General features: G+C 44.8%; 4 protein-coding genes across 8 annotated transcripts in view; 2 read left to right on the top strand and 2 right to left on the bottom strand.

The window, feature by feature from the left end:
- Positions 1–8,377: 8,377 nt before the first annotated feature.
- On the bottom strand, positions 8,378–21,434 carry CRABP1 (cellular retinoic acid binding protein 1). The gene is made up of 4 exons (XM_027657874.1): positions 21,199–21,434; positions 20,600–20,778; positions 17,890–18,003; positions 8,378–8,706 (listed from the first exon to the last, which is right to left on the bottom strand). The coding sequence occupies exons 1-4, from the start codon at positions 21,266–21,268 to the stop codon at positions 8,656–8,658; spliced, it is 414 nt and encodes a 137-aa protein (XP_027513675.1). The 5' UTR covers positions 21,269–21,434; the 3' UTR covers positions 8,378–8,655.
- A 24,626-nt stretch (positions 21,435–46,060) lies between these two features.
- WDR61 (WD repeat domain 61) lies at positions 46,061–53,504 on the top strand. Its single transcript, XM_027657631.1, has 10 exons — positions 46,061–46,146; positions 46,239–46,266; positions 46,561–46,666; positions 47,707–47,879; positions 48,929–49,077; positions 49,446–49,539; positions 50,254–50,347; positions 50,993–51,085; positions 51,719–51,797; positions 53,224–53,504. The coding sequence occupies exons 1-10, from the start codon at positions 46,135–46,137 to the stop codon at positions 53,311–53,313; spliced, it is 918 nt and encodes a 305-aa protein (XP_027513432.1). The 5' UTR covers positions 46,061–46,134; the 3' UTR covers positions 53,314–53,504.
- Positions 53,505–54,000: 496 nt separating this feature from the next.
- DNAJA4 (DnaJ heat shock protein family (Hsp40) member A4) lies at positions 54,001–59,964 on the bottom strand. Its single transcript, XM_027657630.1, has 8 exons — positions 59,864–59,964; positions 59,606–59,755; positions 57,909–58,089; positions 56,907–57,011; positions 55,949–56,176; positions 55,635–55,865; positions 55,000–55,100; positions 54,001–54,916 (listed from the first exon to the last, which is right to left on the bottom strand). The coding sequence occupies exons 2-8, from the start codon at positions 59,735–59,737 to the stop codon at positions 54,698–54,700; spliced, it is 1,197 nt and encodes a 398-aa protein (XP_027513431.1). The 5' UTR covers positions 59,738–59,755; positions 59,864–59,964; the 3' UTR covers positions 54,001–54,697.
- A 1,209-nt stretch (positions 59,965–61,173) lies between these two features.
- The window catches only part of ACSBG1 (acyl-CoA synthetase bubblegum family member 1), a 40,683-nt gene continuing 31,537 nt past the window's right edge, over positions 61,174–70,319 (top strand). For 2 of the 5 annotated variants that reach the window (XM_027657625.1, XM_027657627.1), the window contains exons 1-2: positions 61,174–61,282; positions 61,449–61,595. Coding sequence is in view for 2 of the 5 variants with exons in the window: in XM_027657623.1 (XP_027513424.1) it covers positions 67,638–67,717 (80 nt within the window). In the remaining 3 variants the exon portion in view is untranslated. Of the gene's footprint in view, positions 61,283–61,448; positions 61,596–67,546; positions 67,718–70,319 lie in introns of those variants that run through there. The other 3 variants (XM_027657626.1, XM_027657623.1, XM_027657629.1) reach the window with 3 other exon arrangements.

Consider the following 70,319-nt stretch of genomic DNA (forward strand, 5'->3'; position numbering starts at 1 on the left):
GTGAGGCAAGGTCTTCTCACACCTTATGGCCATGGATAACCCTCCAAAGCAGCTCCTTCCTTCCATCTTGTGTGCAGCAGTACTGAACTCTGGACAGTGCAGAGACTCAGGGGACTCCACTGGGAACATGTGTCTGAACTCCAGAGAGGAGACTTCATTTTAAAAAGCCCCTTTACATACATGTGGGTAACTGTGGGAGCATTATGATGCAGTTCCATAGGAATGAGCTCAGAATTGCTGCCCAGAGTGCGGGATAACAGAGGGATTATACCCCTCCAGGACTGGTAACTGGGGGGGGAGATTCACGCCGTTCCCAGCCAGTGAGCACCAGGATGTTTGTAGGTTCTCACCATTTCCTTGAGACTGATCTCATCTGTTTATGACCATGTGAACTGTTCTCTTTACCAGAGGGGTGTTAGTGGGCTGCCATGGGATGCTTGTGCTGTGCCCAGCACAAAGAGTGGCGGCCCCCTGCCATCCCCAGGGCTGCTGCTGCCCCGCAGCCACCCAGCTGTGACGGCCCCGCCTGCCACAGCAACTGTGTCGCTGCTGAATCGGCTCCAAAACCTGACTGAACCCCCGTCCTGCTTACAGAGAAATGTCTTTTAAGTTCTCATCCCAATATCTTCAAGATACAAACTTTTTCTCCTCAGTTTCTTTCTGTATTTTCTTTGTGTTATTAGATGATGAAATCTGGCTAATGGGCACCCTAATTATTGCAGCATCCAAATGACAGGCTTCGGGCAAAATTATAATTACTTATTCAAAAGTATTCATAAAATTAACATATCCTGAATAAATTAAGGCTTAATTTAACAGGCCACTGCACTTATTACAAGCATTTAGCACATGCAATTGTTTAAACTTAGAAGAGAGCAACTTATTCTTTCACAGAATATCAGGGTCAGAAGTAGATGTAACCATAATTTGCTCTAACAAGAGCAAATGTCAAACAGTTTAGGGAGCTATACAGCAATTTGTTCAAATGCATGTAAGTTAAAAAGCATACAAAGAAGCTCTTCCCAGGCTTTTAATTACAGCAAAGTATTCCAACCCTTCCTAAAGTTTTGTTTCTTAGCCAAAATAAAGAAGAAGAGAAGTGGTAAGAAAAAGTTATAAATTCCCTTTCTATTCTCCTCCTCCCTGTCTTGGAACAGATTCAGGGCTTTATGCTGAGATCCTTCTATGGTTCCAAGTATTATATTTGACATTTTTTAAAACTTTTATATACAATGCAGAGTGTTCCCCACTGACACATTAACACACAGAATGCTATCTGTGGTGAGAGGGGAAAGAGCTATTTCTGTTGGTGTGGAAAATCTCGTGTGCCACAGTGCCAATCCCCACGTAAAATCAAAAAACTTTGGGAAAATAACAGAATGGGACATTTAACAGCACCGTTCACCCCACCTGAGGAGTGTGCAGTGTCCCCTTCTGTCACCAGAACTGTGTCAGCTGGACATCTCTCCCTGGGTCTCAGCCTGGTTTCCCAGGATTGGGGTGAGGTTTTTCAGCCATGCCATCTGTCTGTCCTTCAGTAGAAGGTAGAAGTGAATGACTTTTGAACAAACTGGGTCACTTCCTAACGAACTGGAAGAAAAGCAAGAGAGCACTGTGCTCATCTGCAGCCGTGCCTGCTGGAGCTGTGTGAAAACCAGGGGCTGTTTCACACACACACAAACACACACTGCACCTTTCCTGCCTCCCACTTCCCTTTCTTGAAAACACGATTTTGTGTCGCTCCTGCTTGGGACTCAGGCTGTGGGGTTAGGAGAAACACTGCAAGATGTCCCCCATCCCGAGTCCTGGAGTATATTCTCGGATATTTTTTCAGCAGGATGAAATATTGGCGACAAATCAGTGAATTAATTCATTCTCCTCTTGCTTAAACAAAGCAAGGAAGAAAGCTCTGTCCCTGAAAATGGACCTTTTACAGCATCCTGACCATTCCCACAGCTGCCCTGGGACCTGTTTTGAGGATTCTCTTTGTTGCTGCAGCAAAGTCAACAACAGCAATGTTTCTGTCCAACCTGTGCTAATGGAAGCATTACAGATCCTTCCCGTTTGCTCTTCCTGTTCATCCCAAAGTATTGGTACCAAGTTCATTAAAGGAATTACAGGATAAATCACACTTGAGAGAACATGATGCCGGTCAGGACCAGATGATTCCAATTTACTTCACTAAAATACTTCTGATTAAAACACGTTGCTGGTGACGTGTCTTAAAAGGAACTTGGACTTCAAGCCCTGTAATAACTGCAATATGTTCTCAGTCTCTAGCCTTGCCACAGACTGCATAAGCTCAGTGTTAAAAACTCCTGCAAAAAGAGTTATTAGGTGCTTCCTTCAGACACAGACTTTCTCACCGTAGTCATTGCTGATGTCCTGGCACATCCTACAGGGGATCATGCAAATTAATATCAATATTTAGATGTTCCAGACTCACCATGCATCATTATGGCACAGTGTCAATTCTACATAAACTTCCACATATGGAACATTTTAATAATCTCCCAATTGCAGCAAGAGAAATGGAAAGCAACAGCTTCAGCAATCAGCAACCCCTTGATAGCATCAGAATCTCAGCGTTGACAGGGACTATATATCAGTGCTCAGAAGATCTGAGTAACTTTGATAGCACTGCTTTCCATCAAGATTTTTTGTAGTCACTGATCTTTCTCCAGAGATGCTAAGATATCTTCTAGGTGTGTTTTTTGAGTTTACATCACAGGGCAGAGAAACTAAACACAAAAGCAAAGCAGACTTTTTGGGTTTTTTTCACAATGTACAGCATCCCTAAGTCCTTGATTCTCAAAGCTTTTGTGTATCTCAGTGATGCTGTCTGTCTCAGCCCAGCCTGAGGTGCTAAAAATTCTCAATGCATTTAAACAAGTGACCAATCCCTCGGTCTCTTTGATGGGGGTAAAAAATTCCTGCCTTTTTTTCGTGTGTGTGTAACACAAAGGTGAGGAAATGGGAGGGACTGGGGCACAAGCACACAGAGGTATTTCCAAGGCCTGGTCTGGAGGCAGACTGGCTGTATGTCTGTCAGCCTGCTGAAGGGATGTGCAGGCTCACAGGGGTCTCAGGGAAGACGCTTAGGGACTGGATTCTGGTGGAGAGAGGCCCAGAGGACCTTTGCACTGACCCACTCTCGCTATTCTGTCTGCAGTTTCTGTAGGATCACTGCATTTCCAGTTGCACCTTTATCTCCTGGCAGGAGCAGCTTAGACACCAAAGCTTCAACCCTTTGAAAACTTTCTGTGAACTCATCAGACCTGTGATAAAATCAGTCCCCTGGCTCCACACTAACATCTTGTGAAGATTAACCCCGAGATACCCATCTCCAGGGCTTCTCAGAGACCTGCACTTCAGGCAGTCACTCACACTGTCACATCCATTCTGCTTGAGCAACCAAACTGCCTCTCTCAGCAGTGGTTTGTGAGGAGAGAGCAGTATCTAGGAGAAGACTGTGGTATTGTCTGCTGCAGAAACCATTTCAAGCCTCACCACATCCCTCTCTGGTTGCAGTGTGCGACCATCCAGCAAATTCCAACAGCAAATTGTGCTCAAGCTTGTAGAAGGGATCAGCTGCCACGTTCCTCTCTGTTTTGAGACTGTGGCAAAAGCACTGTGTGGCCGCCACACTTCATGTCAGCAGAGCACCAGGCTGGCCCACTTCTGACATGGCAGCGTTCAGACAGCACGTATTTTAACAGGATTCAAAGACTCTCCACTCTGCAGCCATGTGGGATTTGGAGCTTCCTGTCAGAAATAGTTCTCTTTGCACTCAGAGTGCAAGAAGTGATCACTTGAGCTGAAGCAGCAGTAGCTCTCTGGAGCATTCAGCATCAGAGGGACAGCTCTGAGCCACACAAAAGGAGCTGGTGGGACAGATCTGTGTGAACTGAACTGGTCAATGTAATATCACATTTCTAGCTGAGGGTTTATTTTTTCATATTTTGAGTTTCCCACAGTGGATTATTTTGAATCTAACTTCACTGCCTGACCTGTTTACTGGTTAGGATGTTTATTTTTCCTGAAGAAAAACAGTAAATGTTTTATGAAAGCAGCTTAAGAGTGAAGTATGAAAATGAAAATCAAAGGAAAATCCTAAAATGAACTCTTCTTGCCCTAGGGCAGAGAATATGGCCTCAGTATCTGAGTGTTCCACTCATGTGGGGAAGTTTTGCTGTTGTGAAATGCTGCACATGTGCCAAGTAGCTGCAGATATCTGTATAACCCTTTCTTTGTCTCCTGGAGCAGTGAGTTATCAGTGTGGTCCCTGCAGTGCCCAGTCCCGAACCTGCAGGCACAGGAATTGGGAGTCAGTCGCCCAATCACAGCCACCTCAGTTGTGATGCCCTCAGGCTTTGTCCCTGCTCTCCTGCTCCCTCTCCAAAAAGAGGCACAGCTCTTCTGCAGTCCAGCTCTGTGCAGATCTCTTGGGTATACAGGACATCTAAACCTGCTGGAGACACCCATGTTTAGGTGTCTGAACACTCACTTGTACTGTGTCCATTGGACCATCAGGACTGTTCAGGCCACGGCACAACAAAGCCTTCAGGCTTCAAGGAGGAAGAACTCACCTTCTTATCTCACTGCATTCTGCTGCCCTTGTGTGGAGAAATGCTCTCAAACATAACCAGGGTGTAATAAACTCACAGGGAAGAGTCCTTGATGCAGCCACTCTATGATCAGAAAGTTCTTGGCAACGAAGCCGAAGGTCTCTTGGCCTGGGAGCTCCTGGGGCACAGGGATGTGCAGGACAGCACAGAGAGGTCAATCCATGTCACCAACCAGTGCTTGGAGCCACAGAGAGCTTCCAGCCCAAGGGACAGCGTTAGAAGAGCAGGAGGGGCAGTTCTGCTCCCTGGCACACCTCTGAGCCAGCTCTGCCCCTGGCTGGGTGACAGTGCTGCAGACAGTGTGTCTTTGGTTAGAATCTGGAAGACAATATCCATACAATCCCTGGGGCCCTTTTCAGACATCCACATGCTATCAAGTAATGAACAAAGCATTCATGGAACCCCCAGGTGCTCCACTGTCCTGGCCCCTTTGCCTGTGGAAGTCCCTCCCTCCTGTGTGCCTGGAGCTTTCAGGACCCTGTTCTGCCACGCAACCGTTTAACGCTCAGACATCACGAGGCCAAATTTTTGTGGATGTGAGCTACAGTAACTCTACTCTGCTTCCATCACCTCATCTAGGGAGGAGTGAATTCATGATTTTTTGCACAAAAAGTGAATAAAACTGTCTCTCTGTTGGTCACCCTGGCATCATTCAACTCCCTTATTCCCAGAGGAGCTTAGTCTCAGCAAAGAAAAGAAAAGCAGGAGACAACTGTAAAGATTTTGGCCAGTAAATTCACTCCAAATCCCTGTATGCCTTGATTTGAAGAGCTTTTAAACCCAAGAGGACTCACAAAGCGCAATTTGGCCTTTGCACTGTTTCAACAATGAGCCATAAAACTAACACCCTGGACCCATTCTAGTCTCTGTTCACATGAATTTAGCCAAGCACCAGTAACTTTAATGTAACTCCACAAAAGTTAATCAAATGGTGAATCTTCCACACTGAAATTATTAAAGAAAGGAACTTCTGTCATGCCAGACTGCAAATGAAGCTTAGGGGAACAGCTTCAGGGATGGAAGAAGAAAGCTCCCAGATATTCAGGGTAGCTCATATCTCAAGAGCCTGTTTTTAATCATAACCTCTACAAGCTAGTTACACACAGCTCATGCTTTTCTACTTGGATAGAAGCTGCCAACTGGATGGAAACTGGACTTGGTATTTTCCAGTTGGTGGGAAAGGTTTCTGAAGGATATTTGCTTGAGCAGCACAACAGCTTAGCATGAGCCTTCCTAGAAATGAAGCACAGAAATCACTGCTTCCATTAAATCACAGAATCCCAAAATATGCTAAGCTGGAAGGGACCCACAAGGATCATGAAGTCCAACCCTCAGCCCTGCCCAGACCCATCCCCAAGAGTCCCACCCTGTGCCCCAAAGGATCATCCAAACCCTCCTGGAGCTCTGGCAGCCTTGGGGCTGTGCCCACTGCCCTGGGGAGCCTGGGCAGTGCCAACCAGCCTCTGGGGGAAGAACCTTTTTCCAAAATCCAACCTAACCCAGTCCTGACACAGCTCCAGCCATTCCCTGGGTCCTGTCCCTGCTCCCCAAAGAGCAGAGCTCAGGGCCTGCCCCTCCTCTGCCCCTGCCCAGGAAACTGGAACTGCAGTGAGCTCTCCCCTCAGTCTCCTCCTCTCCAGCTGAACACACCAAGTGCCCTCAGTGTCCTCACACGGCTTCAAATCAAGGCCCTTCCCCATGTTTGTTGCCTCCTTTGGACACTCTCTAGTGCCTTCATATCTTTCTTATGTTGCAGTGCCCCAAACTGCCACGATACTGAAGATAATGCACACGCTTTAGACAGTGTGAGTTCATACCAGTGCCCTGCTGAATCCTCACAAACAGTGCACTGGGGCTGTTCTAGGCACAGGTAGAAAAGGTGATTGCCAGGAGTGCCATGTTTTCCTGGAATGGCAAACCAGCCCTGCTGCTTACTGCCTTTGCCTCTATTCCTTGCCTCATCAGCTTGTACCAGCCCCCACACCCACCACCCACCTTCTTAGAGGTGGAGGCAAAGCCCTCTGTGGTGTTGGTGGGCTCCTGGTGCTCTGGGATGTGACGTGTGCCAACACGTCCTGCAACACAGTGCTATTTACTGCTCAGCCTTGATGTGGCAAGACAGTCTTGTCTGCATCCCTGAGAAGCTCTGAGCTAGCTCAAAGCCTGGCACTTTTCACTGGGGTCCCTTTGGCACAGCCGATTGCACAAGCAGGCCCACATACTCCTGAAGTGGAATTTGTCTGGAACAAAACACCCAGCTATTTTAATTTGGATCTTAAAAGAAGATAGAAAATAAAGATAGATCATTGTCATCCCCCTTCATGGTTTCATTCTTACTGGGGGGCCACTTCAGCTGCATCCAAACCGCAATGAACCAGTTTCAGCCCTCGTCTCAGTGTGAGCTAATATGCACTGTGTTAATTGGTACCAATGGAACCAAGGTCCTGGACACAGGATATGGCTTAACAACAGAGTGTGGAAGAAAAGAATCCTCTTTCCAGCTGCAATATGGCATCCTGAGTGCCAATGGCAGGGAAAGCAAGCACGACCTGTCAGAGCAGAGGAGACCGAAAACATTGTGTGTTTGTCTCCTCTTGTGCTTCTGTAGCTCATCCTGCAGTATGTAGAACAGCTGGCTGATTCCTGCACAGCCCTATCCAAGGGGATCCCTCTGCACTGCTGTGAGAGTGAGGAAGAGACACAGTAATTTGCTTCCCAGGGATGTCCCAATATGATCAAGATTTGGGCCTGTTTTCCCGTTCTGAATATCAAGCACAATCCAGTGAACAGGGCACACACTCTGCTAACACTGAACCTCTTAAAAACCTTGTGTGATTGTGTGACATGAAGCAGATAAATCATTCTTGCAAAGCAGAAAGCTGGTCAGATAAGGTTGGATATTGCACTTAAATAAGCAGTGCTCCTAGTCTCAATCTCCAGGTACTTCTAAGGCTGAAGAACAAAAGATTTTCTGGTTTATTAGCGGAATGTCTGTTCAGCTTGAAACTAATACTTGATAGTGCTGCAGCCAGAACTCTGAGCCAGAATAAATGCATTAAATTCGGTGTTTCTTGAACTATGGCCCTGGTTTGTGAAATACTTAGTTGCTCAAAGAATGAAATGTTGAATCACCAGGAGTGAGAGTTGTAACACAGAGGGGGAGTGAAGCCGTGGGAAATTCTCTCTGTCCCAGGTGAGAAGGCAGGACAAAAGCAGCTTTCCTCAGCGTTATTTTTTTTTATGGCCCAAACAAGTAAAGTCTGTCAGATTCTTCTGGTTCTCTGATCAGACCTGAGGTGCTTGGCTGTGCTGACAATAAGTATTAGTCATGATCACACTGTTATTTGTCCTGTAGATGCAGCTGGGGTTTGTCTCAATAGTGCATGTCTCAACAGGGAAAGTCTGGGCATTCCTCAGAGACACAGCAGGGAAGAGGGTAAAGATCTCGCCTTGTCTTGTCTGGTTCAGCTGAATCACAGGATACAGGAGTTGTTCCTCAACAACCCTCCCAAGGAGAGAGGACAGAAAGAAGGAAAGCAGCAGAGCTCTGGGTTTGGGAGAGCAGACTGCAGCTCTGCCAAAGGCCTTGACACTCCTTTTCTCCATCCCTTGGTGTTGCCCTGGGAAGTGTTCCCTGTACCTGCCAACAGCAGGGAAACTCCACACTCACTTCAGCAGAGGGGAGGAAGTGTTTCAGTCCTATCCAAACCACTGCTGGGTTTTCAATTAAAAACACCCCAAAACATCTGTGAGTTATGCCCAATAAGTTTAATAACTGAGGAAACCATAGCAAGTGACAACTACAAAATACAAAGCAGACACGGAAAACAATGGCATAAAAGTGGGAAGGAACAGTGTCTGCACTGAAAAATGAAAGCAAAATACACTTAACAGAGGCTCTGGGTTCAGATAGAACACACATGGTCACATACAACACTGCATTGGGAACAGCACACACAGATACTCGTTACACTGGGGGGTTTCACAGCTCTCCACTTCATCCCAGATGACAAGTAAATTGATGTTTTTACTCTCTTACATAAATTCTCGTGCACACAACATCATCAGCACCAAAGGTCTGGAAAAGAAATAGAAATCAATCAGAAGAGATGGAACCAGCAAACATTTAACACCATTTTGAAATGTTATTTTTACTATAGTAGCTAGTTCTACAGCAGAAATACATTTTCTTATGTCTTTTGACAGATGGGAGTAAAGAAAGAAGTCATTTTGGAAGAGGAATGCAATCTAAGTGACCCTTTTTCCGAGGCGCGATGAATTTTGTCAGAATGATAAATGATGCATAAATTCCCCTTTTCTATAGTTTCTTGGCACGCATTTATAAATAAACATGAGAAGAGAAAGAGAATTTGGAATGTGCTGTTGTTATATTTAGAAACAGTCGCAGCACTTTGAACTAGAACTGCTGAGGGTGAAATTCAGACAGCGAGCTCCGAAGGTATCCTTTGATATTCCCAGATACAAATCCGAGCAGTTCAAATGAAGTGAGGGGAGGGAGGATGAAGAGCAGGAGAATGTACACCTATGACCTGTAAACACAATGCTGCTGCAGGCTGCTGACACCCCATCCTAGGACACCAAACCCTCAGTGTCAGTCACAACCTTCTCTCAGGGCGCTGTGACCTTGACCGGGGGGTTTGTTAGGGATGAGGAGGATCTGCAGGGCCACACAGATTATCAGGATCTGCAGGCAGGACAGTGATTGTGGCAGCTGTCTGAGAAAGCCACCTGAATCCCAAAGTGTCTGTCTGGAATTGCAGGCTAAAATCCAAGCAATTAAACGTGAAGGAAATAATGGGTGCAAGAGCAAGGAAACAGTGACTGCAAAAAGCTTCGTGTTCAGCTGCACCAACAGACAGTTCTGAGCTCGGCACTAACAAGCTGTGAGGTGGATGTTTGGCTGCAGTAACTGCCAAGGGCTCACTGAAAACTATAAATTAAGACCTACCCCAGTGTGTTATGAAAATTCAGCTGGACTATTTGTTTTAATGCTTTCTACACCTGTTTTGGCCAACTCTTCTTTGAAAGGACTTGGCTTTAAAACTGACTCTGGCTTATGTTTTGTTCACATTGTTGAGGAGACAACTCTGTTAGTATTTTGGGGATATAGGCTTTAGTTTTATGCACATCAGTGTCATATAAATGTTTATATACATTTTTAGCTTATACATGAAAATGTCTGGAAATGAACATTAAAGGATGTGGATAGTTCTCTATTGTCCCCAGCACCAGCTGCAAATACCCTCACTATGGTTTCCTTTGACATTTCCAAATTATACACAAAGGCAAAATTACTTCAGCAGGAGCTTTCCAGAGAAAGGAAGACAGAGCCAAGACCATCCAAGCCTTGAGGTTGTCTTTGGGGACTGTAAGGTCCCTGTGACAATGGCTGTTTTTCTGTGGCACAGTCAGGCACTGCCAAGCACAGTGAAGTTTGGATCCCCTGCTGCTCCCTCAACACAAGTCCTGAACAGTGGTAAACCAGCCCCTGGGTAGTGTTCCCCCAGAGCTGGCAGGGCCCCAGCCTGACAGTTGGAGCTGCACAGCTCTGCAGCCACATCTTGTGATGTGAGGGGGTGCCACAGCAGCCAGTGCTAATGAGAAAGGCTGCAGCGGCCAAGACTCCTGTGCCTCCCCAGACAATTCAGGTCTGTTCTTTCAGGGGAGTCAAAAGAGAAACTCCTTCCCCTAAACCTGTGCAGCAGCAGTTATTCTCAGAACAGGCCAGCAGCTGGATGGAGAGGGAACACTGCAGGGAGGAGCAGGTTGAAGCAGATGTGCTCCATACTGCAAGGGAGCCACTGGAGGTCCCAGGGTCTGAAATTCCAGTGTCCAGTTCTGAGACTGGCAGCAGGGCAGAGCTTGCTCCTGAGACATCAGCTGAGTCTGACTGGCAGCCTCCTTGCAAGACTCACAGGAGGGAGTGTGGAAATAGAGACAAAAATTTGTGGAGGAAGCAAAAAGAAAGAGTAACTGTCTGGGCAACTCAGTGTGGGTGAGTACAGGCACAGGCAGACGGGCTGCTGTGCTCTCAGTCACAGCTTGGCATGCCCGTGACACGGTGCATTGGACCTTCATTTTGTACTTCCAGCATCCAGCTCCAGATGGACTTCTGGACTTTGGAAAATGTCAGGCTGCATTTGGATAAAAATCAAGCGCAGGAAACATGGACATACCCAGGGAGCCCAAATCCATAGTGAATCAGTCCCTACACGCAAGGATTGTCATTCTTTGCAACACACCGGTCTCACCGTTTGGAAAATCACTAAAATTTAACACAACCATGTCTCGAAATGTAGATTGTAAAAAGATAAAAATCATGCAAAGCCCAATTACAGTTACACTGGAGTACCATGGAGCCACTGGGCACTTCTCAAAACATCAGCTCTCATTTCCCTGAAGACCCAGCTTAGGTTATGTGGCCTCTGACCTGCTTCAGGAATAAGCTGCATTTTTTGGCACTTAGATTTTATACCTTATACTCACCCAGATGATTAATAACCTAATTGAAGCACATAAATAAAGGGCTTTATTGTCACATTTATGCACATGGTTTAAATGTGGACGTACATAAAAGGTGTTTCCCTATCTTATTGTAATTCATAATCATTGCTGATGAACTCCACTCAGTGTTATAAAGAAAAGAGGAATGTGTTCAGACTTGCTGCATTCCTTTTCTTGTGGTTACTCATAGAAACATCGAATGTACAGCTGGGCCCAAGGTCAGGGGAGGATCCAAATCAAAAGGCTGTTACTCCTCTGTCCTTCACACTTAAATCCTTGTGTTCAGAGGTAGGATAAAGAGTTTAGTGTCTGTGGTTCTAATTCTAGATTCAAAAGAAGTGATAGTCCCTAGCAGAACAAGCTGACTTTAACAGATTTCCAGGACTTAAAGCAGCAGAACTTCCTAACAAAAAGAAGGAGACCAAGCAATCCTGGCTATTTGGTCGTGAAGTTACATCAGAGCAATTAAAAAAAGAGCAATGCTACCAAACTGCAATTCAGATCTGAGGAGAAGATGCAGGATTTTCAACCACCACCTTCTCATCAGCTTGCAAAACGCTCCAAGGCAAGACTTCTATCTAAATCTAAAATAGGATTTTAAATGTGCAGTGACTGCAAATTGCAGAATTGTTTTCTTCACTTGGCTTGTCATAATCTGTAGCTAAGAGTCCAAAAGCACACTGCAAACAAAGCCCTGCGCAGGGGGATAATCCAATAAATTGACCTCTCTCAGTTCACTCAAAATCTGATGACCACTGACATCATGAGAGATTAAAAGAGAATTACAGGGCAGTAATATATTTTGGTAGGAGTAAATCTGCTTTTTGAAGGCCTTCTTTATAAACATTTGCTGAGGAGCCTTTGTGATAAAGGGAACACACGGTATAATTAGGAAGAGTGTCATTGAAACAATCACCTGAGAAAGATCCCTTCTGACAGTGTATGCAAAAATCCCTTTATCTGCTCATAATTGACCAAAATGCAGAGGCTTACAAAAGGAAGACAGAGTGTATCAGCAAACTGATGGGGAAAAGAAGATATTATTTAAATGAATGCTCAGTAAAGGGTTTGTCCACATGCAGGCCTCCATGTTACCCAGAATAAAGCTACAGATCTTCACAACAAAGGCACATTGCACATTTCCTTTCTCCTCCTGACCCCCATAATGTTTTAGGAAAGAGATTGATCATTATGGATCTGCAGTCCCAGAATGTGCAGCCCTCGCTTTGAAACTTGGATATCAACCCTATGATATCCTCACTCTCCTCAGGGTATCAGTGGACAGGACCCCGCACAGCCAGGCCATTCCCCAAGGGCCTCAATGTCAGTATGTGTGCTTGGGCACTGCTGTATTACACAGATGCCTCAGAGCCATGCAGCAGATGAATGACAGAGGGAAGAACATGAGACAATGGTACCTCCCAGTAACAGTCTTGAAAGCCAGTAAGAGAGAACATCTCAGCTGCCAGTGATGTTATAAGAGGCTCCGTTCAGGATCGGGTGCCTCCGAGATGGAAATGGCTGTGGCTTCTTCCTTTGTTGGGGGTGTGACCCAGACCAGGCTGCAGGGGAGAGCAGGGGCTGTAGCTCCCTAAGCCCCCTTGTAAATCTGCTCATGGCAAAGAGTAAATTAAAGCATTAGGCCCATGCAACACACACGCCTGCATCATTACAGGCTTCCGAACTTGCATCGGGACTGCTTTAATGAGGTCAGCAGCAGCCCCTCACACCAAGCTCAGTAGGAGCAGACCCTCCTTTTGATAACTGATTTTATTTAGGATCACTCTCCAAATGCTGTAGGAAAGTTAAACTCCGGGGTAGTTTAATGCTGTTCGATACGAGGCTCGGGCGTTCGGCTGCAAAGCACATTTCCCAATCTGCACTGACCCTTCTCACCCGCCAGGTTTGATTTCAAAAGCCAGCAATAGCATTTGAAAAATGTTCACTCGCTCATCAAGGCTCCGCAGTTCACCAGTTTTAATCAACCAGGGCCTGGTTTTTCTGGGGAGGGAATGCAGAACAGAAACCATGCTTGAAACCCCCCTAATGTTCTGATCTTTGACCCTTGCCATAATTGATTCTGAGAACCCCTGTGTGATACGTGAACTGTGTAAAATGTGGTCAGAGGCTGGTTTTAAAGCCCCTCTTCACGTCCACTTTAAAATGTTTGTGTGTTCCAGATTAAACTTAAATCTATGGAGGCTTGAGCAGCCCTGAAAGCAGCAGTGCAGCTGAAGTTTGAATAGAAATGTGTCTCATTTGAATACCTAATATTTGTAAGCAGCATCCTTTAACTTGGTAAAGAGCAGACCTTTTGTTCTTCTGACTTACACAGTGATTGATAGCTCATTAATGTCCCTGACAAAAACACACAGCAACAGCAAAACTGTTACAGAGTATAATGAAGGGAAGAAAAGGCACTTAATCCCGGGTCATAATTTTCAAACAAGGAAAGGAAATATATATTTTTGTGTTATATTCTGATCTTGATTGCTCAAATGCAAGTATAGTTTATGAATCTGGACTTGTAAATATAGATGTTCTGACTCTCTGTACACATTACACTCCTAAAGCAGAATACAATATAGTGTCAAGACAAGTAAACGTGGACTTTGATGGGGAAATATCCTTTTCATCCTCCCTTGCTTGCACATTGCATGCATTTTTTATCTATATTGTTCAGTAATTCTAAAACTACAGCACTGAAGTCCCAGCAAGTGCATCAGATGAGATTAGAATAAACTGTTCTGATAAAAGTAGTTGCAATGTTCTGAGACATTCAGACCACCTTTTTTATAAAGCAGAACTTGATCCTTCTTCCCTTACTCCACTGAAAAGACTCTTTTTCTAACAGGACTTTAGACCTACACCTGCCATTGTATGAGCCAACTATTATTGATCTCCTGATAAGAGCAATTCCATTCTCCAAGCTGCAAGGAGCTGAGGACAACTAAAGGCAACTGGTACCTGAAGGTAAAGAAAACCTTTGCCAAATAAATAGTGTGTTTCCAGCATGTGTGTACCAGAGGACACAATGTGGCATGGAAGGTCATCATATTGCTCAAGGGAATATCTCTGAAGAACATAAGGAATTCTTCTGCCAGGATGCAAGAAACATTGATAATTTTACAGTAGTATGGTTTCTATTTTAGCTCTGTGGTAGTCATGGCAATTCGACACTGATTTGGTTGTTTTATTATATGTGATAATAAATGCATTTTATTTAACATGTTGTGTCAGAGAGAAAAATACCTCCTTCCACTAGGAAAATGTCATAATCAAATGGATCCCCTAAGCAATGCAGCACATCAGATCAAAATGATGTGGCAAACCTCCAACATTTATGCAGCCAGGATTAACAGGGTAAAACTAATTCCTTACCCCCTGCCTGCTACCCCAAGCCTTTTTTCAATTTGTCTAACACAGTTTAGATTATTTCTTGCAACTTCTTCCAAAAAGGGTAGGAATTTTCTAGATTTCTTCTGCAAATGTATGTAACAGCTAAGAAGGAGTCTCAAGACTTCTGGAAAGATTTCTCTGGATAGAAAAACAGAAGCAAAGACTTATTGAAGCCCATCAGAAAGAGTAAAGGAAAACGTTTCTTAGATAAGCAGGGAGGTTTGAGAAATGTGAAGATGGGAATTGTTAAATATTTGAAGTGATATGGGCAGAAAAACTGAACGAGAAGAAGAACTGAAGAAGAATTTCAGGTCCTAAAGATCCCTAATGAAGCTGGGAGAATGGAAGAAGAAAGGAAGGAGAAGACAACGAAAGATCTCTCCCTCTCACTGTGCTCTTAGTTTGGAAGAAGCAAGATGTAAGTGGGGGTTTACAGACTCAGAACCAAGGAAGATTTCCAAGCAAGACAAAATAATCTAAATTGAATCTTTGTTTGCTGGAGTGATGAAAAACCCAAACACCCAAAAACCCAAGCGGTGGAGAGGCAAGAGATCAAAAGGGTCTTCTCATTAAAAGCTCCTATTCCCCCTTTGTTCCCTTTCACAGCTGAGGAACACACCTCAGCCAATCCCTTCAGGTAGTTTAGCTGTTAAAGCCCAAGTCTGGAGGGAATATTCTGGGATTTTAAAATTAGGGACCACAGACAAGGAAAGGTAGCCTACCCTCTTCCATCTCCCTCCAAGCAGTAGAACCCTTTGCTGCCTCCTGGAAGGGTTAATTTTGACCATCTCAGGTTCTCCAGAGGAGCAGAGACCTCACACTCCCCACCTGACTCCCAGAAACACCTCACTGCTGGGCTTTAGGGTGTCAGGAGATTTGGAACCTGTTAACCCATATATTGCAAGGATCTGTACATTCAGTCCCATCAAATGTCATGAGGGCTTGAAAATACTTGTCCTGAGGACCAGTTGTTGTCAAAGTAGTGAATAAAAAGAAAAAGAGGCCACTATGCTCCAAAAAAGAGGTAGGAGAATGGAACTGCATATCATAATGAGTAGTAAAAACCAGAGAGAATGATCTGGGTCACTTGGAAACAAACACTATATTGTCATAATGGCCACGGTAAAATGATACATTGCAACCAAAGAACACAGTCCCAGCTTGCCAGAGAGGGGAAGGGGATCACTCTGGGGAATCAGAAACCAGGAAAACTGCTTGGGATAGAGAGTTCCCAGAGAAGAGTTAGCAAAGTCTTTGCACATGAATCAGAATAATTTTACAGAAGAGTAGTGAGATGAAGTCATCACTACTTCAGGTGCTAGATTGCTACCAAAACAGACTGTGCCATTCTGGTTTTCACAGTTTAGAAAGGAAAGTGATACACTGGACAGGGTTAAAGAAGCACTTGAAGAATGATTCAGTGAAAGATTCCTTTACATTGAAGAGCTCAAGGTCTTCCAATGGTTTAGCTTAACAATCAGAAAGTTCTTCCAAGAGGTGGCTTGATCAGGGGTGTTAAAAGAAGTATTTGCAACATAAAATGTTAGGCCTATTATTTAGGTTCTTTTATACACAATATGTAAAGACTGGGAGTTGAATCTACACATACACGGATTGGAATGCCAAGGAAATGAACCAGTAAACCAACTTAGGAAAAGTTGTGAGATGCTATAAATGGAAACATTTTAAGAAGAAGCAAGTTTTTCTAATTTATATCCTAATTGGTAAAAAAGAATTAATTCAGAAAAGTTCAACAGACTGTATTAAACAAGAAAAAAAGGTTAGATGGCTTTATAATCTTGGAGTCACTCTGGTTTCTTATCCAACTTCATTATTGTTCCCCAGCAGGGTAGGTTCCCGTTGCTGATTGCAGGAGGCAGTTGTGTTCTGACTGCCTTTCCTGCTTTGCTCGGAGCAGTTCACCTCGTTTAACAGCTGCCTCATTAGCCTGTTGCTTAAATAATCAACTACAGAAATGTATTGTTAGAAAGCTGGAAAAATTCTAGTTGAGAATATATTTTGTGCACTGCATTACATACAAAGATGCAAAGCAGGGATCAAAGTGCTTTGCCTCCTGAAGTGTTACGATAATATAAAGAATTCCAGTGGTTGAGTCAAAAGAAACGCTCCAGCATTGGAGTATTCATTCAGGAGAAAGCAGTGTGATTTCACTAACAGCAGACACCTCCTCCTAAGGGGTGGGTGAACAGTTCCAAGATGTCTGGAAAAATATTAACAGCTTAAAAGCTTTTAGTTTATACATGGTTAGGTTTGGGTCTTGTTTTTGTTTCAGATGCAATCTCAAAAACAGAACTCCAACTGCTTTAGAGAAACACCAGGGAGGCTGTTTGTTTTCTAAAGTGCAGAGGTTTAGTCAGTGTGATAGTTTGGAATAAAACCACCCTGCTTTGATGTTTCCTTACCCTCACTCCAGCAGCCTTGTCTTCCACGTCCAGGCTGATGAGGCATAACAGCCTAATCAACTATTTGTCTGGAGTGCACCGGTAAGAACACGTGCAAGAAAATGATTCTGAACTCGAGCTGAACTGTGCTGCAGCGTCTTCCCTCAGTGCTGGGTACTGCTAAACTGATGGGGAGTGACTGCTGAGGAAAGGTGCAGTGCAGAGAACTCGACTCTGACAGAAACAGGGACAATCTAAACGAGGAGGCAGAGCTGCAGAGGTGCTGCTCAAACGCCCCCGGTGCCCTCTGCCAGAGGGGAGTCACACACAAGGGGGGGATTTGGGCTGAGAGCAAATGGGCAAACCTGTGTATTTCTGAGAAACTCGTGAAGGCAGTTCTGAACCTGATTCAGAGATAATCAGGGAACTGGGGAAGGAAATTACATGTTCTCCATAAAGAGGAGAGATTAGAGCATGCTAACAACATGTACATCTCTCCCTCTATACGCCACGTGACCGTGGATAAGAAGCAAAATATTATGCACATGCCTAAAAAAGAAGATTCTCCAGGAATGAGGTCAAATGCCTTTATCTCACTTTCATCAGAGAAAATCTGCAATAAACCAAGCAAATTCTTTGGTAGTGTGCATTTACAGAGTAGAAGTGGCCCACTTGTGATTATTGTACCAGTAAAAGTATGGCAAAAGTTATAACAATTAAATGCAAGTCAGAACATGCACATACCTCCACTTGTTCTTAAAAAAAAACAGAAAGAAAGGAAAAGGAGTGATTTATTAATTGTATGGGTAGAAGATTATGAAAATGGTAGTATTCCAGATGGACTTAAGTAAGGAAAAAATAATAAATCATACTATGTGGTAACAAAAACCCCTGTTAATATGGTTGCATGTATTGAGTGGGTTCAAAGTTCTTACCAAAATCAGCTCATCATTAGCTAATTCTCGGGTCCAGTATGTTTTGGGGCCATCTCCCTCAATAAGAGTTTGTTTGCAATAGATCTTGTTTTCATTCTCCCAAGTGGCCAAACTCTGCAGGCAAGAAAACCATTAGGAAATACATTAATTATATTCCCCAGTAGCACAAGACAGAGACACAACAATGAGCAGCAGTGAGAATAATTGCTCACTAAAGGAGCAACACACAGATAGATAAAGGAAAGCCCTGACATCAAAGTTAAGGTGTGAAGGGGCATCTTGAAGAGAGGTCTATACTAATAACAAGGTAACTGGAAATGTGTCTTTGCAGGGTGAAGCCACTCAGTTTCTATAAAACGCTTGTTGCTGAAAAGTGTAGTTTAGGAACATGACAATGTGGTGTCTGTGTCCCAAGCATCTCTGTACACGTGTGGTTTGATCTGACATGTTATTTATCACTTGAGTCCCCTTAGAGTCAAAGCACAGACAGTCCTAGATATCACACTGTGGTCATATATTTGTCACCTACAATCTTTCCTGCTATATGGCACTGTGCCAAGTTAGCTGTATGTAAAACAAACTAGAATGAATCACAACCAAATTAAAGAAACTTGGTTAAGAGTTCGGGTGTTTGTGACATTACATTTTAAGGTTGTGGGTCTGGGCATTTTTCAAAGCATTTCAATGATGACTATGAAATCACTGAAAAAAAAAAATAGGATTTTGTTTAACTTTCACAAGCAGGTAAGTCTTTTGCTTTTCATTCTAGCACTGAACTATCATTGCACAGTGCAATGGAACAGCTGTGCAGGAGGATGCCCTGTAATGAATGTGCAAGTAATCACTTTATAACTACACGGGGGAGACATTCATTAGTCTGTGGTTATATACATATATATTTATACACACGTGTGTGGGTGCATATATATGCCTAAATTCAAGTTAACACTTCCCAGACATTCAAAGGGAAAACCCCCTCTACTTTGATTTAAGATTAGCTGCTTACTTTATAAATATTTTTCAAAACAATAGGTTTTATAAGCCATTCTCAAGCGGCAGTTGTAGAAGCTTTGCCTTGCAGTACAACTACATATGTCTCCCTCTTTGTCTGTATGAACAATGGATCAAGTTAGTTGGCAGAACAAAACCCTCCACCCCATAAAGTATATCAAAATCTATCACCAGTCAGCAGTTTTGCCAGATATTGCAAATTACATTCTGGAGTATTATTTTATTCTCTGTCAGCCTTTGCTCCGTGGCCCCATCTTGGTTATATACACACAGCAGTACAACTTATTCCTGAGAGTGGACTATAAATAATTCCACAACACATGGAAAAAATTTACTACTTCACAAAACACATTTCTTTCAGATTTTTCCAACTTTCATAGCTTACAGCCATAATTATTGTTTTTCCATCTGCAGCAGTAAATCCTTCTCTAGAAAGCGGGTCACTTTTATTGTATCTGCATTATGCATGAAGACACTAAAATACTACTTTTGCCGAACAAGATAAATTAACAAAGCCAGCAACATTTCCTGAACAAACTGTTAAATATACAATAACTCATCCCAGAGATCAAGTGGATGTTTTAAACATTCACTGACTCCCAGAATCTCCTTCGCTTTTTCATAAATTTAAGTTCACGGCAGTTGCACCGAAGACAGCATGTTCTGAAATTTTAATGGTGCAAAGGGTCTCAGAAGCTGGCCTGAGAATCAGGAGAGATCATATTTTGGAAAGTAGATTATTTCACCATCATTGGATACTTTTAAAACTGGGTCCTCATTTGGGACTACATTCTGATGCTCTTTATTTGTACTACTTTTATAAGAGTTTTATATGTACTTCTTTTATAAGTGTGAGAGTAAAGTGCCCAAGGAAAGCACAACTAACCCATGCTTTTGATAACTCTTCTCAAAAGACAGCTATGACCACAGCCCAGGTCCCCAGTACCTCAGATCCCAGGTACCTACATCAGCGAGAACCTGGTGTCAGATGCTGCTGACTGAAATCTCCCTCCATGGCCACACAAGTGCTTACAAAGGTCTCTCACATGGAATCAAGCCCAAAACACTCCAGTGAGTGTCCTCCATTCCCTTCTGCTCAAGAAGATGGTGTAACTATGGCTGGTATAACACCACCTGAAAGTCTGTCTTACACTCTGCTCAGCAAATTGGACATAAGCACTTACAAGGGCATGAAAGAGGATTTGAGCCCCAAACTACAAACAGTCTGTGGTCCTGCTTGTGAACTCCTCCGATCCAGTCTAGGACAAAAGTTATGTCAGGTTTGTGCACCAAATCCTGACTCTTGAGGTCTCTCTCGCTCCACCATTTCCAATGTTTCTGTCAGGGACAGAGGTTGGGGAGAGCTTTCCCTGCAGCCTAAGTCTCCAGGGGAGAGGGAAGCAAAAAGAGTCGGACAAAACCCTGCCAGCCAAGGAGCTGGCAAACAGGTATCTGATCTCTGCTTTTGGGAGTGCTCTTTTTTGTCGTGCTCTGTTGCCTTCAGATTTCAGTTTTGTCTTGCAAGAGGGACAAGAGTAGTGGTGACCACCAAGAACCCCCAAAGAGTGCTTTCTGGCAAGAAGAGGATGGAGGGCAGCAATGCCACTGCCTGGGGACACCGGCAGCAGATGTGTTTGTCCCATCTAAAAAGAACTTGGTAAAACACACACACACCCCCACACCCCAGCTCTCCTCCTACCCTGCACTTTCGTCCATCCACCGTCTCCTCCTCAAAGCTCTCCCCGATTTTGAAGTTGATCTCGGTGGTGCGGACAGTGGTGGAAGTTTTGATGTAGAACTGGTCGCCGTCCTGGCGGATCTCCACGTGGGGTTTGGAGGCGGCTGCCACCGCCACTTTCCTGAGCATGGCGTTGACACCTGGGCAGAGCGGGGAGGAAAGCAGAGCTTGACGCCTCCGGCCGTGCCCCGGGCTGACCTCGCCCCGCGTCAGGCGGACCGAGGAGCGGGGCTGGGGGCCGGGGCTCGGCGCGGACCCCCCGGCAGTGCCGCGGGCCGGGAGCTGCGGGGCTGCGGCGGCTCCGCACGGACCGCGGGTGTCGGGGGGATGCCCGGGCACAGCGCCGGACCAGCGGCTCCCGGGGCAGCCCCGCAGGTGAGGCGGGGACACGCCGTGCCTCGGCCGCCCCTCCCCGGGCAGGGCTGAGCCACCCCCGCTCCGGCGGAGCCTGCCCTGAGCCGGGTGCCCGCCCGGAGGGAGCGCAGCGCGGCCGCGGTGCCCGCGGTGCCCCCCGCGCCCTCCCGCCGGGCACAGCCCGCTCCCGGCTCCCCGAGCCTCACCCAGCGCCTTCAGCAGCTCGTCGAAATTCTCGCTGCTCCTCATCTTCCAAGTGCCGGCGAAGTTGGGCATGGCGGGGCGGGCGCTGCGGAGGCGGCGGGGACGCGGCGCTGCTGCTCGTTCTCCGGCTCAGGCACCTTGTGAGCGGGGCGGACCGCGGCGGCGGCTGCGGGAGCGGGGCACACCCACCCGACCCCCACCCCTTCCCCCGGGCCGGCACCACGCCGACAGACAGCCGGCCCCCTCCCAGACACGGCCATCCATCCATCCATCCATCCCTCCATCCATCCGTCCATCCTTGCTGCCCTCTCCATCCATCACTCCCTGCCCGCCTGCCTTGCAGCCCCCCGGGAGCCTCCTGGGGCTGCCCAAGCAGGAGAGCCCGGCTGTCACTTGTCCCACAAATGGGGGACGCCGAGGACTTGATGAAAGGCCCCAGAGGCAGGCAGGGAAGGCAGCGGGCAATCCAACCAGGTGCAGCCTCTCCAGGCTCTCAGCGGGTTGATCCCACCACGGCCCGGCCGAAGCCCAGCAATCCATGACAGCGAGCTCCCCAGCTCCCCACACTCCCACATCCCGGCGGGCTGCACACCTGCCAGCCTGGCCGGCACTGGGTACAGCCAGCGGGCCACAGGGGTGCCAGGGAGCACAGCCCTTCCCAGGGTAGGACACTGTTGTAAGGAAGCTGTCACTGCCCCTAAGCCGAGTCTGCCCCTTAGAGAAGGGTGAAGGACAAAGAGATAGACAAGAAATTCCCCAGCCACAGCCACACAGTCCCTCACTGCTCTGTGGTGCTTTTGGCAGCAGGTGGATACAGGTGTGGAGCTGGAAGACGTTCCTATGGCATCAGAAAGAACAGTGCCCATGGTGGTCACAAGCTTTTATGGAGAAACACATGAAGCTATTTCACACTGACTTAAATTAACACCAGTGTGCTGCAGATTTGAGTGCTGCTCTGTGCCTCTCAGGCTTTCCAGGACCATTTCCACCATCTTTGCTTTGAATCCCTTAGTTTCAGGTCAAAGATGCTACATTAAAGTTCCTTATTGCAGCTGATTTATCCACATGATTAAGGGGAACAGAATTTAACAGGTTAAGGCATATGGAGGTTTCCTGCTGCTGGTGTGCATAAGGAAATACTCAAATCATCCAGAAGTCTGTGATTTCCCAATCAGAACAGAGCCAGATGTGTTGAAATTATAGGAAAACCTTTGCTGAGCCACCTTCACAGTATATTCACAACCCTTCTCCACTTTTTGTACTCTCTCTGTAAAATGAACACATAGGTTACCTGAGGTGTGTATAAAATGTGTTTGCTCCTGGAAAATGAATAGATCTGGGAGTTACTATGTTGGGCAGGATTCTCCGGTTCCTATATGCTGAAATTTGCCCTCATTTTTTATCCCAGTGAGAGTTTTACCCGAGTAAGAAACATAGGGCAGAACCAAACATTTGTCTGTTGATTGTCACTCTTTTTTTACTGAGTTTTATTTCTGCCTTTTCAGAAGGATACCCTGGAGACCTGGCATAGTTCTTTAACTGAAATATTCTGATGGAAAATCTGTTGGTTTTTTTTTTTTCCAGGAAATGAAAATTTAAGTTAGGAATATCTGTTTTCAATAACAGGATTTCTTTATAAAGAAACCAAACAGAACAACAACAGAAACCAAAAACAAAAGCCAGAGCACGAAGCATTTTTCAGCTTTTTAGTAAATGACAATAAATTAGTCCCCCATATGAAATACTTGTTTAACAATTCCCAGTTGGCTCAAAGAAAAACATTTGTGGGAAAAAAAAAGACAGACACACACAAATAATTTCTCTATTGCAGGGAGGTTTAAGACTTTCAAACATAATGCTGCAGGCCCAAAAACCCCACACCAAGTCTGTGTATTGCTATGAAACACTGAAGAAAAACCCTGCTCAGTATCTCGGTTTCAACTTCCCAACTGCACAACTGAAAATACGCTCCCATGGTCCAGCCCTGCTTCCAGAACCCTGCAGAATGTGGACACCTGGAGTATCCCAGTGATATGGCTCAGTCTCTGCAGGACAAAGTCCTCAGCTACCTATGAGAATGAGTCTGAGCAGCACAAACCACACAGGAACATCTACCTGAGGAAATGCGTTGGCCCAGAAGATTTTAAGGAGGGACAATTTGGTCTTTAAAGGACCATTTAAGTTCCTTGACTGTTCTTTCGTTTGCTGCACCACTGATACAAACAAGAACTACTGCAGCAGATGCCACCTGAGAGTGTTTCTAAGATGTAGGCCTTGGTCCTAGGGGTTGGACTGTGGCCACTGACCTATTTCATGAAGTCCAGGAGGGAGCCTTCAGAATACCCTTCATCTAGAATGTGCATCAGGCTGGAAGGAAGAAGTGCCTTTGGTCAGAGAAGGCTCTATTTTGCAATGGCAGCACATTGAGCTACTCATCCTAAATACATGGAATCAAGTTACACTTTTATTTACATTACAATCTTATCTAAAGACCGTGAGGTACCCGTTCCACCTCTACAGCACAGCTGCTAAACCAAAAAGCCAGTTGGGCTCTGGGGTGTCTCACTGTGTACACGTGTACATGTTCACACCTTATTTATCTAGGGAGGCAGTTTCCTTCCAGCACTGCCAACTGCAGACTTAGCAGCTATTTAGAATTAGACCTGAAAGTTCAACCCCAGAAGGAGTTGTCCCTCTCTGGGACCGAGGGGCCACTGCTGCTGGCACAGGAGGGAGACAGGCACCAGCATTCCAGAGCCAATGTCTTCCCTCTCACCAGCAGTTCTTCATGCACGTGCAGTAGCTGAACAAATCACCAACAGGCATTCCCCCCTTACTCTTTGAGTTACGTTTTTTTCTGTCCTTTCTCTATGCTTCTTCTCTTTTCTTTTAAATCATTTATGTTTTCCCCCTCTTTCTCAAAAATAAGCCCTCGTGTTTCTCTGGATTTACTAACTAATTTAAAAGTCAGCGGGAGTTGAACTCCAAACTCATAAGGAAGCTAACTTCACTCCAACAAAAGTTTTAAAGCAAAACAGCTCTATTATTCCAGTTGCTTAGGACAGCCAAAGCTCAGTGAGAAAAATGGTCTTTTTGTTTTTCCATTTGGTGTTTCATGAAAACACTGTGGATTGTAATTCCATTGCATTGTGGAATACAAATCCCCACTTAGGCTGGGAAGGCAACGCAGGGAGATGTAACTTCACTGGTAAAAAATTTCACGTGGTTTATGCACTAATTACACAAATTACTTATGCATATAATAATTATATAAAAGTCAGTAAGAGCTGAGTTTCTGTTTTACGAGCTGTGATTGTATCAGCTCAAAGCTATTAGATTCATTTGAACTGTTTGAAGGAAAGGGAAGGAAAAGATAAGGAAGAAAATATGGAAAGAAGCTTAAAGGAAAGGAAAACAGAGCTGTGATGTAAGACTCATAAGGAATATAGCACTGTTAAAAAATAAAAAGGCAGAATGTGAATTAGGATGGGTTTACTGCAAGTCTGGGATCACTCAAATGAAGGACAGAAACAGTATCACTATGGCAGATACGACTCAAATCTCTGCTGTTATAAAGTGAAGATCACAAAGCTGTGCTGACTTATATCAGCTGAGAATGTTGCCCACAGACTTTGCTTTAGCCCTCCCATAGATCCTTATCCTGCCACAGCAGCAATAGGAGATGTTTATCAGGTCATGCTGAAACAACCCAGACTAAATGGCAGTTTTACTTTTCTTTCAATCTCCTTCTGTATGTAATTTTCCCATTAGTGTTATGGAAAACAGTTTGATTTTCTAAACATGCCCCTCAGCACTTTTTCCCCTCGGCATTTATTTTGTTTACCTGAATCCCCTCAGGCTGAGCCTTCCCTGCAGATGGACCTAATTAATCTTTCCAACAGTGCCTCTAAGACAAAAGAAAGTAATATATGTACAGATGGGACCAGGGCACTCCATCATCCATACAAATAAGTGACCAGTAATGGGACCAGAACTATCCCCTTGAGGTTATTGCCTGACCACTGGGAACTCACACAGGGCTCAGTGCAAACAATGGATTTTATTTGCTAAGGTGGTACCCTAGGTAAGGGGAAAAAAGAAAAAAAGAAAAAAAAGATTGGTTGAAGGCAGAATAAATAATAAAGAAATAAATTATTTCTGACGTGAATAAATTATACAACTGGAAGGCAAATTGCCATCGTAAATTTACCTGCCAAATTAACTTCCAGTGGGCCTCCAGCAGGACAATGGGTGAAATGTAATACGAATGTATGTGAGGGAACAGCATTGCTGCAGTGCTGCCTTGTATCTCCTACTGCCCTCTCCTTAAGCTGAAAGAATACCCACTATTCCCAAGCTAAAATGCTGGGGGGATTTCCAGTGCCAAGTTATCCTTTTGGTTTTTGAGACCTAACTAATAGGAAAGTAAATAAATTCTTGCGTTGTTAGAGGCAGACAGGAAAGTGTTTCCCAGTTTTACGTTCATTGAGAAAAAATAAATATTATCATTTTCATTCCTTCCCCATACTATCCCCTTCCAAGAGGAATTAATTGATCTGTGTTGTCCTCCACAATCAGGCTTTAAGCTGGCCACCTGCTCTTCCTATGTTCCAATCTGCTACAAGAACACAATAAAGTTGAGAATTGTTTTCTTAACCAAAGTAAAATTTGCTGCTCTGACTCTGAAAACAAAGGGAGTTGGATTGTCTTTTGCTTGGGCATTAATTCTGCAGACTGCTGAGCAATTTGACCCCGACCCAGCACGGTGTGGTGGCAATGGCAGTAACACAATCACCATGGGCTGTGCCCTAGAGGTGCTCCTGGGTGTGTTTTCCTGGGCCAGTACCAGAATAAAGCCACAAATATCAACAGAGAGGAAAATCAAGATCACTCGGTCTCAGGCTAACGTTCTGCCTGTAATATAAATTAGTTTAGAAAACTGCTTTGGAAAACCACTTACAAACTGCTAAATAGTTGTGCAGGAGGGTCATACTGAGTAACCAGCATCCAGCAGAGATTTTTAGTAGCTGGACCTCTTAATGTACATTTGAGCAGTTGTAACGTAACAAATCTGAGCACCAACTGAGAGTGTTGGGAACATAAGTGACATTACCTTCTGTCCAAACTGTCCAGCCATCACCAGCTGCCTTACACAGTTCCTGTCTCCCAAAATCAGATTCTGCATGTGGCTTGGCAGCTGAAAGGGAGTCATCAATCCCCAAACCCTCCAGTTCAGATAAAGAAACACGGCAGAAAGTAACAGTTTGGAAGCAACACTAACAATCTGCCAAGTTTAAAACACAGTATTGTATGTGCAGGGGAAAAAAAAAAGTCTATTCACATGATTAAACAGAGCTTTCTGGTTTATTGGGTAAGACAATGTACTTCAGAAAGAAAAAACTAAAACAAGGATTTATTGATTTCACAATCCATGGCCTGGGGTGAAAGTCATTCTCTGTGCATTACGAGTGTTTTAATGGATTTTTTGTGGAACTGTGAGTCAAGGATGCCTCTCTGAATGAAGAAGATCCTGGAGAATCCCAGTAGACTTTTGGCAAAGTAGCAAATAAGATATTAACCTCCTTTTCTCTTTCCCCAGCTTTCCTCTCCTTTAGCTGAAGGAAGCAAAATAGAACAGTGCATTCAGATTGTTTCAACTAATTTTGGTGATGCTTCCCTTCAGCCCAACACCTTCACTTCAGACAAGACAATGAACAGCTCTTTAAGCAGCCAAGTCACTGGCACTTGTTCACAGGCAACCTGAGGCAAGGACCAGGCTGGGAGAGCAGAGGATCCGAGGCAGGAGCTTCCTGGGCTCCTGATGTTGGAAGATAACGGTCTACACAAACTTCTAGGAAATAAAATCCATCCAGCTTCAAGCCAGAGTCTTCCATAGCTATGTCCAACAGTCAGGAACAAAGTTCCTTTCTTTGAGGAAATACCTCATGTAATGTATTTATTGGATGTCAGAGGCAAGGGGTAGAGTTGCTGCTAGAGCAGCTCTGAAAGCCCAACCTTTCCTTTGAGCTGTGCCTGGTAATCCCCCCCCCATGGTCACTACAGCAAACTAACAACGTGAGAGCAGCAAGAGTGGTGCTCTGTGTGTCACAGCCTTGCTTTGCTCCTTCAGGCTGTGGCATTGCTGGGCTTTGGTTGTTAAACTGGAAACCCTCCCTGCAACCTCTAATGCAGAAGAGTTGTTTCTTTTTCATGGAGGGGTTACCACGCCATGAGAAACCAGGGGTTTTCACAGAGGCTCTCAGGAACTCGGCAATTCTCATTTGCTTGAACAAAAGGCATTAATAAAGCCATAGCTGTCAATAGAAAAGGAATCAAACTGTGCCAGCTCTCTGAAGACAAGGCAGGGCTGTTAAGATTGACTTGCTCAGGCAGATGGACCGAGTGTGGTCACTGGAGATTCCTAAGGGATCTTCGTCTCCCGGGATAGAGGACCACGGTGTTTTCCCCAAATGTCCAGAAGAAGAATGAGTGAATTCAAAGGAATATATTCTCATTTAGGTCTGGACTGAACTCCCACCAGGGCCATGTCCTGAAGCTATAGAGGCCATGCCATTTGCACAATCATGGTGCCCTGACCTTTGCGTACGTGCTAAATTTTCCACTACATCTGGCAGACAAAAAGAAGATGAAGAAACTTCATTTTCCCTTTCCTAACAAAACAGAGTATTTAGCATTCCACAAAAATTATAACCAGGAAATAGGGATCTCATTCGTTAATTCAGTTTAAAATTCCAAATGTTTTTTAAAGGTTTTTGATCAGCCTGTTTCAAAGCAATAATCAGCATTAGAGTTAGTTCTTACTGATATAAAGAGCTATAATTGAACTAGTTCAGGGAACGGATGACAATTTATAGTATCAGAAGATGAGGTCTAGAAATATGTAAGCCATAGGTGTTCTAACTCCTATCAATCCTTCTCCCAGTTTTGTTTTGTCTTGCTAAACTTTGCTCAGAAAATGACCTTGAGTACAACTGCTCCTTCCATTGTTAACCCTCTGACCTTCTAAACTAACATCCTTTGCTCTTTCTAATTCAGAAGGTTTCTGGGGCTTATTAACTGAACAGGCCAAGTGACCGTTCCCAACAGAAACCAGAGTCCCTGACAACGAGGTCATTGTTTTCCAGGCTTCCTCCCTAGTACTAGATCTGCAGATTTCAGACTGAAAAGGAATAATGCAGACATTCTTTGTCTAAACATTATCTGGAAAGCATCAAGATAACTCGAGCCACTTCCTCGCCAATTAAGATTAGAGGGGTCATCTCTAGGGACCTAAGTGATTATGGCCACAGTTTTCAAACTTGGATGATGAAATTTGTAGCAAACTATATCATGAGGCATCTAAATAAAAGAACCTCAGCCTTCAGAGTTAATAATAATTGGAACTCCCACTGATGTCAGTCAAAAGAAAGGGTACTCAGCACTTCTATGAATCACAATATTTTTACTCCTGAGCCTCACTGTATGCTTGGATGAATAGCTGAAAGCAATCAAATTTGGGAAGCATGAACAAAACTCTCAAAAGAAGATGTTGCATTTAGGCTTCTACGTTTAGATTTTAGGATCCACAAGCTCTTTGTATAACACATCTTGGAAAAACAGGAATTCTGGCCAAGATACAGGGGCTTCAGTCCCTTAGGAACTGCAGACCATGTTCATGCAATCCATTAGTACAAATAAGTCACTTTTTTTTTCACTTTGTCTCCTTTTCCCAAGAGCCCCTCCCGCAAAAGAGGCCACTAAAAAGCTAAGAACGTAGGAAATCAATTCTGCACGTCTTCAAACGTCTTTGAAGCCCTCTTCCCTTCGAGGTGGTGGCGGTGTGTCCTGGTTCTCCCGGCAGCACCACCTAGTGCAGAGCGCGCTCCATGTCAGCGCCCGGAGCTCTCCCATCTGCAGCCCAGATGCCTTCAGCCCGGAGCAGCTTCCTAGGAGCATCTTCCCCCAATAACGTTAACAGGAAAAACATGGGAGAAGGACAGGATGTTGTGTCAAGTAATTTCGAGGTATCAGCTCCCAGGGTAAGGCTGGGTGAAATGCCGCAGCTGAATTTCAGAAGGGTATTTTTATGAAAGCTGACAAATAGGAAGTTTATTCTGTAGGTACACTATTAAAGGGGAATTGCTAAACTTTAGACTTGGTTGTGTTGGTGGAATCTCTTCACTTTTCAGAAGAGGTGGCAGAAAAAGGGGCCACAGTGAAGCTGCAGGGATATTTAAATTTTTATTTTAATGTAATATTGGTTTATTTTGCAAAGAACAGCGACATCTTTCCATGTCAGAAACCTAAACAGCAATCCCAAGCCACAAATTTTTAGGGCAAAAAGCTAAACACTTCCTTTTTGCTATTAATTACTGTGGGTCACTGAATAAAGAGCCCTCCCCTCATCTGAACTCAATTTCTGCCACCAGACTGTCAGAGGGCTCTGGCTTTCCAGCCCATACAAGAGATTCTCCCTTTAGAAGGGAAAAAAGGAAAAAAAAAAAAAAGAAAGACTTTTTTTTTAATATATCAATTAGTTTTTGTGACTGGGCAGATGGTTTACAAAACAAGAAGTGTCATTACATGCACATTTTAAAAGCTGTAGTCTACAACCAAAAGAAAAATTCAATAGTTCCATGCAAACAGCCAGACCCAAACCAGGAAAGACCACAGACAACACTCTTTTTTTTTAACTCTTTTCTAATATTCCATTTAAAAGGCCCTCCCAAGACTAAAACCCCCATTATGCCATATGCTAGAGATGTAATTCTGCGTAGATTTTTCCATTCATAAATAAAGGTAAACGATATTTTCTTGGTACAAACAAGTCAACGTCCCTATCTGGGAGCCAGGCTGTCAAATCTCTGTGAAAATGAAGGCTACATGCCTGAGCAGGGTCTCTAAAGAGAAATGGAGCCCATATGTCAGAGGCACGACTTCAGAGTAGCACAGCTGGGAATGAAGAAATTGGAGTATATTGATTAATTTGGATTTTGCTTAATGAGCTATGACAGAAAGGCACTGAGTGCATCTTCCTGTCTGGAACAGGAGGGGTTCTGCTCATAACACCACTGACTTTGAGTGGAGTCTCTCTACTGTTTTTCAGTCTGTTTTCTGAGATTCTGTGATCCACTGCCAGAGCAGAATTAATGAAAAGACTTACACTAACCAACTTAGAGGGGGTTCAGTAATGGAGGCTGCTTCCTTGGACAGAGAGATGCTCCAATATCAGGAGCGGGATTGCTGGGAGGGCTGTCTGTGATCTAAACCAGGAGGGAAAGTGAGGAATTCCAAGGCAACTAAACTGCGTTCAGGAGCTTGTTGTGCTCCAGGAATCTGAACTCACTGCCTGGTAAGGACTTGATGCACCACAGATTTCAGTGAGTGTGGCATTGCTGTGGCACAGGTGTGCCCTGGCAGTCAGCCCATGGGACACCAAACACCTCTGCTTCCAGGTGCCACATGTGGGAGCTGTTCCTGCAAAGTGACAAAGCGAGCAGGAGCCTTGATCAAGGAGGGAAGGAAGAACTGGGTAGGATGCAGGACTCTGTTTCAGTCACAATGGAATCCTGCTCTGCAGAAAAGACACACAAGGGCAGATTGTGACACCAGCTCCCATTATCTTTGTCCACTGTTATGCATGGGAAAGGTTTGCTGGTCTTCTCAAGTGACACCAGCAAACCTCTATGAAGAAAGAACTGTATCTTGCTGCTTATGGTTTGGAGATAGCCCAGCTCTAGATACAGTATTTGCCTTTGGGAAGTGGGCTGAGCATTGTGGACTTAATAATGAAACACTTAACTCATTAGAACAGTTACAGACACAAAACACAAGGTTCACCTTCCCTTTGAAGGTAAACAGCAGATAACTCCTCCTGACTCCCTGCTGTTAAATCAGCCCTTCAGTCTGATGATTTATTCCTTGCTTCAAAAGGACACTGCCTGTAGCTGTGATTAGGCAGAATATACTTTCACAACAACCTCTAATGCGCTTCCCGTGTTTTTTGGACTAATGACTGTGACAGCACAGTTTGCTGCTGGCTAAAGGTTTCAAATTCTGTTTTATGTGACAGTTCTGAAGGCTTGGCTGTACCATGCTCACGTGCAGTGAGGGGTGTGACACTGGCTCTGTATAGTGTGGCACACCACGAGTCACTTTGGGCAGGAAGAAACCCCACAAATATAATGTATTATGGAGTCAAGCCATTGCCTCACACATCTGAAATGACTCACACTGGTTCAGCTGGCACACAGGTCAGAGGGAGTGCCCAACCTCGGGAAGGGCCAGGCACAAAATAGGGGAAGTGTTGGAGCAGTCATTCTGTATGATCCTGATGAGGGAACCAGCCTGTGCAGTCAGCTCCCAAATGTCATTCCTTCCTGTGGATGCTGTGACATTATTACATCTGACGAGAAGAGAAGGTGGGGCACCATGTAAAATATGAAGCAGACTCACAAAGGCCATGAAAAGTGAGGTGGGGGCAGGAAGGATAAGTGACACACAGACAAACTGACAGCTGACTACCTCTGTGGGACTCTAGCTGAAGGTGTACCAATGGTACAGCTTCCTGAAGCAGGAATTAAAAGCCGTCAGTACCTTGCAGAATCTGTAAAACTCGATTTTTGTTTGGCTCAGACCTTGGCTCTTCACAATGAACCTGCTAGTAAACTGGAAAAATAGGATCTACACCACAGTCTCCCAATTCTAAATGTGTATCACAAGTGGACTGCAAACAGTATGTAACACCAGGCAGGGCTCATGTAGCAATAATTAAGTACCTGACAGTCCTGACTATAATGTGTAGAAGCCTGTTCCCTGCTGCTTGTGGCAGCCCAGCAGCAGCACACCAGCACTCTGCTTTCAGAACACATTAAAACCTTGCATCTCCTGGCCTTGGGCACTGACAGCAGCAGGAAAGGGAAGGTCATTTACTCATGATACCACTGCTTGTTTGGAGTGGTTGTGCTCCATTGACTCTTTGTGATCCCCAGACACCACGGAATGGTGAAGTGGATGAGAACATTAGGGCAGCGCCCTGTGCATGTGTGGAAGATGATGGGAGTGTTAGAAACAGTCACTTTACAAAGCCATCAGGCAGCCAAGCCAACCCACTGGAACAGTTTTTAAGTTCTTGGCATCTCCCCCAGGCTAATTGCTTCACTTGTGGGACAAAAAGAAATAATTGATATTTGGAATTTTATCAGAAGAATACAAAGAAAAATCACGTCCCTTAGCCTGCAACTTAAAAGAACAGTACTGTAGGGATCGAATGTTTTATTACTATCTATCTGAATATTATGTTTACATAAAACTGATACAATTTAAAGGTGCCACAAACTAAGAAATGCAATCATATGTGTCTGTGATTTTCCTGTAAATTCCTGTAAGTGTAAAGAATTGGAGCCAAAACATTGTTCTGATAGTATTTTCAACTCTTTTACTCTCTGAAATGTCAGCTCAGTAAATTCTGGTGTTTTCTTCAAACTCTGTCTGGAGCCAGCTCTGCCCTGTAGGGTTAGTTTGAGTTTGGAGGTGGGAAGGAAAGCTCCTGAACATTAACCAGGACTGTGCATGGTCACTGTGGTCCCCCATGAACATGCAGGAGCAGAGTCACAGAGTTTAGTTGTTCCACATCCCCTTTTATATCTTTATCAAATAAACACCACAGAGAAAAGCATTTAAAAAAAAATAAGAGAAGTGGTAGCAAAGCCCCAGACCTGCAGGAGGACTCCAGGCAGCACCTCCTTCAGTTTTAAACTCCTTGCTTTAAGCTGGTTGTGTTTTCTGTGTCTCATCAGGGTGCCTGTTTACAGCAATAGGATGAAAGCAAACTCCCACTTTCAGTGAGAGGTCACAGTTGGATTTAGTAAGGAAAAAAAAATTGGAAATTAAATTTTAAAACTTCTTGTTATATCCCCATCCTCACATGAAAGCTCAGTGACAGAACAAGCCCCTGGGTCAGGCAAGAATAGAAAATAAAGAAGATGCTACTGCAGCTCACATCTCTGGAGGAGCCCCTGTGGCATAAACCTCCGTGGGAGGAATGGGGCAGAAACACAGCCCTTCCCTGCAGATGCTGCTGCTTTAGGAAATCAGTATTTCTCTACCACTTGGATCAGTTCTGTGAAGATTAACTCCTGCCAGAAGGGATGTCACTGTACTGATATCTAAGAAGTTCATCTGACCAAATAATGTCTTTCACATACATACACTTCTGTCTGCAGCACCTCCTCACCACTCCTCCCTAATACCCAGCCCAGTGCAAGCCAGAATAATGAAACTTCATCTATGGGACTGATTTCTCTCCCTCACTGGAGATATTCAAAAACCATCTGGATGCAGTGCTGTGCAATTTTCTCTGGGATGACCCTGCTTGAGCAGGGAGGCTGGACCAGATGACTCACTGTGGTCTCTTCCAACCTCACCTATCCTGTGATCCAGTGCTTTCCCTGTTACACAAGCATTTAGGAAAAGGCACTGTTTTATCTGGAATATTATGAAGATTCAACTGTTTGCTATTGCTTTCCCTAAGTGCATGTCACATTCATACTCAAAGAATATTTTCCAGAAAGCTTAGAAAGGTGCTCTCACATGAATGCACTCGTAACACAATTGACAATGGGGGAATATACTCCAAGGGAGAAGATAAGGAAAAGCAGCTAATTACTTATTTATGCCACTTTCAGTGTTTAAGATGTGTTTTTACATCACAGTCTACATAAACCATTGTTTTTCAATATTTCAAAACCAAACTTCAGTAATGTCCAACTACTCCACAGTGGTTAGTGCTAATTTTCTGATAAAGCATAATACACACAGGAACAGACCTGGGCCCACTGCACAAATAAAGAAACCAAACAGAGATGTGCTATTCTTCATCATGGCAATGAATTTCAGCTGCTGTTCTAGGAAAGTCTAAATCTTGGACTTGAAAGGAGCTGTTTTGTTCAGAAAAACTGTTCAATCATCTCTCCATGGCTGCAGGATTCTCTGTGGCCACAAGAGCTATTTCCAGCTGATATCATGATAGTTAATTAAGTCTCCATTAATGCTCATTTTAAAGCAGTTTCCTCATTACCAAGAGTGACTACTATTAACTGCAAAGAGCACAGCCCTGGGCACAGAAAGATCAAAGAGTAATAAATCAGCTTATGGGCTCAACGAGGCACTTTTAAATCTATCCATAACTGTCTCTGAAAGCTCTCTAAACTAGTTAATGGTGCAGTATTGTAGTTGTGATTGCACAGGAGCTGATTTAATCATGCTAATTATTCACAGTTTTCTTACCCCAGTTATTTCCAAACACGAGCTGATGGATGCTACAGCAGGGCCATTCATGCACAGGCACCATTTTAGTGCATTTGTAACTGTGCTGCTAACATGGGGATACATCTGTTCTTGGGACTCTGCTCTTTCAAAGGATACTGAGTTTGACATCCATCCAATTGTTTCATCTGGAGATTATTTATTTTATAATTATGATAATGATAATAATGATAATAATGATAATAATAATAATAATAATAACTCAGAGCAGATTTTGCTGGCCTTACTCAAATGGGTTGTATGCAATCTCCCAAGGATGCCCAGTGAACCCAAAGAGGCTGCTCAGGACAAATGTACTGTTGCACGTGAAAAAGAGAAGGGGACTCCACTTGTAACAGCCCATTGTTACAAGATTATTGCAGAACCTTTTGTACTGAGTGCCAGATGATAAAAGGGCCACAGTTTGTAGCTAGGAATGGTCTTGAGAGTGAAGACAAATAGCTTGTGCTTGGCAGGATGAAGTTACAAAAGCAAGTGAGTCTGTGCACAAGTCAGAATTGTTAGAGCAAAATCATTGTGAATAGAGCAATCCAAACCATCAGGGCAGAGAAAAGAATATTATAGCAGCAGAGACTTGAGTCCCAGGGTTAAAGTTTAGCCCTGTGGCTGTCACTATCATAGAGATATTATGGGGAAAGGCTCTACAGGCTTTAGAGATGGGCAGATAATAACACAGGAAAGAGGCAAGTGGAATGTGAAGTCTGAGAAACAGATCTGAGAAACACATCCAATGGTTACATTTTCCTCAGTGACTGGGAAAGACAAAGGAAGATAATGAGCTCTTTTTGGCTAGGTTGGACTCCAGCTGGTTGGGAGTACAGTGATTCCAACTGAAACTGGGGGGGGGGGGGGGGGGAAATGACATTACTCAGAGATATGTAAGAGAAGAGATTTACTTCAACAAACATGCCTTAATAATTACAACCTGGTACTAATTTTACACTCATTTTACCAGCTCACTTCTACCTGCAAGCACAACTGAACAACTGCAGCTACACACAGGAAAGCATTTCCTTTGAAATTGTGGGGAGTCAGAAACATCAAGGGGACATTCACCTTTGCACAGAGCTGGAGGTCTCCAGCAGAAATCTGCAATCACCCACTAGAGTGGGGTCTTTGGATTCATTCTGAATCCTCGAGTTTGTTCTTCCTTCTCTAGTTCAGCTCTCTCCCTAAAGTCCTCTTTTCTGCAGTGCTTATTGTCTTGTGGTGCAGACTTCACTTTGCTCCCCATGGATCCTTTATCACACACAGGCCTCACAAAGGGATGCCAGTCCTGCATTCCTGGACCTCTCATATCAGTGCTTTTAATTATAACAATTTGGCAAGAAAATATGCACCTAAACCACAAGTATTATGCCTACAGCAACAATTTTTCTGAGCATGTGCATTTGCAGTGGAATGCACTGCAATGGTGGGATGGTCTGATCAGAATTCAGTTTATGGTTTAGGTTTCAGAACATAGGTCATGGATTTGGGTTTCAGCAGAGGTGAAAAGAAAACACAGCCACTCCAAAAAAAACCAAAAAAAGATTATGGCTGCTCTTGAGAGGAGTTTGGCATGATGTAAAAAAAATTTGTTGTCTTGCTGGGATTGCATCAGGGCAGGACCAACCAGCAAACCCTGGGATTTCTCTTCTTCTTTTTGAGGTAGTGACCTATAAGAGGAGGAGGGGATGAAGGAAGCTCTGGAGAGGGGTGCTCATGTTCCCCAGCCACTGTTCTGCAGCAGCACCAGTTCATGGACACTGGCCTGCAGCTGTGTCACGGGTAGCAGAGAGCACACCCTCTGCCTTCCCTCTCCACCACTCTGTGCTGCAGTTCAGCCTCCCTGGAGCCCAGAGTGTGCCCACCCTGCCCAGTTTGTGTCCTCTGGCCTCAGCAAAGAGGTTGATGTGACTCACACCAGCTCCACTTCCCCACAGAGCAGCAGGGAAGGCCAGAGGCAGCTTCCCACTTCCTGGGGTTGTTTCCTTTCTCCTGCCCAGTGTGCCAGTCTGAGAACATCCAGGGCAGCCCGAGAGGATGCTCATTTCCACACCAACCTGGGCTGTATCTCACATTTCCCAGCCCATCTTCCCCTTTGCTCATGGACTATCTCCCACATCTGTTTTACCCATCAAGACATGGTCCAGTCAGGCTTTCAGCAGTTTGCTGAAAAGTCGGTCAATGAAGTGCCTGGAAGGACCTGGGACTGCATTTTCCAAGAGATTAAATTCCTTCCAGGGCAGAGCCTTCCTTTGCTGCCTCACACCTCCCTCTTGAAAACATTGGAACAGTTGGGGAACTGTCACATTGGATCTTGTTACCATGCCCTAATGCAAGGAGACTGGAAAGTGACCCAATTCATACAAAAAGAAAAAAAAAACCACAACAAAATGAGAAAAAACCCCACCACTAAACAAACCAAAAAATCCAACCCAAACCCCCAAAACCCAACACACAACCCCCCTCAAACCAACAAACAAAAAACCACAAAAAGACCCCACAACAAAGCAAAACAAACTCCCCATAAACACACAACAAAAATCCCCAGACCAGCAGTAGCAAAAAAAATTTGAGCAGACATCAGTGCAGAGACAGCAAAGCAAAGGGGACTGTGTTTACTCAGCAAGTTGATATTTTCTTTATGGAGCTGGACATTGTAAAATCCTCAGAGGCAAGCCCACTCTGTTAACAACTGAGTTTTGTCCACTTGCATTTGCAGGAAATCGAGCCCTCAAATTCAAGATGTTCATTACTGAGGCAATCAAAAACCCTTCTGCTTTTATTCAGTCTTTCTAAGCTAAAAGTGTCCACTGAGACCAGGACTTACAGGCTGCTTCTCTTTAAATCAGCACCTTATCAGCAGCTGCTATAACACATTTCTATTACCACGTGTAATAAACCCAGGAACCTCCCAGTCCTGGGAAAGAGGCTGTTCTTGCTGGGATTTGCACAGAAGGAGAGGTGAACACACATGCAGCACAGCTGACACCATGCTGAGGACAAACAGCCAGCCAGGTTCATGCTCTTCCCCGTCCAGGGTCGGGAGGAGATGACCAGATCCTGGCTATGCAGGACTTAAGGCTCCAAAGTATATCAGATTCCAGCTCACATTACTAAGTGTCCTTTAGCTTTTGTGCATTCCTCTCCCAGCAGAGGCCTTCTCCTGGGCCTTGCTCGGTTCCTCAGAAGCCAAAACCTGGCACAGGAAGCAGTACATGGAAACAGGAGACGACTGGTCCTTCAGACTTACACTGGAAATCTGTCATTTGTTTTTTTCTTCACATTGTAAATTATTCCAATTCTAAACACGTGCTGGAAAAGCTGCTTTTCAAAATCTAAAACTGCTGCAGAGGATCATGTGCCAATATTTAGACCACCGGCTGTGAAGCTGAATTTCCCATTTTCTCTTCTGATGTTTGATAGAGCACCTTTTATGTTGAAAAGTGACTCTTCTCACAGAGGCCCCCATAGCCCACCCACATTTTATCAAAATGTATGGAGACTCTTGTAGGAGCATCCCCATCTCAGGAGCTGACCAATCTGACCTAGGTGAAACATCAGTTTAAAACACCTCCTTAAAATGATTCAGTTTTAGGATCTGGGCAACAATCTTCACTGAGGAGATGGGAGGGGGCTTTTATTACCTTCATCTCTTGTTATTAAGGCTCAGAACCAGGAAATGACTTATACATCATGCTTGCAAATACTTGTACTTCAATGCTAAAACACTTGGTGCCTGCTGGACCCTGTGCTGGATCAGGACCTGAGCACACTTGTATGTGCTCAGTTCAGCAGAGCAAAGGAGCCAGACAAACCCCTCCACCTCCTGAGCACTCCCACAAAATCTCCACTTATAATGGCAGCCCAGACAGGGCCACTGCTGCCCCTTCTCTCATTCAGTACTGAGCTACTGGGCCAAAACTCGTTCTCTGCTTTCTAAGGCCATGTTTATGTGTTGTCTGTTTGCACCAGACTGGTGAATGCTGTGCTGGCCAACACTCAGGTGTTGGTGTTAACTACCACCTTGCTCGGTGTTAAAGTCCCTGTGGCACAGCTTTTCCTGGTGAACTGCCAGACAGGGACTTGTCCCAGTCCCATCCACTGCTGCTGTGACACACTGCACGTCACAGGAACATCAGTGATGGCACTCACACTCGAAATATTCCAGTTAATTCCACAGTGACTGCAGCACCTCAAACAATAAGCTGCTGAATCTCTGTCAGTAACAACACGTGAACTAAGACCAGTAAATGAGAGCTACTGACTGCACTTCATGGGATTTGATGGTGCCTAAAAATCACTGTCTTCCTTCCTGACCTGGGAAGTTTTGGGGTCAGTGGGTAATTGTTTTCATGCAGGATCAGCTCTGGCCTAGGTGTCATTCCAGAGATGTTGTGCACGACTTCCTCCATTAGGCAGCACCACCAGCTAAGTGGGTCACAGATGCAAACAGGGCTCAGCACAGCTGCAGAAACTAGTTTTTCTCTTTCAGCCGAAGCAGAAGGCACTGGTTCCTGTGCAGTGCAAAAGCCACTTCACTGACACTGGTCAAACATCATACAGTGAACACATTTGGGGCTCAGTACCTCAGTACCTCTAACTCTACCCTCGAGGGCCAAGACACCACAGGGAAACTTGCACTCTCAGTATTTTCAGTGTATCAATCTCTAAAAGAAAACCTTTCCTCAGGAGTTTTCCACCGTGATTTTGGGAACTTGGAAGTTCAATTTGGAAGGGACACTTGCATTTAGATGGTATTTCCAAGCCAAAATTGAAGAATGTCTTGTCAAAAAGCGCAGGGTTCCAGATGTCAGCTCATAAATTAACTCAAATGTTAAAAGTGTCAAAGGAAAGGGGGTTTTTTGTTGGAGAAAACAGACAGACCTGAAGATTTCCTGCTATCACAGCATGGATGACAATTACTTTACATACAAAACCTATTATTTCCTCATGCCATGCTCCTGCTCGTGTCACTAACACATCACTAAACATAGGTGGACCAAAGCAGTCAAACAATCACCTCATTACAAGCCTGGAATTTTTTTTCCATTATATGAAACACCCATCACTGGTACAATGTCAAATGTGAATGAAGTACTTCTGATGGGAACTCACAAAAGTGTCCAGCACTTTATATGAGGCATTTATGGAACTGATTCAGTAGAGAACACGTGTTCAGGACTAGTAAAATCTCTGGGACATGAACACATGCTCTTGCTGTGCAGAAATAGTAGGTTGAATCACCACTGTAAAATGGGTTTTCACAGCCAGCAACCGACACAAAATGATTTAACAAACTCACAGGGTTTGATTCGAGCATCAGAGGTAGCTGAATGTAATGTTTCCTGGGGTGCCATGCTCAGCCCTCCTCCCCCTGGCTTCCAGGGCAGCCAGAGCATGCAGAGCACTGGCACTGAGCCCCCAGCACAGCTCCTCTGTGGAAGGTTAATACCTTCAGTTCACAGGGGTTTGGGGGCCAGACAGGCAAACTGCAGAAGAATAAACCTCTCTCAGAAGGACACAAGCACACGAAAGAGGTTGCCCAGCAAAGTCATCAAAGCAAACAGCATGAATGAGACAGTGTTGATGAAGACAGAAGTGGCATTGAGGGCTGCAATAACAAAGCAGGGCAGTGACATGAAGATAAGTGGCACAGTAATTGGCTGGTTGAGCCAAGTGTATCCATATATTCTGCCTGCCAGCAACCCATGCAAATGGACACCAGGCAGGGAAGAGCTAAGTGCCTATTTATGTAAATATATTCTAGATGGTGACACAAAAATGCACAGGAGCAAACACTTACTAAACACAACTAGAGGTTTCTGAGGGTATCTGAGCTAATTATTAACCTTCTTTGCACCCACTGCCCGTGAATGAAGGGTTTTCTCCCTGAGTTTTCTTACTAATTATTCTCAAAAGCCAGAGTTGTGTCCTCTACATTGGATCCTGTAAAAGTTTTCCATATAAAAAAGACCCTTGACGTTACAAAGGTGTCACATTGCCAAGCCAGCTTCTGGCTCCCTACTCCAGCAAAAAAACTGGCTAAAAGCCAATTTTAGCAGCTAAGTGGATTGTCAATTTATAAAGAGATTCCCTAAGAAGCATAAAGTTAATAACATTTTTCAGTGGAGCAAATCACACATCCAGAGCCTGGATCCATGATGCCTTCACTGCATCTTTAGTGAAACATAAGCAGCTTGGTCAGGCAGAGAATGTCCCACAGCAGGTGGAGGAAACCCCTTCCCTTCTCTCTGTCTCCCAGTGCAGCAACCTCTTCAAGCCTTTGTCTGTACAGATCAGAAAAAATGTTGGTACATGAGGTTAGGTCATGTCCTCACTACCTGCCATGTGTTCCTGAAACCACAGTGGCGAGGGGCACACGTTAATTTTGGTGAAACATGTGAAATTCCTCATCCTGGAGAGCAAAGTTTTACTGCTAGATTTGATGTATGGGTTGAAACTCTGTGCTTTGTATAAGCCAGTCCCAGCTACGTGCATGATGTTTTAAAAGGGCCTTATTTCAATCCTGAAAAATGAGTACCAGATGTTTCTTTTATCGTGGTGGCCTTCAGTGGAGGCAGTCAACATCTCAGGCTCAGGGGAAGGGCTCAGAAACTCTCCCTGACCCACCTCTTACCCCATAAAAAAAAAAAAAAAGGAAAGCTGTGAGAGAGAACAAAGTAAAGAATAAAATACGATAATTCTGATGAAATAAAACAAATAGATGAAGGAAGAACTGAAGTCTTCTCCCAGGGATAAAGAGAAGATAGGCTGAAAAATAACGTTGGGGTTCAGTTACCATCAAGCACAGACCAATTATAAGAAAATCATGAAGAACAATGACTTTTGCTTTTTGTTTGTTATTTGATTATTCCTTTCAAAACAAGTGTGCTCTGAAAGGTTCCCTTTGAACTATACATGCCATAAGCAGGAGATTAAAAGGCCTGTAATCACACCTCACCATTCCAGCTTCTCTGCAGGTGACAGTGGGGATGAGGTTGCTTCCATGGAGGGGAGAGAGTCCAGCTGTTAGGATTTGTTTAATTCACTGTTTTATTTTCTTCTTTTCTTCCTAGAAGCAGCTGTTCATTCACTCCAATCTCTCCATTCTGAAGGAACCTCATCCCTTTTGAAGGAAAGTGCTCTCCAGGCCAAGCTTTCCCCTGACCAGAACCCCATCAGGACACCTCTGGCCAGGGAAAGATTTATTCCAGCAAGTGCTAAGTTTTATTTTCATTCCTGTTAGGTTGATTCTCTGGCAGTTTTGATTTTCCTTTCCATTTTTGTCTGTCCCAAGTACTTTTCCCTGCTTGCTGAATGAATACATGGAAATCCTTGCTTTCTTGCTAGTGGAACAATTTAATATTTAAGTGTAAACTTAAAGCAGTGTCAGTGTGTGGGTACCCCCTGAGTTAGAGCACATACCAAGAGGGTTCCATTCCTCGATCTACCACTGACTAAATTCATCACCTTGCTTCAGATTTCAGCCTTCTGTGAAATGGGATAATGATCCTTCCTTAACTCATAGGGCAAGAATGTCATTAATATTTGGACTTGGTTTCAGATTCTCAAAGAAGAGCTTTTCCATTACATCATTTCCCTGTTTTGGCCAGCCCTGGGACTAAAGATGTGGCTGCAGTTCCAACTCCAGCAGTGCCAAGTCTGGTGGGTGTGGTGCCATCACCTGAAACATGTGGTGCCTTTACAGTGAATGCTGTTGGAACTAAGACAAGAGGGTTTTTTTAAAGCAAAACTTTGATTTGAACCTCTGTGAATTTCAGGAAGGTTTATATTCAACTCCAGCTCCCAATTCAGCTGCTTGGGACCATCAAAGACAAACCTGTGAGTGAAAAAGCATATGAAGTGGCAAGAAAAGGGAAGAAAGGGGACAGCAGCTGAAAAAAAAAGATATAACAAAATAAGTGAGCAGAGGGAAACCAACAAAAGCTGAAAGTTCATCAGATCTGCATGCAAGGAACTGGACTAGTTTCAAAAGTGGAACTGAAGACTGTATTAGCATCTGATTTTCTGTGGCTCTTGCTTTTGCCTCAACTGTCCCAGTGCTAATGCCCTGCAGTGCTGACACAGGCTGCACAAAACATGGGGATGTGCTGTGAGTGCCTTGATGGAGGGCACAGAGATCTGAAATGAAAGAGCAAACAGTGCAGATGCCATTCCAATTCCCTGCCAGGAACACAGCCCCTTAATGATCTCCTAGGGGCACATCAGGTAACAGAAGGATTCTTGGCTCCTGCCACAACTGTTCAGAGTCCCCAGACACAGGATGTGGAGTGATTAATGTGTCACTGTGAATGCCAACCCCTTGCTCCTGGAAAGGGGATGGAGATGCTCTTGCTGCTGCTGCCCCACAACGGGCCGATGAAATATATATATATATATATATATGTATGTATGTATGTGTGTATGTATGTATGTATGTATGTATGTATGTATGTAGGTATGTATGTATCTCTGCATGCAGAGTCTGTGCTCTGCAAGAAGTCACCCTTTGTTTCTGCAGTGCCTGCAGGTTTCTGTGACTGATCCTACACTGAACCCTAAGATGGAAAATCAAACCCAAAATTGATGGATTGTTCCTGAAAGGGGCCTGGAATTAAATCCAGCCCTCAGCAGGTACAGTGTTAAACAGTTCCCTTTCTAAACTGCCATGGCCTGACTCTGATAACCACAAAAATACCTATTTGTGTGTTACCACTTTGGCACACCCCACACATAACTTAAATACCATTCCCATTTCCCTCAAACCCGCCTGCAAATGAATTATTTAGTGTGGAGCAGGGAGAGAAGTTGACATGTCTGACATTTAAATGCTGCAGTGTTCCTGTACCTGCAGAGCTGGAGCTCCCAGGTAATTATCCAGCCTTGCTGCTGTGTGGAGGTTCATGTGTTTTCAAGCCCTTAATAAATCAAGGCTTACTTGGCACTGGTGTGGTGTGTGAGGCCGGGCAGGTGTTGAGCTGTGAATGCTGATCTGAACTGGCATTGCAATAGCAGGGCACAGTGGCTCTCAGCCTGCTGGGTTTGAAGCTCAGTGTTCTGCTCTCAGTGTGTTCTCTGCCACTGAGCTTCGAGCTGGGAAGTGCCTTTTGCCATGTTTATGTGGCACCCAAAGTCTCAGCCTCATTCACTTCTCTGTGTAAGCACAACATGAGGGTGATCATAATGGGTTTTAATATGTCATGTTTTGCCCCTGAACGTGGTTTTAAAGCTGTCATTTAAACACAGAGGCACTGCTAAAGCATCACTGTGGTTAGGGCTGAAATACCCACACAGGCACAGCACGTGCTGGTTCCAGAGCAAGGACAGACATACAGAAACATGCTCTCAGTTCCTATTCCAAGGAGACAGTTTATCTGTAAATCAAACATGTGGCACACTTTGCTTCAGATTATCCTCTTGATGCACCAAAGCAGCATCTAATCAGCTTTCACTCTAACAAATACAGATTTGTGTCATAAGTGATGCAGGAAATAACACACAGTCTCACTCTGCACTCACAGGGGAACAATAACAACCTTTTCCCAGGAGGGTCTGAGGTGTTCTGTGTACAAAGTAAATACCAGCGTGGAGAAAGGAGAACTCTGCATGATGTGAAAACTCTGGAGGGATTAGAAACACTTCGTCAGTCAAAGATTGTGTTACAGTCCTCCAGTACTCTATACAGAACTGCAGAACCAAATCCTGATTGTTTGAACATAAGGTGAAAGAATTACATTTTAAGTGCACATTTTAATAGAAGAATTCTTAGAAGAATCCTGGTAAGAAACAGAAATCATTTCTTTTATTGGGAAAATGTTTACCATTGCGTCATTACTAATGAGAAAATGGGGCTTTCTGAAATTCAGTACATTGTAATATGCCTCAAAGTCTTCTGAAAGCTCAGCCTAATCAGACAACTAAGGATTCTGTAATTATATGTAAAAGTCTGTAATTATGTGTAAGAGTTTTACCCAGCTTTTCATTCTTGACTGCAGAGCTGTGTTAAGATACATTCAGAATTCCTGGTTTAGTTGTTACTCTGCTTACTCAGACAAGTTCCATTGATCTCAAAGAGCTTTGTGTACACATAAAAACAGATTAAAAGCTGTGAAAGACCAGCTTTTTGTCTTTAATTTTAAGCCTCGGGGAATCTGATTTATTCTCCTGAACTTCAAGTCAGACATTTTTTCCACTTCTAACTCAAGGAGAGGCAGCAACCTGAAAAAACTCAGCTTCCAAAAAAGTCATACCTTTTTTTTTTTTGTAGTCTGAAGTAGATGATTAGTTGGGAAACTTCCTCTCTGGGGCAGCAGGAGCGGCTGAGGGAGCTGGGGGGGCTCAGCTGGAGAAAAGGAGGCTCAGGGGGGACCTTCTGGCTCTGCAACCCCCTGACAGGAGGGGGGAGCTGGGGGGGGTCGGGCTCTGATCCCAGGGAACAAGGGACAGGAGGAGAGGGAACGGCCTCCAGCTGTGCCAGGGGAGGGTCAGGTTGGACATCAGGAGGAATTTCTTGCTGCAAAGGGTGGTCAGGCCTTGGCAGGGGCTGCCCAGGGAGGTTTGGAGTGCCCAGCCCTGGAGGTGTCCAAGGAACGACAGGACGTGGCACTCAGCGCTCTGGTTTAGTTGGCAAGGTGGTGATCAGTCAAAGGCTGGACTTGATGGAGGGCTTTTCCAACCTCAGTGGTGCTGTGACTCTGGGAAGTTAAACCCTCTGTGCTGTGATCAGAGCCACGGGCGGGATCGCGGCGGTGTCACAGCGCCCGGAGCGCGGGGTCGGTCGGCGCCGTGCTCTGCTCTGCCCGCCCCGGGCCTGCTCCAGCCTCAGGCTACGCGCTCATTGAGCTCCTCACACGGAGGGCAGCCCTCATCCCCCTGTGCCTCCAGCACGACGGTGGTACCACAGCCCAGAGACCCTCCGGGCTCCTGGACAGCCCCGGCCCCGCGCCCGGGCTGGGAGAGCGGGAGGGGACAGGGGGCTGCCATGGCACTGCAGCTGAGAACTGGGGGACACAACTGAGGCACCTGGGATCGGGGGGCTCAGCCCCGCTGTCCCTGAGGCACTGAGGGATCGGGGGGCTCAGCCTCGCTGTCCCTGAGGGCTCTGAGGGATCGGGGGGCTCAGCCCCGCTGTCCGTGAGGGCTCTGAGGGATCGGGGGGCTCAGCCTCGCTGTCCCTGAGGGATCGGGATCGGGGGCCTCAGCCTCTCTGTCTCTGAGGCACTGAGGGATCGGGGGAATCAACCCCGCTGCCCCTGAGGCACTGAGGGATCGCAGAGCTCAGCCCCACTGTCCCTGAGGGATCGGGGGAATCAACCCCGCTGCCCCTGAGGCACTGAGGGATCGGGGGGCTCAGCCCCGCTGTCTGTGACGGCTCTGACGGATGGAGGGGCTCAGCCCCGCTGTCCCTGAGGGCTCTGTGAGGCGCGGGGCCGCTCCTGCCGGGATATGGCCGCAAGGGGCGGGGGAGCCTCCCGGCCACAAGGCGGCGCTAGAGAGCGGCGCGGCGCTAGACAGAGGCACTCTCGCCGCGCTCTCGGTGGTAGTGACGTCATCGCGGCGCGACTGCGGCGGGCGCTGTGCGCGGCTGCTCCCAGGCCGCTTCCCCCGGGATCGCTCCCACAGAAATGACCACGCAGGTAAATAAACACACCGCCTCCGCTCCGCCGACCTCTGACTTGGCTGTTTGTAGGCTGCTCATGTGTAATATTAGTTGTTTTTTTCTTTCTAGTACGGTATTCTCTTCAAGCAAGAGCAAGGTGAGCGAACGCTGGCGGGTTGGGCACTGTTGGTGTTCTGGGGCGATTAAAGTCGGTAATGGGAGGTGTAGGTGTGAGGAGGGCTGGTCATGGTTATATAAAGGATGGATCTGAGTTGCCGTGCTGTTTGTTCAGCGGTGCCTGGGGTCACACAGCAACGAAAAGTGGGCTCTGGGAGAGGAGGGCACTGCCAGCACTGCACTCGGCCATTGCAGCGCTCACCAGCGCCGCTTGTTGTCTCCTGTCAGCAGAAACCACTGAGTCTTTCATTTCTGTGCTTGTCTCCCCTCTTAGCCCACGATGATGCCATTTGGTCGGTGGCCTGGGGGAAAAATAAAAATGATGGTTCTGAAACGGTGATCTCTGGTTCTCTGGATGACCTGGTGAAGGTCTGGAAGTGGTGAGTGCTCCATGTTTTAACCAGTTTTAGGCCTTGGAAGTAGTCAGTGTGGAGATGCAGCAGTTTTGGACTTCCACAGTGCACAGGGATTGAGAAGTTATGCCAGGGAAGGGGTGGCCTGGCACACAGAGCTGTTCCCTTGGGTAGGAGAACTTCACTGGGGGGGGGGGGGGTTTTCTCTTGGGGGGGGGAATTCTGGTGGGCTCTGATTGCCACAGAACGGGAACCCCTTTGGAAATGCACATCAGACTTTACATGTTGTCTGCCAGACAACACCTGATTTGTTTCTAAACCAAGGAATGAGAAATGCAGCCTCTGATGAGACAGTTTGGAGAAGGAATAATGTGAAAGGAATAATGGGAAGTGAGTGAAAGAGGAAATGACAGCTTGCTTTTCTATTAAAAGGTAAATAAACCCTGATAACCCTCATGGAGGTGCTTTTGCAAAGAAGTTGTTCTGTCTCTTGGGCCAAGCAGTGTGAAGTGTGAGCTCCACTTCAGTGACATGGGGAGCTTGGGTATGGTTATAACCATGTCCTGCTGTGCTGACAGAGGAGCTTTGGCTCTGTGGGCACCCACAGCCTGCTGTGGGATGGACATTTTTGGGTGGTTCCCAAACTGAGGGTGAAGTGCCTGCTCTGCAGGAATGTGATCAGTGATTGATTGGTGAGTTCTTTGAGTGCAGAGAGTTTGTGCCTCACTCTCTTCCCATTCCATAGAATCATAGAATCAGCTGGGTTGGAAGGGACCTCCGAGATCATCCAGTCCAACCCTTGATCCAACCCCACCGTGGTTCCCAGACCATGGCACTGATGCCACATCCAGTTTTATCTTAAAAACCTCCAGGGACGGAGAATCCACCCCTTCCCTGGGCAGCCCATTCCAGTGGCTGATCACCCTGTCTGGAAAGAAATTCTTCCATGGGCGGCCTTGGATCCCCCTCGAGTTAAACTGGAGGAACGTGGGTTGTGTGTTTGCTTCGGGGATCATCCAGCACCCCCAGCTGTTCATGACTGGGCTTCCCTTCCCCTTGCCCCCCAGGAATGACGAGAAGCTGGACCTGCAGTGGACGCTGGAGGGGCACCAGCTGGGGGTGGTGTCAGTGGACATCAGCCACACGGGCGCCATCGCCGCCTCCAGCTCCCTGGACGCCCACATCCGCCTCTGGGACCTGGACACGGGCAAGCAGGTCAAATCCATCGATGCCGGGCCTGGTGAGTGCCAGGGCTCAGCTGCTCCTGCTGCCAGGGCTGCCCAGGGCAGGGCTGGCTGTGTGAGGGCACCGCTCGGGCTGTTTTAACCTCTCCCTGCAGAACTGGCCGTGGGTTGGTGAGCTCAGCACCAAGCGGTGCCAGGCAATCACACACTTATGTTTGTGCTTTCTCAGGCACGGGTGGAAAGGCTTTTTGCTGTGTGCACCAAACCAGCTTGCACTTACACATGCATTGATAAAAATATCCTCCATCAAAGAAATAATTCAAGTGCTTATCCAGATTAATTTACAAAGAAACTTCTGCACTGAATTTGAGCTCTGTGTGTGGTGCTTGTTTATGCAGCACATCCAGCCCTTATCAATGCATCCAGCATTTATCAATGTCAACAATGGTAATGTCCTCCAGGCTGGAATTCAGGGCCTAAGATCTTATTCCAAGTATTTCATTGGTCCACTGGCAATCACTAATTGTTCTTGAATTAGTCTGTTAGGTAATGAGTAATTCAAGAGCAACCTTGCAGTTTTTTAGGTAATTAATATTAAACCTATAGAAAAACACCTGTGAATTACATTGTGGCAGATAAATACATTGCACTGCTGTAAAAAATGCTGGGTTTTTACCTTCAGTTGCAGGAATGTTGCTCTGTGTTATGTTTGTGTATCTGCATTTCTCCTGCACCTTCTGTGCTTTCCTGGATAACCAGTGTTGCTTTCTTTCACTAGTTTTGTAATTTTTTTTGTACTAGGGAAAAAGTAAGAATTTAGACTTAACTGAGGCAGTCTTAAGTTCTCAATTTATTGTTCCAGGAGGGTCTAATAAGATCAGAGTCTTACTATAAAATGTAATCTTTCACTAAACATAAATAAATGGCTTGAGGTGTGCTCCATTAATTACACAGAAGGGGTAACTTGTACGAGTAGAGTTGAGTGTATTAAGAGTAGGTAGAGGGTTAAATATCTAAACAGATGCACACAGAGCTGACAGTGTTGAATAAGAACTAGAAACAGGAGCCAGGGATCCAGCTAACTCATTTTTTCTTTTTGACACAGTTGATGCTTGGTCCCTGGCTTTTTCACCTGACTCCCAGTACCTGGCAACAGGAAGTCATGTGGGGAAAGTAAATATTTTTGGTGTTGAAACTGGAAAGAAAGAATATTCCCTGGACACCAGAGGGAAGTTCATCCTTAGCATTGCCTATGTAAGAAGCACAACTGATAATTTCTCATGTGAAGTTGCTGTCACAGTGATCTGTTGTAAATAGATATGTCTGTAAATAGATATTTTTGTTTCCATCTGTCAGTTTATCTCTACGTAACACTAAATGACAGCCATGCTGTGGTAGTTCCAAGCACAAATTGTGTGACATTTCCTCCCCCCCTGCATATATGGGAAATACACTTTGATCTTGCTTATACACCTCTTCTGAATAAGTCATCATAAGGATTTCTGGAGCCCAGGGATCTTGAACAGATCGTTATTTGTGAAAAGCTGCCAAGGGAATGTCAGGGGTTACCCAGCACAGATGCACACAGATGCTGAGTCACACTCCTTGTGTTTATATTACAGAGCCCAGATGGAAAATACTTGGCCAGTGGGGCAATAGATGGAATCATCAATATTTTTGACATTGCAACTGGAAAACTCCTGCACACGCTGGAAGGTAATGGTTTGGTGTTGGCAATCCCCGAGTTCTGGCCTCGTTCCTCAACAAAATCAGAGGACACAGTGCAAGTCAGAATGAGCTACAACAGCCACGGCATAAATGAGCTGATGTTTTTGTCCATTAGACAGTATTTAGTTACTTAATGTGCTCTAACTTCAACCACTTAAAATGTTAGAGGCAAACTGTAAACTCAGGCTTGCATCATAAAACCCTTTCAAAAGACACAGTCAGTGATGCCTCACTAAATTCTTAAATTGTAGTTCCTTGCATTGCAGAGGGAAACAAGCTAAGCCAAATGTGTGCTGCCAGGTATATGGTTTTCCTCCTGGTATCAGTTCTGTAGCAATTTATTGCTGTTCTAAAAAATAACTGAACACTTTATGTGGTAGAAGACGTGCATTTTTTAACAGATAAATGGGCTTTTAACGTTCATGGGGTTTCTGCCCAGTTTAGTTCCTCAAAAGCCCAACCACTTCAATATGAAATCATCCTAGAAAATATGACATGATTTCTAATAAAGACCCACAGCTGAAAAAAAAATGAGACGCTCTTGTGTTGCAGATGCCTTCAGAGTTGAGAATGACTGTCCCTTTCCATTTCCTGCTGTGGGGAGAGGCCTGCAGAGGTTGAGCTGGGGGTGCTGTGGTGGTGTAGCTGTCCTGAGGAGGAGCAGTGGCTGCCCTGTGAGCCCTGTGTCTCTCTGAATTGCAGGTCATGCCATGCCCATTCGTTCCCTGACGTTCTCCCCCGACTCTCAGTTGCTGGTCACGGCCTCAGACGATGGATATATCAAAATCTACGACGTGTAAGTTGGGCTCTGCCAGGTGTGCTCACAGGAGAGCAGCTTTGACAGAGGCTGAGACTGCAAAAAACACATCAGACCCTCTGCTCTCTGTAATTCCCTTCAGCTCTTGGTGACTTCTTTTTGTGACAAATAACCTTAAATCATAACATGCTACATCCTCAGCTAGTTTTTAAAATGCATAGGTAGGTGACAGCCATAACTTGGAAACAAATTACTTTCCTCATATTTGCCCTGTAGGGACCAGGCTGTTTGTTTTGTGTATCTGTCCTGTGAGTTTGTGTTCACCCTCCTTACACATCTGCTCTGTACCCAAGAAATTACATTTGTGACCTATTTCTGTGCAAAACCTTTGAAGACCCTGGGGAGGAAAAGGCTCTGCTTCAGTGATCTTCACTCCCCTAAACCTTCATTGCTTCGACCTCTTCATGGTGAAACTATTTTGTCCTCTGATGCATCTTCTTAGTGACTGATTTGTATGTTGTTTGAAAAGCAGGATGTGAGGTAACTCCAGTTCAGCTTGGCTGAACAAGTGTCCAGAGGTCACCTTCTGTTGGACCATTCCTGACTGCTCTAGCTCGAGTATATTCCTGTGGCTTTTTCCCCTGGAATCCACAAACCAAATGTTCCAATCTGTTCTTTCCACAGGCAACATGCAAACTTGGCTGGCACGTTGAGTGGTCATGGATCCTGGGTTTTAAATGTAGCATTTTGTCCTGATGACACCCATTTTGTTTCCAGGTATTGAGGACTTTTAACTCACTGAAAAAAAAATAAAATACGGTTTTATGTTTATAAAGGGAGATGGATCATAGAAAGTAAATGTGTACAAATTGCAGTGGGATCTATAATGGAATAAAATACAGTAAAAGACTCAGGAGCCAATACCAGTTGTAGTGAATAGTATTTTATAGTATAAGTCATCCCACTGCAGTGCAGTTCCCTACAAGTGAAAGACACCTGAGAAGGGCAGTTTAATTCTTAATAGCTGAAAAATTGCTGTTGAATTAAAAAGTGCAGCCAAAGGTAGTAGTACATTAATCTACCTGAACTGTAATGTTAATTCTTAAAGCAGCTCAGGCAGCTGGGGGACCCAGTGGAGGGAGCAGAAGTTTCCTTATCCCAAGAACTTGCCTGAAAGAATTTTTTGGCCAAAATGGGAGTCTTCATTTTCACATTGCAGATATTGGAACAGTAAATGTATTTTAAAGGTGACTGGGACCTGGCAGAAGATGCTCTCCTTTGCTACTTCATCCCTGTGTTAGAGGGGTGAAAGAGGGTTCCTTGTGTCTACCACGGAGACCTTTTAGTGTTTGCATTAAACTGTAGTTAATTTATTACTTTAAATACTGATCAGCATTATTTTTCTTTCAGTTCATCTGATAAAAGTGTAAAAGTTTGGGATGCTGGCACGAGGACCTGCGTTCACACCTTCTTTGACCACCAGGACCAGGTATGACTGTGACTCCCTGGGTCACTGTTCCCAGGAGAACTTGAGTTGTTAAGAGTTGTGCACATTTGTGCTTCCCCCTGGGGCTGCAGCTTTGGGCTGCAGTAATGCAGGAACTTACAAGTGTTTGTGATTATTTGTCCCTTAATATTGAACTAATACTGCAAGTGTGTAGGTTGATCTCTTCCAAGTAATTAACATTTTTCAGGCTCAAATAAGGGCAATTCTGAGTGGCCAAGAGTCTTTCCAGGCTGTATTTGTTACCTTTGGCTGTGGTCTTACTTGTTTCTGTCACTTGTACACCATGGGCCTGTGTAAGGGGGGAAATGCTTATTTAAAAGGATGGAATTATCTAAGCAGTGCTTGAAAGCAACCTTGAAACTTGGGACTTCTTCCTCTTCCAAATGTCTGTAACACCGTGGGATTTTTAAAATTTATTGCTCAATTAATAGGTGTTTACTTATTAATAAATAATAATTGTTAATATTTATTAATATTATGATTAATAAACCTGAGAGGGGAGAAGTTAGGTTTCTACCATTTACTCTTTGTCCAAATGTTAGGTGATAAAATAGAAAAATGCCATATTTTAATGGATCACTGGGCAAGACTTAACAAAGGGAATTATTCCAGATTTTATTTGAACTCTTTCTTCCACAGCAGTTGTTTTGCTGATGACCTTCTTTTCAGTCACCTACAGCTGTGGGAGTTTTCATATGAAAGTACCTGGTGGAATTTGATTTCCCCTGTTGTTTTAGCTGGTATCTGTAATCTCAGGAAGTTTGGGGCAGGCAGAGCTGTTGGGAAGGCTGGGTTTTGGTATTAATGCAAGAGAGTGCACAAAATTGCCCCAAATACTCTGTTGTCAGTACCCCCACTGTGCAATCCCACGTGGGTGTGCTGGGTCCCCTTCATCTCCCTCAGGTCACTGATGGACAGGGCTGTCCCCTCAGAGTTTGTGTGACTGTCTGGAATCAGAGGACTGACCTGAATTCTGCTAAGGAAATGTCTCTCTCAAATAGCCCAGGGATAAACCAGATCATTCTTCAGCCCCTCAGGAGGGTCAGTCTGCATGAAGAACACTTCCTCTCTTTCCTGCACTATAAAATACTATTTTCAGAAAGGGCCACAGCATGGGCAAGAGTGATAATGCTGGGGTTGATTTAGGCAACTTTCCAGCTTTTTTCAAGTATCTTTAGATTGTGTGATCCATTGTCATGGGCTGTAGGAGCTTGTCATGCTCCTAGATGGCAGTGTCCCTCTGTGGTCCATCAGCCTCACCTGCTGGGAAAGCAGAAACCAGAATTGCACCACTAGCTCTGTTAAGGAATTTTAAATAATCCTCCCTCTTCTGCTTGTTGTAATAAATAAAACTGCCACAGAGATGTTCTTTGTCCTCTGTTGATAACCTTGTGTATCTTATTTGCAGGTTTGGGGAGTGAAATACAACGGAAGTGGGTCCAAAATTGTATCTGTTGGAGATGACCAAGAAATCCATATTTATGACTGTCCAGTTTAGATGTCTTGACTCAGACCCTCTGGTGAACTCCTGGGGCAGTTTCAAGGACTGCTCCTGTCCTGTGTAATTTTTTAGTATGATAAAACCATTTCATACTGACCTGCAAACCCAGATACGTTTATATCCAATTTTGATTTTGTTTAGCATGAGAGAAAAGCCTTACTTTTTTAAAATAAAAGCTACAGATGCAAGTCCTCGTGTCTAATCCTTGGAAAAATGTATTTTTGGAAATACATAGTCATGGGTGAAGTAACTGCTCAGCTAATCTCCCCTGCCTTTTTACATAAATAGACTGGAGCTGGAGACCATTGGCCAAGTCTTATTTTAGCAGAATAAATGGGCTGAGCTGGGGTGGAGTGGGGAATGACAGCCTGGGCTCATCCTGATGCTGTCCCAGGGACTCAGCAATTGGGGGGGACACTGAGCTCACTCACCGTGGTTTAACTGCCCTAAAAGGTGCCAGTTGTTTCCAACCCTCACTTAATACAAACACTGCTAGAAAACAGGTATAAAAAGCTTTAATGTGATCATGGCTCTGTGGGACCTGCTCATGTTATAAAACAGCAGCACTGTACCCAAAGCCTGGGGTTTTGGTTTATTCATCTTAGTTAAGGCACAAGTACACAATGCCTAGGAGGAAGTCAAAACCTTTCTAGGGAAGGCTGAAATACAAAGCTGGAGCTTCTGAAAGGTCAAAATTTTATTGAAGTATTTGCCTGTGTGTAACACATCAGAGGACAGTTTGGAACCTTGAGTCACACTTAAGAGAGAAGCAGCTGAAGGAAGGGTACTGTAAACCCAGGGGAACACAGGGCAGAAGGGGAGGAGGGCGGGAGGGGACATGCACAGAATGCTCCTGAAATACAGAGTGAGACAGGTACTCGTGGTGCAGCTACCCTGGACAGTGAGCTACAGCAGGGGAGAGGAGTCTGAGCTTAGAAAAACTTCCTTAAGTAAAGGGGGCTCGAGAGTGGCTCAGAAAGTACAAGAGAAGCACGAGAAAATGTGAAGTACTATTTATTAGAAGTTATTCTGCTATGTTTTATTCTATGAAATTAATTTTCCAGTATGAAAGTATTTACATAAGACACTCCACTTAGCCTCTATCCATATTGCCCAAGTCTTAGAAATAGCAGAGGTGAAATAAACTGAGAACCTTCACAGCAAGGAAAATGTTTACCAACTCAGCTGGCTCTCAGCTGTGTGACAGTGGCTTTATATAGAAAGACTACAAGAACACAATATAAATTAGTTACAAAAAGGTGATACCGACAGCGCAGCAACTCAATTTGCTGAACACAAAAACCACAAGCAGTGGCTATTACAGCCATGCAGTTTTCATTGTGAAAATTTACATGGTAGATGACACCCCCTCCACCTTGCTTTAAGATGTCTGACACTGCACTCCTGTTCTTGGACCCTCCTCATCCTCCTCGTACGCCTCTCCCGCGCTGTTCCGGTAGGTTTGCTCGTTGGGATCGAAATCCTCAAGGTCCACCTGATCCATGTCGTCTGTGACCATCACATCTTCTCGGGAAGGAAGCAGAGCTTCCAGCAGAGAGAGCTTCTCCCTAGGGAGCCAGTAGTGCTCTGGAAACTGGACCTACAATTGCACACATTTTTAATGGAGTTCCCACCCCCGGTGCAAACACGAGCGTCGTGGCTACAGATGAGTATTTAACTCACCAAGAACTGGATAATGAGGCTGCCTTTGTCCATTGGAGATTTGTACACGGGCATCCCTTCGTTGTAGATACACTTCAGGTCACCGTGTTTGATCACCTCACCTGCAGGGAGGCAGGAGTTGGGAGTGAGCTCGTGTGATGTGACAGCCCCTTCACAGCCACACCCAGAGCAGGGCTGTGCACAGGCAGCGCTGTCACAGCCCCTCAGGGACAGTCCAAGCAGTTCACAGAAAGAATGCAGACTGAGAAGCACTAAACCCAAGACATTTGGGCAGTTTTCTCGAAGAGCAATCAGCTTTTCTTGGCACAGCCTTCAGTCTGAAGGAACAGATAATTTAAGATTCTCACCCCTAATATTTTCCTGGCTATTCACCAGCTGAGGCTGAGGTTTATGAAGCAGCATTTGACAGCTTTAGCTGTAACTCTGCATGTTTTAGAAGGAGTGACAAGAATGACAAAGAACCAACTAAATGAAATTACTGCCCAGTGTAGTTTGAATCTGTTGCATCACCTGGTTAGAAAAAAACCAACCCAAACCAAACCAAACCATCTCCCCAAAAAACTCCAGTCCAGACACAATGAGACAGGCAAGCAGTTGATAGAGCTTATATACAGAATTAGAACTCTAAGACCTACCTGGCCTAGATGTTATGACAAGGACTCTGTTATCCAGAGTTTCAATGGTCTTTTTGAAACCACATAAAGCCTCTGAGAGTTGAATTCTCATTTTTGTGATTAAGTCATGGCCTCGTCTCTGAAAGACACTGTGATCCTTTTGATCCAGCACAATTATAACATCTCCAGGCTCCAAATCAGGTTCCTGGTCACCTTCTCCATGAAACACTATCTTCTGACCATCTTTCATACCTGGGGAAGAGAAACCCATTTATTCTCAGCAGAACTCACTGCAGGCTGAGATCAGGGACACGGCCCAAACACACAGTCCTTACCTTTATCAACATGGACTTCTATGATCTTTTTCTCTCTCACCACCTTACAGCCATTGCAGTTGTCACACCTGTCCTTGGGATTTATTCTTTCCCCTTGGCCTTTGCATTCTGGACACACAGTTTGGATTTGCTGTACCATGCCAGGTCCAATCTGCTGCACTATGACTTGCATTCCTCTTCCTTTGCACACAGGACATTTTTCTACTGCCCCTCTCTTTCCACCATAACCTTGGACAAAAGAGTTAGATTGGATCTCAGGAACAGTTACTCTGCAGCAGTCAGGCTGGAACTCACTGACTGCAAGAGCATCTTTAGGGTAACTTAAGAGTAGTCCAGTAATGAAGTTTAGTTGCCATCACCAAAAACATGCCCTACAAGCTGGAAGCTTCAAGCAAAATGCTTGTACAGCTTATTGTATTAGCTCTACCCCACCTCCCAGGAAATCCTGGTTTCCAAGGAACTACCAGCATACTAAATTCAAGACCCAGACATTCCACTAATAACTGGAAAAGAATCTGCTTGCTAAATATTGAACTGAGTACTAAGATACAAGACCTCATTAAGATTTACCTCAAAGGAGACCAGTCATTTTGGATACTTAGTAAAGTGAGTTGCATAACACAAGCTGGACTCCTACCCACAGCAACTGAAAAAGGTTTTACAGAGCAGACATTTCCATTTGAGTTCTGGATGAAGATCCTTTTAATTCAGGTCCCCCTGACTACAACTCAGCGAGTTTTAGCCTGGCATCAGAACAATCACTTTATACCACTGGGTTTGAGAGGCTTGTTCTAAATAACCTGGCAGACTCTTAGGGAGGAGAGGGGAGAAGAAAAAGGAGAGGGGAAAGTAAGAAAACCTCCACACTTTATTTTCAGCCTCAGACAATCCCCACACACACAGAAAAATCCCCTGAAGTAAGAGGGGTTTGAAACCATTACTTGCTTTTTTTTTTTACCTTCACACTTTGCACAAATAACATTCTTTTGCAGTGCCAGTTTCCTTGTAATACCATTATATAAGTCTTCAAGAGAGACACCTAACTGGTGCACAACATTTTTGCCTTTAAAAAAACAAAAGGGAAAGGTTAATACTTGTTCAGCTGTTGGGAAGACAAATGTTCATGCACAGTCTCACTGAAGAAATGCAAACTTCATTCCAAACTCTGAACACAGCTCAGCCCCCTTAAAAGCATGTGCAGTTCCATCAGCTTCCACTAAGCTGCACCCATTTATATCCAAACATAAAAGTTGAGCTGTAATTAAGCAAAGCATCATTAAAGCCACCCTATCCCTGCCCCTACTCCTAATTTTATAAGCTTAACTGAAACAGCAAGTTGCAAGGACACTACCAGCTTCAGATCTTTGAATTTAGAAGCTGCTGTTATGCCTACCTATGAATTTCCATGCCACTTCACAGCATAATTTCAATGATTTTACAGCAAGTCACTACTTGCTCCTTCAGCAGGCATTGGGCATGGAAAAGACAAAAATCATACTGTGCTTTTGGTAGCACTCTGTGCTCAGTTTCACAGAATTTCTCCCAAATAGTTTCATGAGATTTAATGTTACTGAAGTTTAAGTTGATGGTGTCCTTAGAAGCAGGTTGCCCAAAGCATATGAGCAAGTGAGGCACAGATCTGGAGAAAGGTAACTTACAACAGGTTTAATTCAACTGCTGACCTACTTAATATTTCCCCCTCCCCTACAGACTACCCACACCCCCTTTAATAAAAAAAAACAAACAGAACTTAGCAGAAAAAGATTGCTATGGCTAAGTTACGTTATCTACTGTATTAGAATCTTAATGCTAGAGTAACTAGAAAAATCATAGTTTACTTATTCTATTGTTGCAACAATATCCACACTACGTGCACTTAGCAGAACAGCAGTACCATAGCACGGTGTTTTATGCTGAAGTGCATGGTTAGAGTTTCTAGAACTTGTTTAGAACTGAGTACCTCTTCTCTCTCTATTCATTCGGCCTCCACCACCAAAGAACATGTCAAAGATGTCCATGGGTGAAGAGAAGCTGCCGCCACTCAGGCCTCCTTCTTTAATAGCCTGCTCCCCACCCTGGTCATAGAGGTCCCTTTTCTTTGGGTCCGACAGAACTTCATATGCCTGGGATATAAGTTTAAACTAAAAAGAAAAAAGAAGCTCTGAACAGCTATGACCAAGAGGAAAAGTAACCCTCTCATATGCAACTCCACCTTCAGACCGAGCCCCTACAGCCCCCTCCTGCAGCATTTGAGTGTTTCCAACAGGAAACTCCTAGAAGGGTACACTTTTGTCCAGGAAAACCAACCCCTTTCTCCCTCTCCCCCCTCCTCCCATATTTTAAGTGGGCTCAATTCAGAGTCACATCCAACTTACAGGCATATGCAGACTATGCTGGGATGGCTGTGGCAGCTGTAACCACCACTCTAAGCTCTAAGGAATCCACTGAGAGGGACATGGTGCTGTCCCCGAGTCCTGCAGGTCCCCAGCTGCTCATGGCCCTGGTGCCAGTCAGCCCTGAGCTACCCAGGGATCCTCCAGGCCTGCTGAGCTGGTACATCCAGCTACAACTGAACAGGGACTGACGTGACCACACACTGGGGCTGCTTACTCATCACAAACACGAGGACTCAGATACGAATCAAAACACCCACTGTATCAAAACAATCACGGATTTTTTTTATTAGCTATAAAGAATTTCCTATTACTAAGGTTACCAACTGAATTTTTAAACATAATTTGCTATTACTGAACGACTACTTCCATTTGAAACTTGATTTACTTATGATCAGGTAAAGTAGTGTAAGCAAAAAAAAAAAATGGCATGCCAAGAATAAAAGCAGAAAAGGTTACCTGTGACTACTGTTTAACTTGAGTTCTGTAAATTAGTATACTAGAGACATAAATCTGGAGTTTCTATTCCTATGTTAAGGTATTATCAGACCAGCTTTTAGACAAACAATCCCATCCACAGTTTTCCACAGTTCTCAGATGGTGGTGCCCATTTACCCTCCGGGCCAACACGTGGAGCTGAGAGGGTCTGTGCTGAGATCCTGCTTTTGTTGCACACAGTCCACCCACGTGCAGCCCAGCGATCCCCCGGGGATGGTTATTACCTTGTACATCAGCATTAGCATTTTTCCCTAAGGAAAACCCTTCCTGTTCAGGGACACAAACCCGTCCAGCACGGCAGTGCTGGCAGCTGGACCCACCACCGGCCTTTGTAACAGCACGGTGGCCACTGGGACACTAAAAACCCTTCCAGCTTTGCCTCCTTTAATCCGCACCTCTGAGGCTGATCTACTGCAACCACGGGGACACTGGGAGGAACCACGTCCAAAAAGAGGAATTCCCGCATCCCCTCCGCCCCGCATGGGCCTCGCAGGCCTGCTCGAGACCTGGGAGCGGGGGAGCCTCCATGTAGTGGTGCAGGATTTAAATTACAGCTGCGGGCCCGCTGGATGGAACAACGCCCGCTCTGCGGGGGCGCAATCCCTCCTGCGGCCTAAGAGGCCCGGCCCGACCCCAGCCCTGCCCCTCGCAGGGGCCGCCGCAGCCGCCACCGCCTCAGGGCGGGCGAGCGGGCGGCCCAGGGACGCCGGCCCAGCCCCGACCCCGGCCCCGGCCCCGGCCCAGCCCCGACCCCGGCCCAGCGTACCCGCTCGCCCTCGCTGGGATTCTTGTCGGGGTGGTATTTCAGCGCCAGCTTGCGGTAGGCGCGCTTGATCTCCTCGGAGGAAGCGTTGGGCTTCACCTGCAGGATGTCGTAGTACTCGGTCTCCTTCACCATGGTGGCTGCTGTGGGTGCCTGCGGGAGGAGGCGCCGCGTTACCCCGCGTTACCCCGAGTCACCCCCGGGTCACCCCCGCGCTCGCCCCGCCCGGCGCCCCGCGGAGGCCGCTCAGGCCGCGCTCACCCCGGTGCCGCCGCTGATCCCGGTGCCGATCCCGGTGCCGATCCCGGTGCCGATCCCGGTGCCGATCCCGCCGCCCGCTCTGCTCTCCCGGCGCGGCCCCGCCCCCTCCGCGCCCTTTATACGGGCCCCGGCCGAATCTTCTGGAATGACGCCGCGCGTGACGTCACGGCTGGAACGGTCTGGAACGATCGCGCGTGACGTCACCGGCGGCGCGCGCCGGGGAGGAGCGTGGGGCGGGGCCCGGGGCCGAGTCTGAGGCCGAGCGTCAGTCCGAGGCTGGGGATTTTAGAATCAAGGGCCCTGAATGTCCTTAATCCCACAGTCTGTACAGCTGAGCTGACGGGACTGGCCTGGCTTTCCCACAGCACGGTTAACACACAAACCTGTACCCGGGCAGTGCACTAACGAGCAGTTTGCCCCTCAGTATGAGCTGTGAACTAACAGGCTAATGTGATAATGCAGGCCTGTTCTTACCTCTTCTTAATACGTAATACATATAAACACAGTGAAAATTTATATTTCGCTATGTATATGTAGTGAAAGTTGCAACATCTTAAATGCGTTAAACAGAGGCTTTAGACAGGCTTTTCACTAGGGTTAAAATGTGACTATGGAATTCAAAATATATTTAAAAAACCCCTTATTTTATACGTTTGTATTGTAGAAACAATCACTTCTGCCTGGGCCGGAAATCTTCCATCTGTGTCAGCTCTAGACAGACCTAAAACCGGGCGGGCCCGGCTGGGGCTGAGGGGCTCCTCCTGAGGGAGGGACGCGCTGGGGCCGCTCCCGCAAACCCCGCGGCCCTGAGGGGCCATTTCACGGCAGCCGCCGTTTCCCTCCCTTCCTGTGGAATCCATTGATTCCCGTCGGGCAGAGCCTGGCGAGCACCCCGGTACGAACTGCCCCGCGCTGGGCAGCGGGTGCCGGCTGGGCACTAGATCTGGTTAATTAGTAGGTTGTGCTCCTGACGCCTTGTTCCTCAGGATTTTGGGCCTTTTAAATTAACTGGGCTGTGCCCCCTGCTCTGTATCTGTTACTCGCCCTTTCCTCAAGCTGGCCTGCGGAGAGCAGGCTCCTAAGCTGGGGTAGTTTTCCTCTTTCTCCAGGCAACCAGAGGTCCCCAGTTAATTATTTACTGCTCAGGGAAAAGGAGAGTACTGGTGCTGGTGTGGGACCTGAGCAAAAGCATGTTTTTGCAGAAGATGGCAACTTAGTGCTGAAAAATACAGAAAAGCTGTATGAACTGAGAGAACAGATTTTGTTTAAACTTGAGTTGAGTAGAAGTGCTTACGAGCCACTTTTTTATTCCAAGAAACAGCTCTTCATTCCTGGGAACAGTTTTTTAAAGCCAGAGCATCTCCCCTGGTTATGGTAACCCAAAGGTTGCAGTGCCCTGCCCTGCCAACTCCAGCACAGGTACAGGAGTCGGGGGGACTGGGAAGCAGAGCCCTCCTGTGTTGTCTGACAGTGAGAAATGGAGTAAAAGAAAATGGGGGGAAAAAACCGATGTGGGGTCTGAATGAAAATTTGCCATCATTTAAAGCTCTGGTGCTGTTATAATGAACTTCCCATCCTGTTTCAGGTAAACCCTATTAGAAGATTGAATTAGTGCAACCTGCTTGTATTAAACATGTGAACGTACTGAAGAAGGGGGAGCTAATTACAGGAGAACAACCCAAAATATCAGTGAAAGGAACAGTTCAAAACCACAAGAAAGAAATCAGTGTTGGTAACTGTTATTTTCTCCAAGCATAAATATCAGCAGCTGAACGTGTAAATTTGTATTTTGCGATTGTGAAATTATAGTGACAAGCAAATACAGAAATTATTTTCTAAAATAACTATGGTAGGTTACTCTGTAAACTTGTCAGCTGAGAACAATATATCCCTTTTTTAAGGGAAAAAGAAGGTTTATTCTAGTAATGGTCTTCACCTTAAAGATAAATTCACCATAATCCTGTAGTCCTGAACATAATATTTCTATTTAAGAAGAAATGATAGATCTGTTACTAGCTTTGCAGTAGCTGAATATTTCAGCAGATGAGAAGCTTTCAAAGCACATATTGAATTTTAGAGCTCAATTTATAATATGTTGTAAAAAGACAGTATATAATTCTTGTGAGTAGAAATCCTTGCGTAGGCATGTGTAGATATTGGTAAATAGAATAAGAACTCAGACTGGTGGGTGGTTTCTTACTGTTAACATTTGTTACTAGTAGTAACAGCCAAAAACTTGGCTGGTATGGATCTTTGCTTAAGGGCATTGAGCCTCCTGCTTCGTTTACTTTCCTTTTATTGGAGAGAGCTATCAGGTTACACTGACTTTGAAATTCAAGATTTGTTTTCTCCATCTTTGGTTCCAGTTGATGCAACTGAAGTCCTTATTTATTCAAAGAATTAGTGGGAAAAGTAGCAAGGGTTGGTGTTTTGGATTAGAAAAATAGGAGAGAGAGCAGTCCATGGGTATCCTTTGCATCATCACGTGCCTTTACAATGCAGACACATTTCTCAGCACTTACAGTGCTGGTTCCTTTACTCAACCAACCTGGTGATCAAGGGTGTCTGTACCCAGTTCTGTTTCTTTTGCTACACACTTTGCCTCCTTAACTCTGTGGTTGCTAACCAGCAGTTGCTTACCTCCTTTTCAGATGAACAGCTGATTTCTTTCACTACTCTTTCCCTTTCTTTCCCTCCTGCCACATGTAACATCAGTCACCATGTCACTTTTTACTTGCCCAGTGTCAAAATTGTGTGTAGGTGTAAGCAGGAAAACAAGCAGAGAATTTCTGTGCTCTGCAAGGAGGCAGGACTGGCCTGGAAAAGGGGAATAATTAGATCTGCTGCTCATTTCATTTAATTGATTCTGAAATGGGTTCTGTTTGCACAAAACAAGAGTTAAACCACTGCCTCCCCCCTGACCTTGGGAGCATGTGGCATCTTTATATGCTACAAGAACTATACATTTATCTTTTAATCCTTGCTATATCAAATACTCCCAGAATCTACTTGTTTGCATCTCTTGTCTTTTATCTGGCCATATTACCAGTTCTCCTTATTGTTGGAAGCAGCATCCTGGAGACACAGGTGAGAGGACAATCTGCTGAATTGCAGCTTCTTGCAGCACCCTTGATTTTTGTAAAGAAGTGCCAAGAATAACTTTTATTACAAACACCTGAAAAAAAAAAAATCAGAAATCTGAGGGCTGGAAACTTGTGTCTGTTCTCAGTCACACTAAATTTGTGTAAAGAGCTTCAGTAGTTCCTCAGGAAGGTGAAATTAGAATCACAGCAGACTTTCCTTAGTGTTGAGCTGGATTCTTTCAAGCATCCAAACCTGAACAAGTGTCACAATTTCTACAAAGCTGTTAGGAAAACGCTCTTGGAATAATATTTTTAACCTATCATATTTAGTCTTATTAAAAATTTGCTTTAAAAAGTCAAGTATAACAGTTCCATGTAATGGCCCTTTAACAGTACTGGACCCAGAATTAATATCTGAAAGGGATGTTTTACACAGAAATTTCTTGGGTAAATCATTCTGCTATAGATGGAGAGTAAAAGATCTGTATCTGCAATAAAATTTAGATGATGGCATTTGTTTTGAGTTATTTCAAGGCAGTGTATAGTGAGTGAGTAGCATCTTTAGAGGATTTTTCTGAGGCAAATTTAATTAAAATTTGCATCAATCTGTAGTAGTTAATTTTAATTGCTAGTAATGCAGAAAGAGTAAGAAAGACCTGTTTTCATAATGCAATTTTTATTGGTTAGAGGCTGGGCATCTCCAAGTGGTTTGGGCCTGTAGAAAATTTGACTGCAAATATGGCAGGATAAAAGAACACCTATAGGTAAATGTGAAAATGCAGCTACTTACTTTGAGTCTAAACCAATCTTTTCCTCAGGAAGAAGGAGCAAAATAGTTTCTGGATGTGCCTGCCCTCAGACCAGCTGTTGTTTTGACCTGATGGGATGTTCTGCCTCTCTCCAGTTGCTCAGAAACAGCTGCCTCTTTCTCCAGATGTGCATTTTCAGCTACTTTCCCCCCTCCCCAGAACCCTCTTCCTTAGTTAGTACAAACTGGTAGTTACAGGCAAACCTGAGATATTTTTTACTGGCACTCAGACTCCAGAAGCTTTGCACCAACTACTGTCTTGTTCTCTGTATTTCTGGGGAACAGTTCCCTAGAAAGCAGAATACATTGTCCAGAAAAGCAAAATGAAAATCCTGTTGCTGTGGTGTGGTCAATGAGAGAAAACATTTGTACGGGGAGGTTGCTGGTGGAAATCTGGTGAAATATGAATCCATTCAGCTGGCTGTGCTTGTGGGTAGCAAAGGGTCTTGTGGGATAAACTGCTTCACCTGATGAGGGTACACGAGGCAGTCTCTGGTTTGCCTATGGATGCTGATGTGAGTATGGATAAATTCTCTGTAGTTCTGCAAGTGTAGGGAGACCCAGGTAGGGGTAAAAATTCTCCTTTCTCTAATCTGAATTAGAAATGAATTAGTGTAAAAAAACATATGTGAATTTAAAAAGATGTTGCTTGCCTGGACCTTTCCATTGTGGAATCTGCCCTCAGCATCATATCCTTGGCCCAAAGCAGGGTAAATTGGTTGATCTTTAAGGTGTGGGTTGAGACTCACTTGTTTAGTAAGACTTAAATGGAGGCTTTGCCACAGTAGTGTTTGAAGACACGTTTGGATTTAGTAGTTTTCATAAACCCTGAAACCTAGTCTCATTTAACAGTAACTGTGGAGCTAATTTTGTTTTTATTTTAGCTGAAGTGTTTTAGCCGCCAAATTAAATCCTTAATTTTATGAGAAACTGGGAAAAAGAAAGCTCTATGAATGCATTGTGTGTGAAAGCTGTAAATAATCACAGTAAATGCAGTTAAGAGCCTTTGAGGAACGTAGCAGGCAGAGGGCTGCAATTAGTAGCAAGTTGAAAAGCTGCCAGGCTCTAAGAGAACTGATTGAAAATAATGAAAAAAAGATTAGAAGTGGTGCCATTTTATAAAGAAATGTAACAAAGCCTTTGAAATAGGAAAGGTAAAGGTTATATAGATGTTTTGCTGGTGGCTGTTGTGGGGTGAGGGGTTTGGTTTTCTAGACTCAGTGCTGGAAGACTGGAATAACAATGGGACTGCCAGTTTAATATCATGATATCATGTTTGTACCAAAAAACATTGTTTTACACGAAGATATTTGTTACCAGTTACACGACTTAAAAAAAAAAAAAAGAGGGGGGGCTATCACACGATTGCTTAAACTGACTGGGATGAACAGCGAGGAGCATCCAGAATTAGGGAACTCCTTCATTCATTTTAAAGAAATACAGGTTTTATGGTGAAACATCCACGTTCCCGTTCTTACCTCCCAGGTAAACAGCTGGGGGAGTGCAGAGCTGGAGGAGTGTCTTGTTACCATAGCGGCGTTTGTGAATTAAACCTGAAACATCCTGTCCCAGCCACGCTCCACCCACGCCGGGGCTGCTCGCTGACCTTGGTAACAACGTGGCTTTGTTTGGGCCTCTCCAGTAGCTCTGTGGGAGATTTTGTGACAGTGCAAGTTTGTGGGGACCGGGTCTTCAACTCTGAGGTATCGGTTGCAAATTTGTGAGGGAGACCGATCGTAACTGCAGAGCAGAGGATGTGAACAGTGCAGGAGCTCCATTTGCCTCTTCTGGTCCTTCACAGCCTCTTGTGCCTGCCAATGCCCAGAAATCTTAACCTGTGGCTGCAAAAAGCAGCCCAGCCCACCACAAAAATCCAGTCTTGTGCAGCTCGTGTGCAGGTCTAGGCAGAAAGGAAAAGGATCAGAGCATCGTGTAAGCTGCAGCATGGAAAAATGATTTGAGGCAGAGGCCTTTCCTGCTGAATTCTACACAAGTTGCCAGCCTGATTTGTTAGGATTTATTTCTTGAAACTTGAAGGGTGCCTAGGAGTGTACCAGAACTACAAAGGCAGATTTTGTGTAGAACTGTTTCTTACAGCTTGAGCCTGTTGTTCAAGGGAGTGTTTGTAGCTGACAACTGCAGGAAACCTACAGTTTGTCACAGTCATGAGTTTTCTGTTACAGTCACGTGATACAGAGTCCAAAAGCAACTCTTCTCCCCCAGTTCCCCCCAGTAAATCCCCCTTGCTTCCCCACTTGCCAGCCCTGCAACTACCCTTGTTATGGAGGAAGTGATTTGGAAGGAAGTGTTTGGAGGAAGTGTTATGGAGGAAGTGTGTCAAAATACCAACAGTAAGTTTAAGGAAGATTATAGGAAAATCAAGATAAAACAAAAAAATCCTTTCTAAACACAGTGTGTGTAGAAGACATGTATATTTGAGGTTTTCTGTTGATTTGCTGAAAGTACAAGCTTTAGCCATGAGACCAGCTTATTACCTGGCCACTCAACACCCAACGTGCAACCCAAGCAAGGTAATGAGCAGTTGTCTAATTGGATTCCTTCATACAGCATGTAAAACATTTTAGATTATCAGAAGAATAAAAAAATTAGTTTTCTTGCAGCAGTTTTATTATATTACTGCAAATTTGGTTGCAAGTCCAAGGAAGATACCTGAGGCAGCTTCCTGCAAAGAATCATTGGAACAAAGTCAGAGCTTGGAGAATTATCCCAAATTGAAGGAATTAAATCAATCCTGACAAAAATGAATTTTTGCTGCATGAGATGACGCATTTTTACCATTGAAATATCCCCTGTTCCGTGTTTGGGTATTTTCAAAGCAAGTTTCTGCTGTGAGAATAGACCCCTTAGATCTCACTGCAGAGTTCTCTTTCTTTTCACTACAGGTTGCATTGTCTACAATCACATATCTGGATAAGGTGTAAGATACTCTGGAATAAAATCCACATCTTTGTATAAAGTTAACATTTACTAGTCTTAGATACTCCCAATCACTGTGGCTGTGTTTGAACTGTAAATTAAACATTCCAGATGATGTTCTCTGGCTCTGAAGGCTGTGGCACAGCATGGCTCACATCCCTCCTCCTCTCCAGACAGGGTAACCATTAACACCATCTCCAGGTTATCCCCTGGCTCAGGGAAATTCCACTTCCCACAGACCAAACCATCCCAGGGAAGGTGCTCACAGTGGGTGGCTTGAGCCATTCTCTGGATGTTGTTTTGTTGACTAGTGTAGAAGTGGCCTAAGTAGCTGCCTAGACTTTCTTACATCCTGGGCAGTAATTTGTTCAGTCATGTGTAGAAAATTCCACATTAGAGGACAGGCCTGGTCTGGTGAAGCCGAGGAAGTGCTGGTGTAGCTGTGGTGCTGGAGGAGGGGCTTGGCTGTTGCAGTGCTGGGCTTCATAGGTATAACTGACTTGAAGGCATTTCCTAATGTAATTAATCTGCATTTTCTTTAAGGAAACAGCTTCACTGAACGTCCCTTTTCGAAACCAGAGTTAATAAATTTAGAATCGCTTCAACCTCTGTGAACCAAGTTGTTGGAAATCCTGGCGAAAGAAAAGATTTGCATCTTAAAGCATTGTAGACTCATTAAAATTCTTCTCATGGATAATTAAAGAAAACTGAATTAAAAGGAAAGTTTAACAGTAAGCAGCTCCCAGGCACTGCGACATTTCAAGCATGTTAAAATCAGAAAGAAACAGCTTTTGTGGCTGCAGTCTCCTCCTCTTGTGTTACGTGGTGGGTTTTTTAACAAATAACCCATTACTGTTGGTTTCTTCAGTTGTCCAAGTAGTTTATTTCTGCCTGACTCGCACAGTCCTTTAGCATATTTGTGCCCAGCCTTGGAGGCTTTGTCAGGATGCCCAACAGTGGAGAGACTCTCACCAAACAGCCACAGGATGAAAATGCAGGCAGTGTTTCAGGAAGCCATGAAAATGGGTAAAGTAGCTTGAGCATTTATTTTAATAAACTGACCTACCAGTTTTTCACAACTTAAGTTTGTCTTGTCCTGCAGCCACAGCTTTGCCTAATGGTGTCTCTAGTGCAGAAAAAGGTGCATCTTTTCAGGCTGGAATGAGAGGAAATTGTAATGAAGGGTCTAAATGGGTTTATTCTCCTATGCTAACTTCTACTGTGACGTTAAACCTGACAGCATCTTTCAGTATGGGCTGTGTGGCTTGTATCCTTTTGGCATGTATCTGGCTGGAGACCGTTTATGTTACAGCACAGAGGCTCTTTAGCCCCAGGGTGGGCTCAGCAGGGGTTTGTGTCCAGCAGTTCTGACAGGTATGTTCAGCTCCTGGGGCTCAGCTGCTCACAGCAAAAATGTGGAAGAGTAGCTGAAAATACTGGTCAACTTGTAGAGTCTTAAGATTCAGAGTGTTCATTGGTCAGTGGCTTTTCTACCATGAGGTGAGGTTACAGGCACCCTCAAATACCAGAGAACAGCAAAGTCCAGGGAGTCAGGAATAAAGAGCTGACAGCCCGTGCTCCTGTGTCTCTGACAGTAAGAGTGGCACTAAAGACTCTGCAAGTTCAGTAGTGGTTGCTCTGCATGTCTTACAAGGCACATAATCTACTTGGAATGGACTTTAAAAAAATACCCTACCTGCAGCTATGGAAGTAGGTCTCTTCCCTTCTAGATCTGGGGGACTAATCCTTCAGTGATAATGGATCCTTGTGTTGGACCATCTCCCTCCCCAGAAAGGCAACAGAACTTATCCAGGTAACCCATCTCTTAGAGAACTGAATTTTAGAACAGTTTATTTTAATGCTTATATTGCTTTTTAAATGTAAGAGAATCCTACTGGCTGCTGTCTCCTTTCTGTCCTAGGCAGCACAAAAGTAAAACATTCTTGTTCCTGTTGCTCTGGAGTGGTGTCTCCTGTTAGAGAGAGCTGCCCATCTCTAGAGTTTCTGGACATACTTTAAAAATAGAGCAAGACATCTCACGGGAAATATTTTAGCTTCTGATTGTTGGAAGTTTGTCAGGATTGCTAAGTACTAATTATTCATTCCCAGAGACTGAACTGTTGTATGATACTTAGTCTTCTGTTAAGTTAAATGTAACTTCACACTTTTTTAGGCAACAACTTGCATGTTATGTCTCTTGGAAGATTTGCTTGAGCCATTCAGGTAAAGGGTTGTTGGGATAATTTCTGTCATAATGGTTTCTTCTGTTCTGGGCTTTGTAATCCTGCATAAGAATCATAAGGAGCAATCCAAAGATTTAAGGTTTTCGGAACAGGAATAAGTGAAGAAGTCTTTGAAAAGTTTTGAATGTGTTGGTGTTGCCTCTGGAATCGTAACGCAGTTAGCACTGGAATTGTCATTTTCTGTTTAATGTGTCCAAAGATCATAAAACAGTATTTGACTTGTGATCAGTATAGACACATGTACCCTTTGACTCATGAAAGTTAGGATTTTGCTGAATCAGTAATAATGCTTCTATTTTAGTCCACACATGCCTCTATTTGTGACATGCTTAAGCAAAAAAAAAAAGTTTCTGTGTTTTCTTTGCTAAAGAAAAAAAAGCTAGAGGAGAATTTAAAAATATACAGTGGTTTGCATTCACAGCAAACAGGACATTTAAACTTCCTGTACTACAAAGATGTAGAGCATTCAGTTTGTTTTTGAATTTCTAGTGAAAGAATATCACAGACACTAGAACTCCAAATACTTACGCTGTATTCAAAGCCCTTGGCATAAAACTTCTGTGTTATTTGTTTGGAAGAAGTCAGGGCATGTTATCCTGGTAAATAGTGTTGTTTACCTGGTGTGGTTTAAAGTGAGGTGGCAAACTCAGATACCTTTTCCTGTGTGCTGGAAGCAGGATTCCAGGTAGAAAGGACTAGATAAAGAGAATAAAATCCTAGCAAGCTGGAAAGAGTTAAAAAAGACCTTTTATAAGGCTGCAATTGAATCAGTGTGACCTAAAAAATGAGGAAGAGGTGAAATAATGAGTTCTGTGACCTCAGTGTGCTGCACTCCCTGCAAACAGCCAGACAGAGGCAGCTACTGGAAGATTTCTGCTCCAGGTCTGGGTTTTTGCTGTGCAGGGGAGAACAGAGCCAGAAAATCCATCCCAAGGTCAGGGAAGGGTTGTAGTACGCTCCCAACTGCTGAATAGAGCCTTTTTGGGGAGAATAAAAAAGCCTGGGTTTATTGTTCTTCCTATTCAACCACAGAGTTCCCAGCTATCCCTAAAACTGGTCTGTCACCAAAATAACTGACCTGATTTTTGAGAATATTTATTCTTAACAGGGGAAAAAAAAATATTTTAGTTCTCTCTTTTGCAAGTAAGGATGTTCTCCTAGAAGGGGTGTGCCAAGTGTGTTACACGGTAAAACGGGTCTCAGCTGCTGACTTTATCTCTACTACTTTGTTCTTTATTAAGCATTTGTTTTGCTTTTAAATGTACCTCTGGGAGAGAAGAAGCTGTCTGAGTAATTTGGGAAAGACTGGCTTCTTGTGCACTGTGCAAAGCAAACTGATTGTGGAATCACCTGACCCCTTTTGCAAGAGTAGGAACATATCTGGG

Source organism: Corapipo altera, unplaced genomic scaffold (genome assembly GCF_003945725.1).
Source record: "Corapipo altera isolate COAL_440 unplaced genomic scaffold, ASM394572v1 308, whole genome shotgun sequence".
NCBI classification, from domain to species: Eukaryota; Metazoa; Chordata; class Aves; order Passeriformes; family Pipridae; genus Corapipo; species Corapipo altera.

Bases quoted from the DNA above. Each gene is read 5' to 3' on its own strand.
- WDR61 (XM_027657631.1), top strand. The intron at 49,078-49,445 runs GTAAGAAGCACA...TTTATATTACAG, and splicing joins TCATCCTTAGCATTGCCTAT to AGCCCAGATGGAAAATACTT. The intron at 51,798-53,223 runs GTATGACTGTGA...TCTTATTTGCAG, and splicing joins TCTTTGACCACCAGGACCAG to GTTTGGGGAGTGAAATACAA.
- CRABP1 (XM_027657874.1), bottom strand. From the start codon at position 21,268: ATGCCCAACTTCGCCGGCACTTGGAAGATGAGGAGCAGCGAGAATTTC. The intron at 18,004-20,599 runs GTAGGAGGAGAG...TCTTGCCTGCAG, and splicing joins TGGATGGACGAAAGTGCAGG to AGTTTGGCCACTTGGGAGAA. The intron at 8,707-17,889 runs GTAAGAACTTTG...TTTCTTTTCCAG, and splicing joins CTAATGATGAGCTGATTTTG to ACCTTTGGTGCTGATGATGT.
- DNAJA4 (XM_027657630.1), bottom strand. From the start codon at position 59,737: ATGGTGAAGGAGACCGAGTACTACGACATCCTGCAGGTGAAGCCCAAC. The intron at 58,090-59,605 runs GTACGCTGGGCC...TTTTCTTTTTAG, and splicing joins ATCCCAGCGAGGGCGAGCGG to TTTAAACTTATATCCCAGGC. The intron at 55,101-55,634 runs GTAGGTCTTAGA...GCCTCCCTGCAG, and splicing joins TGTCATAACATCTAGGCCAG to GTGAGGTGATCAAACACGGT.